At 35.1% G+C, this 72,089-nt stretch overlaps 2 protein-coding genes, 1 long non-coding RNA gene and 1 pseudogene across 5 annotated transcripts; 1 reads left to right on the top strand and 3 right to left on the bottom strand.

Annotated features, from left to right (window-relative positions):
- Positions 1–20,436: 20,436 nt before the first annotated feature.
- On the top strand, positions 20,437–22,892 carry LOC143587987 (probably inactive leucine-rich repeat receptor-like protein kinase At5g48380 pseudogene; annotated as a pseudogene). 2 transcript variants are annotated; one of them, XR_013145007.1, is made up of 2 exons: positions 20,437–20,663; positions 22,169–22,892. The product of XR_013145007.1 is annotated as a probably inactive leucine-rich repeat receptor-like protein kinase At5g48380 pseudogene, transcript variant X2 (transcript). The 2 variants fall into 2 exon arrangements; XR_013145006.1 differs by having other exon boundaries at positions 22,148–22,892.
- A 3,496-nt stretch (positions 22,893–26,388) lies between these two features.
- LOC143587986 (putative ripening-related protein 1) lies at positions 26,389–26,694 on the bottom strand. The gene has a single exon (XM_077069119.1). It carries the CDS (start codon positions 26,692–26,694, stop codon positions 26,389–26,391), a length of 306 nt encoding a protein of 101 aa, XP_076925234.1.
- A 3,421-nt stretch (positions 26,695–30,115) lies between these two features.
- On the bottom strand, positions 30,116–32,160 carry LOC143587984 (G-type lectin S-receptor-like serine/threonine-protein kinase SD1-1). The gene is made up of 3 exons (XM_077069118.1): positions 31,852–32,160; positions 31,628–31,778; positions 30,116–30,649 (listed from the first exon to the last, which is right to left on the bottom strand). Exons 1-3 carry the CDS (start codon positions 31,938–31,940, stop codon positions 30,344–30,346), a joined length of 546 nt encoding a protein of 181 aa, XP_076925233.1. The 5' UTR covers positions 31,941–32,160; the 3' UTR covers positions 30,116–30,343.
- A 4,674-nt stretch (positions 32,161–36,834) lies between these two features.
- LOC143587985 (uncharacterized) lies at positions 36,835–41,091 on the bottom strand. Its single transcript, XR_013145005.1, has 3 exons — positions 40,856–41,091; positions 39,959–40,428; positions 36,835–37,020 (listed from the first exon to the last, which is right to left on the bottom strand). It is a non-coding gene; the product is annotated as an uncharacterized LOC143587985 (long non-coding RNA).
- Positions 41,092–72,089: the final 30,998 nt, after the last annotated feature.

Raw genomic sequence — 72,089 nt, 5'->3', positions numbered from 1 at the left:
TTTCTGCTGAGATTGTTTCATGAAAACTATCTTGTCAGTCAAAGAAAGATTTATAACATGTTTTTAGAGTCAACGATTCACCAGCATATCGTTGACGTATTTTTCCCCAAATATTACAGGAAATAAAGTTAGCACAGGTAGCATGGAATTATAGCCAACTCGTGGAGATAGATGCTCGCAAGGTAGAGATGGCTCAATATTTTAAATTATTAAAATATTGCAAACAATATTCAAACAAGTTTTATAAATAAAACAAAGGTTTAAAAATCAAACTCTCGGATATTTATTATTCGAGAAGCTTTCTATTAAATCAAATATTTTATTATGTTTTACAAATAAACTAATGTTTCAAAACATAAATTAATATTTTATTATAAACTAAAGACTTCCGCTAAAACTCTGATATATTTTCAAAACAGGTACAACTATTGGTCACACGTCTAGGCCCTAAAATAGGGGTGTGACAAAGATGGTTTGGGAGTTCTTTTTAGTTCTAAGGCTGGTGGTTCTTCGAATGATGTTTTTGACTTTTCATTGCATTCAATTATCTCATATAGTACTTCTGATGTTTCTTGATTGTTGTCATTAGTATTGAGATTTTCGTTTTCTTAAATGAGTTTGGTGTCTATGTCAGTTAAGATTTGTTTTTCTAATGGTGTGTTGATGGAAGATTTCCGCACATAGCAACTCACGATAGAGTCGATGATTTCGACACAGTACAATGTGTCATCGTGATGTTGCGGATGTTGCATAGATTTTCCTATGTCAAAAGTGATAGCCTCGTCATTAACCATTAGTGTGAGTTTGCCGGTGCAAACATCAATGATAGTCTTTGCGGTGGCTAAAAAGGGTCTTCCTAAAATCAGAGGTACACTTTTGTCTTCCTCCATATCTAGAATTACAAAATCTACTAGGAAAACAAATTTGCCAATTTTGAAAATCATGTTTTCAAAAACGCCCCGAGAATATTTAACGGATCGGTTGGCTAACTGAATGTTCATGCGGGTGGGTTTTGGTTCTCCTATTCCTAATTTTTCAAAAACCGCATATTGCATTAGGTTGATACTAGCTCCTAGGTTGGTCAGGGCATTGCTAACAGACAAATTCCTATGAGACAAGGGATAGTAAAGCTCCCTGCATCGGTCATTTTTGTTGGCATCTTGTTTTGGATGACTGCTGAGCATTATTCACTTAGGGTGACATGTGACAGTTCCTCCAGTTTCCTCTTGTTTGTCAGCACTCCTTGAAACTTGGCATATTTTGGCATTTGAGCGATGGCTTCGATAAAAGGTATGTTGATGTATAGTTGTTTGAAGAGTTATAAAAGCTTCCCATATTGTGCTTCCAATCTCTCCTGCTTTAGTCTTCCTGGATATGGAATAGATGGAACATAGGATCTAACTGGTTCCTTAGGTTGTACGGTGCCTGTTGGAATCAGTACTTCTTGTGTTTTGCCAGTGGTTTCCTTTTTCATAACTGGTTCTGAAGTTGGTGAGGCAACGGTGGTTGTACCACTTCTGAGTGTAACAGCGTTAGCTGTTGCATTCGGGTTGGTGATTGTGTTGCTTGGGAGAGCGCCAGGTGGTCTTTCGAATAATTGTCGGGCAATTTGTCCGATCTGAGTTTCTAGATTCTGTAGCGATTCTTGTTGATTTTTTAGGTCAGCTTCATGCTTTAACAATACTCCGCTGATATCAACGGCTCTTAAGTCGGCCTTCTTTTCTGCTTCATTTGTCTTGGTCATGATTTAGATTAGCATTTCTTCGATTTTTGAGTATCTTGGATTTTGATGGCTACTGGAACTTTGATCTTGAAATTGTGGTTTAGGCTGGAAGGGTTGATTCATCAGTATTTTTTCGAATCCGGGTAGGGGTTGAATGTTACCTCCGTCCTTCTAACTGAAGTTCGGGTGGTTTCTCCATCCTGGATTGTAGTTTTTTCTGAAAGCGTTGTTCTGAGTGACAATGAAATCGACTTCTTCCATGGCCATAATGACTTGTTTGCAGTCACTTGTCTTGTGAGTTCCTCCACAGGTGTCACAGGTGATCTTGGTTTTTGATAGTTCGGCTTGAAGTTGTTCGAATTTTTTAGAAAGGGCTTTAAGTTGTGCGGTGACAAGAGTGTTGGAATCAACGTGGTGTATTCTTTTAAAGGTTGGAGTAGATCTTGGTAGGTTGTAAGCGAAACTCTTCTTTGCTGCCTTCTCCAGGACTTCAAATGCTTCATTAGGTGATTTGGATCCCAGGTCTCCATCGGAGATTTGGTCAATGGCCTGTTTGTTTTGACTGGATTGTGCATCAAAGAAAGTTTGTACTTGTAACCATACACTCAGTACATGATGTGGGTATCTTCTCAGAAGACTTTTGTATCTCTCCCATGTTGCGTGTAACGACTCATCATCATTGGTCGGAAATCCGGTAATGCTGGCTCGGTATTTGCAGTTATATCAGGTGGAAAATATTTGAGGAGAAATTGTTCAACCATCTGGTCCCATGTGGTGATGGAACCAAAAGAAAGAGATTCTATCCATTCCAGGGCTTGACCCCTTAGAAAGAAAGGAAAGAGTTTGAGTTTGTTTTGATCTTCTGAACAGATTTGAATTTTAAAGGTTCCGCAGATTCAGAAGAATCGAGATATATCAGAAAGAGGGTCTTCGTCGAGGAGACCATGAAACTGAACTGAATTTTCTACCATATGGATGGTGCTTGATTTGATTTCGAAATTTTCGGTGATTTCGGGTGGAGCCACTCCATTGCCGTAGCCTTCGAGAGTTGGCTTGGCATATTGGCTCATGTTCGACTCATTGTTTTGGGCCGCCATCATTTCTTCGGTTTGATTTTCTCATGATGTCGTGGTGTCTACTGACTCATATTTGATTGTTTCGGCGGTTTCTGCAGTTCGTTTACGTGTTCGTTGATGGAAGAGTCATTCCGGTTCAGAAATTGGAGAAACAAGCTCAGGCTCGAATGTAGAGGACATACATGGGGTTAAATCAAATTGAAATGGTTTAAATTAAACAAAAGGTTAGTTGAAGTTAAACTAAAAGTTAGGCTAAGCTATTTAAAACTAAACTAAGGTCTAAGTTAATTAAGCTAAAGTAACGGTTAGGTAAATAAAGGTAAAGGTTAGGCTAGCCTTAAAAATATATAGTTTAATAGTTAGTAAAAAAAATAATTAAAATAAAAGTAAAAAAAATAAAATTTGTACCATTATAAACAATGATTAAATCAAAACATGGATTGTTCTTAGAAACGTACTGTGTCCCCGACAAGGCGCCAAAAACTTGATGTGTTGTGCTATGTTGGCAAAATGATAATGGATTGGATATTTAGATTTTGCATAAGATCGTGTTTTAAATTTATAAAAGTCATTTCTACTAAGACTAAACATACACAAAATAGGCAAGTGTACCTATCGTATATGTAGAATAGTATTGGTAAGAACCAAGTATCGATCCGTGGACACAAATGTTTCTAATAGTGAATCTTTGTCTTAGTTTAATCGGAGAGTTTAATCATTTTGAGGTTAATTTTTAATCTTTTATAAAATAGAAATATATAGTATATAGGTGAAGATTCTAAATGAGTATTTCAATTATATGAAGGTTTATCATCTATTATCAAGAATCCACTCCATTATTCCTTAATGATTAATAGTTAAACATGTGATAAACCTGTCCTAATAATATATTATAGAATAGTCCCCTATTTCTAAGTGAACATATTCTATGACATAAAGAAAGTAACATGCGCATTTTAAAGTCCATCCTTTCCTAATGTCATGTTACCACGAGAATGTCAATTTAAGTAGACAAGCAGTTTGGAATAGTAGAACCATTAGGATTGACTTCGATTTCTCAAATACCAATCCTAACAACTTCGAGTGATTATAGTTAACTCACACAACCTCCCCTTAGTTGATTAGATTAGATTATAATTACACATTCCATTGACATATGATTTCTTTAACTAGCATAATAACCTAAGCCATCGTGTTAACAATGTTATTTTAGAATTATCACAACTAGAGAAATAGATCATAGCTTATATCTCATCATTTATAAGTACAACATAAGGATCCATATTTTATCTTGAATAAAGTATCAAAGTATTATTTATACCATTTCTGGTTTTCAAGAACATGAATTACCATGAATGATATTAAATCATCAACCTTGATGTATTGGATTAAAGAGATAAAACATTTCTTCATCAATGGATAATTGCAAAATAATCATGTACTATACCAAACTAAACCACATGTTTCTTGAATCATCAAGTAAAACAAAGCTTCTTCATAGATTATAGATGGTAATAGAAGTTTAGCTCATAATAAGCATTGTTATGAACATAAGAGAATAATTAAACTTAGAACAATCTAACCAAATGTGGATGAATCTCCTCTCTTAATGATGGATTATGATGGTGTTGATGATGATGGATGATGATTATAACCTCCAAGCCTACAAACTCCTCACAACATCTTCAATATGAGTGTAATGTGGGTGTTTTATAAGTGAAAACCGTTTAAAATTTCTTATTTAAGCACACTTCTCAAATGCCACAAAAGCCTCTATTTATAGGCTGTCTGGAGGTAAAAGCACGGCCTCGTGTCTACGTGTCCCAGTTGCATGAGTCAGATCGTACATGATGACTCACCACGGGGGTGTGCTTTTGGAGGCATGCCCACGTGCTTTTATTGACATGTGCTTCAATTCTTTTTGTCTTTTTCTGAAGGTGACCACGGCCCCGTGATGTAAGGCCCCGTTACCGGTAGCCCTACTTTCGTGTTGGATTTACTCATAAACGTAGTTCTAAATATCAGAGTTAATTAAAACATTCGCGGAACATTAAAAACTTTCATAAAACATTTCATAACAATCCAAAACTTGTCTTAAACAAACAACTTGTCTTTCAAAAAACAAAGTAATTAAAACATATCACGTCTTGAGCCTTCTGATGCCAGCCTCTTACTCAATGCCACGTGTCTCCTCAAGCGAGCTGCCTCATCCTACTCACCTGCGTGCATACTAAAAGTCAGCTATGCTGAGTGAGTTCTAGTTAATCATACATTATACAATACACACAAACTTATATTCTTTCATTCATACTTTCATACTTTCTCTTATACTAACTTTCTTTCATATCTTACGTTATAAAGAGCATTACGCCCTACATTCCTTGAGTATTATTAGGGCTCGGTACCCTCCTTCCTCGAGTATAATTAGGGCTCGGTACCCTCCTTCCTCGAGTATTATTAGGGCTCGGTACCCTCCTTCCTCGAGTATTATTAGGGCTCGGTACCCTCTTTCCTCGAATATTAGTAGGGTTCGGTTCCCTAGTTCTCGAATATTAGTAGGGTTCGATTCCCTCTTCGTTACCATAGAACCATACATCATACCTCGAGTATTATTAGGGCTCGGTACCCTTTTCGTAACCATACAATCATCCTTTCCTTCTTTTATTAACTTTATCACGTTCATACACATAAGCATACATATCACACTTACCTTATACATAGCGTTACAACCTGACAGTACGTGCAATATCCGAAGATCGTTCATGTACCACCAAGCATTCATTCATACATTTCACATTATTCACATAAGGCATACACTTAACTCTTAGGATAAGCGTATTAACAAACATATTGAGTATGCACACAGCCCCGAAAACATAACACATAAATGGGGCTAGAAACTCACCTGAATCCTGTTACGCTCTCCGTTAATCGTTATTCCCTTCTTGAGCTGTGCACGGCTAACTTTATAATATTTACATGTATCAATTAACTACCACTACTCATATCATCTTTCTAGTCTTAGCTACTACCCACAACGAACAGGGGTCCGGGGGCAGCGCCCCTGGCAGCGGGGTCTAGGGGCGGCAGCCCCTAGCAGGGTCCAAGGGGCAGAGCCCCTGGCTGAGGTCGAGCTGTTTAAACGCATTTCCTATTAGCATTTTAAGTTACTATTTTATTCACCTACTCATTCGTTAGCCTGATTCGTTACCTTAAAATGCATGTTAAGCGAACTTAACTTAAGCGAACTTAAGGTTCGGCGAACTTAAGACTCGGCGAACTTAGAGTCCAGCGAACATATGGTTCAGCGAAGTTGATAAGGTAGGCGAACTTGCTTGTAGCGAACTTAACATCAACCGAAGTTAACCTTAAGCGAACATATGCCAGGCGAAGTTGTCAGGGGCGAAAAATGGCTGGCGAACTTGCTTGCAAGCGAACTTGCTTGAAGGCGAAGTTGGCTTGCAGGCGAAGTTATTCAGCATTCGCCTCTGTTCATTCGTAATCACCAGAATCACCCTCGTTTCATCGAGAAATTCTTCGATATGACGTTAACAAGTCCCGCGATCATTCCCATGGCCTTGTTCGGGTAAAACTTAGCCCGGAATGACGTAAAGTTTGGACCTTTATGGTAAAAACGTTCAATACTAGTGTTAAGGGTTCATTAATCGAGCCGTTTCCATTTTCGGGTTCATTACACTCGTATTTATCATCAAGTTTACAACTTTATGTTTCGTTTATACCCGATCTACTCTCGTTCTAAGATTCAATGCTAAACGCTAATAAAACGTAAACTTTAAAGGGTCAAGAACATACCTTTAGTGCTCGTTTGGATCTCGTTTAACTTGTTTATGCACTCTAGATCTCGTGTAATAAAGATCTAATACCAACAAACGTTCGTTTGGCCTCAAGCCCCTCTCGTCTCTCTCGGCCGTGTACATGGTGGTGTGTGGTGTGTGTGTTTTGGAGTGTGTAAAGATTTATGAAAGAAGGAAATGATAGTTAGGATTTTAGGATGGTTTAAGGGGATATTTATACCTCTTGAAGCCCATGGACCTAAAGCCCATTACCACTTAATCCACCTTAATTAATTCAAGTCCATGCTCTTTATTAATACTAATTAATTATTCAGGCCCGATAACTAAACACAACTTTCCTTTATTAAATACGAGAAATTAGGATGTTACACGTGATTTAGGAAGTACGGCCCCCTGCTTTTGTTGACATGTGCTTAAATTCTTGTATAATTTTGTCTTTTCTTGTGTTTAGAAGCATGGGGGCGTGTTTCTTGTTTTTCTCGTGTTTTCTTCCGTTTTTTCTTCGTCTTTTCGCTTGTTTCTTCGTTTGAGGCTTGGGTTTACCTGGAATTACATTTTATTAAGATAAGTAGCCTTTTGTGCTATATTATTTGATAGAAGTTGCAATTTTTAGAGATTATTTAATGCCTAAAAGATGTATAATTTTATATACATCATAAACCAAGATTCTAGAAAGATTTAAAATAATAATAATTTTGTGATCTTTTCAATGATTATAATTAATTGTTAATAAATTTAACCTATGGTGTAGTGCGAGCTTAACTATACTTAAAGTTATGAATTCAAATTTAATATGGTGTTTAAATTTTTAAAATCCATAATACATGAAATGATTATTTTTAACAAAATTTCATTAAAAAAATATTATTCAATTAAAGTGCATATATCGTAATTGCGATATCTAAATATGAGCTACTAAAAAGTAAAAACTCAAAACAGAATAAACTACTAATTTAAAGAAAAACACATTATCAAACCGAGATTTTTGTAATATTTACGAAAAAAAACTTTTGTGATAATTGTTAATTATAATTAGTTGTTACCAAATTTAACGTATGCTTTCTTGTAATAAAATCAAAGTAAATGTTAAGTTATCAATTCAAAACATTAAATGTTAAGTTTGACCGAAATGGTGCTTAAATAAATAATTTAATTATGTAATTACATTTATATATGCTAAGTCAATCAAACACAATTACCACTTTAGCGGAGTAGGTAAGCACATTTGGTTTGAAACCTAAGGTCTTAGGTTCGAAACCCATATCACATAATAATTTATTTTTCAATAATATATAAAGTTTCATAGGTCATGGGTATAATAGGAAAACGGGTAATGGATCATAATAAAATTGGAAACAGTGACATAACATCTACTTTGCATCCTATGTGGAGTGTCTAGCTAAATACATGTGGACAATTTATGTTGCTTTAGTAGACAAGTAAGATCTAACGTATCTTGTTTTAGATCACATCTATGTTAAGACCATCCTCTATGGTGAGGGGCTTCGAAACCCCTCCCCAGCGCCACGTGGGCACTGGGGGGCTTCAAAGCCCCACCCTAAAGATGCCCCTCTGTGGCGAGGGGGCTTCGAAGCCCCTTTAATTTTTTTTAAAAAACCACAAAACCTCATAACATGTTTAAAAAATAATATTACTGGCAACATGAAGATCACCGGAAAAACGGATCTACCAGCCAAGTCGGAGAACCCGGAGCTCCGGCAGCGGAGTACGGATGAAAATGAACGTGATTCCGGCTGCCGGAAAGTGGGGTTCTAGGCCGGTGGAAAAAGGACGTGATTACGGCTGAAAAAACTCCCTCCCTTCGGCTGCCGGAAAAAGGACGTGATTCTGGTTGCCTGAAAAAGAGCTCCGGTGGAAGTTTATTGAGGGTAAAGAGGAAGAGGATGGTGAGGTTGAGGGTGGAGACTGACATTCACCAAGCAATCGCGCTGGCCGCTGTGACGACGGGCAGAACGATGCCCCACCGCCAAGGGCGCCCCTTAGTGGTGTTCCGTGCCCAAGGGCGCCCTCCATCCAACCTAAAACCGCCCCATAGCGACCTGTGACATTCATCAATTTCGGGTCTCGTATTATATTCATTTTGTAATCATTTTGTAACATGTTGATTTTTCGCGTTTTATTTTAAAAGATTATACTTCGTAGTTGTAGTTAAGCGTGTAAACCTGAACCGGCAAATTATCAAATCATTGATAATATAACTCTAACGTGTGCGGGGTTTATCAAAATTCCGTAAGTTTTAGTTTATAAGTTTGGTTAAATAAACTTTAGGGACTAAAGTGGATTTCCTTAAAACTAAACAAGATTTAAATCATTTTTTAACTAAATATAAAACGTGAGGGGCCAAAGTGTAACATTTATAACCCACCTATATAAACAACAAACCCTAACCCTAACACCATTCCATCCAGCCGCCACCCACACTTTAGCCGTTTTCCGGCAACCGAGAAACCGACAGGCGACATATCCGGCACCCTTTCTTTCCCGTTTTCTACATCCGGTCGTCTCTTCCCCTGGTCCGCAAAACCGATGCCGACCACCACTCACTTCCCCCCTCGTTTTCCGGCGACCTCCGTCGTGCCCCAACCTCCCTCTCCGTCTCTCTCACTCTCAGCTCTCTCTATCTCTCTATCTATCTCCACCTCTATCTCTCTATATCTCTATCTCTCTCGGCTCTCTCTATCTCCCTATCTCTCTCCGTCTCTCTCTCTCTCTCTCTCTATCTCTCTCTTCGTCTTTATCTCTCTCTGATGCGTTTTTCCGGCGACCTTTGTTTCTTCGGCAGCCTATATCTCCGACGACCATGCTCGGCTTCTAAAATTGCCCTCGGTCAAAGATCATATGGTAAGGTATTTAGAGTTTTAATCGTCTTTATATCTAACAATTAACCGGTAATCGAGTCACAAGTCTGATTTCCCCTTTAAACCGACTTTGGAGTGTGTTTTTGGTATCATTATTATTAATAACATAAATCAATATAAAACTCATTATTGTTATTATTATTGTTGTTAATGTTATTATTATTATTATTATTATTAAAGTTGTTAACTTATTATTAAGGATCATATTATTATTATTTATTAAAATTATATTTTTTATCATTTATTATTAGCAATATTATTATATTTATTTTGTAAACTCATTTAGAAATCGAACCCACATCGAGTATGATATTATTGTTACTATCAATATAATTTACTATTATTATCATTTTTATTAACACTTTAGTTAATACCAAGATTTTTATTCTATAACTATTAATATTAATATTATTAATAATAATTATTGTTATATTTATTATACTATATTAGTATTATTAAAAATAATTATTGTTATTATTATTATCTTATATATCTATATATATATATATATAACCTATTTTTAAAGTCATTACTATCTTTATCATTAATAACATCATTATAAGCTTTATTATCTATTCATTTTTATAAAACCGAACTCTTGAATTAAACCAGTCTTGTTTCTATTTAATATTGGTTTACTTATTTAAAAGCCCAATAAAATAATATTATTTTATTTTAAATTATCAATTAGGTATGAGTCCCTAATCGTTAACAAATTAACCGGTAATCCGATTAACAACCGAACCTTCTTGTCCAATGTTTCAAATGTAATTTCAACTAAAGTTCATGTTCATTAATATATTTTATTTATTCGTTTTCCATTAGTTTTCAAGTCGGATTCGTTCGTTTCGTTTACAAGCTTTCAATATTTCGATCATTTATTAGTTCTCGATTCGTCAATCGAGGTGAGTACTTTCATACCCCGTTTTCCATCTTTCGTTTTGGGGTGACATTTCATACTTATCAAACTAAATGCTTTATTTACTTGAATCTTAAACCCACAAACGTGATTGTATACTTTACTTAATTAATTGCTCGATTTGTTGTTCTATGCTTACATGCTTATATGCTTATGTGTTTACCGCTTTTGGAAGGTTGATTCATAAATCTGTGAACTATCTGGTATTCTCTTATAGCACGGTGCCGTTAATGTATTCTTATTAACGACCTCATGAAATCCGAATCTATTTATAGACGGTGCCATTAATGTATTCTTATTAACGACCTCGTATAAAAATCCTGAACCATCTGGTATTCTCTTATGGCAGGTGTCGCTGATGTGTTAGCGATCTCATATTATCCATATTGTTGCTTTTATTTATCGTTTCGTATACAAGTTTTGTGGCTTTTCTTACTATATACTATTGTTGCTCAAACTTATGAATTGTTCACCAACCTTTGTGTTGACAAACTTTATTTAGACTCCAACATGGTAGTTTTGTAAAAAGGTTTCAAGTGTCGGAATATCATATCATGGTGGTTTATGCGCGATTTTTCCACCTTTAAATATTAAAACATTATTATTACGTTTCAATAATTTAAACCATTTTTCCTTTATTTTGTTATAAATTCTTATCACAAGTCTTCATTTATAAATGTTATATTTTTCTTATTGTTAATAACGCTTTTATATCTCGATTTTATATGGTAAAGTTATACACCAATTTTCTCCTTTTGATTTCACACGGATTTTTATTGCAAATTTCGTTCATTAAAATCTCTTCGTTATAAAAATAATAATAATAATAAATAAATAAATAAATATATGTATATATAGAGTTTGATCTGTTCATAATGATTTTTAAAATGTCATTTATTTTCATTAAGACGATTTACAAACGAAAATCTTATTATAAATTTTATCATATTAAGAAGGTTTTATGATAAATTTCATCTCAATTTTTCAAGTAAATTTTCTATTGTATAAAGTTCAAATTGTCTTTAAAGTCCTTGTACAAAAATTTTATAAAATTTTATTTTTATAACTATTCTGTTTATTTTGGACGATCAGTTCAAAGTTTTAATTATTTAAACTTGTCACGACAATTTTAATTATACTACATTATATAATACATGTGGTAGAATTTTCATTACCAAAATTTATTTTCATAACAACTTTCATCTGGTTCATTATAAATTTTCGCAAATAAAAATTTACATTATACGATTTTCCGCGTTTTAAAATTCTTATGATAGTTTTGCCATGATTTTTTAAGAAAGTCACAAACTTATAGCTTGTAATCTTCTTGAAATTCTCATGCAAAACTTCATAGAAATTTTACTTTAAAGACAAAAAAATCGTTTACTCGTGATTTCCCGATTTACAATAACGGTCATTCTAACTTACCGTGATATTCTTCATTACACGATATTAAATAACGAACTTGGTAAAAAAATTTTCATTTCGCAACTTTATATTCCCAAAACGACACTCATCATTCAATGTTTGATACATCATAAAAAATTTTGACATTCAACTTACGTATTTTAAATTTCCTCATAAGCAAAAAAAAAATTATTGTAATCTTTATAAAAAAAAATTGTGTGATTCACACGCTTGGATCTCAAAAATTCTATTTATATAATATATATTCATATATAAGTTAACTTGTAATTTTAATTATGATGTTTCAAACATTAATTATAAATTATGATATTTTCAATTTAATACCTATTATTAGTCAAAAAAAAAATCTTCCTGAACACAACCATAAGTTCCCAAACACCCGTTATCCATCTCAAACTATCGCCTTAAATCAAACCACCCTCCCACTTCAAAAGTTTCCCGAGCACTCAAATCTTTCCTCAATATGAATGAAATCTAACACATCAACGTTATATCCTCACCTACCCAAACCCCATGCAAGTCCAAGATATACAAAAATCAACCCAACAAAAGGTCCTAACTACCGACACTCCTACGCCACGAAAACCTATCAAACTCACCATTCTAATACTTCAAAGACACCGACAAACACACCCACAAATGCCTTGAACATATACAAACCAAAGTTTACCCAACTATGACTCAAATTCTTCGACCCATGCTATGTCGAGTCACAAACCATATCGCCACACCGTTCCCATCCAACCATAGAGTTTGATATCAACAGTAAAAACCCCAAACACTCCTTACAAAATACATGAATAAACCGAATCTCAACCCAAGCTAGCCAAGATCAAATTATCCAGCCCATCAACTTAACCCGGGCTCAAATAAGCAAAACCCCACCTATTAGGCCAACCACTACTGACGCAATTCATCTAAAGCCTAACCCACTCAAACGACCTAAACTCAACAAACCTCATCAATCCAACTCAAGAAAACCCAATTATGCAAGCCAACCGAAACACACTCACTCCTCACCAAATTTCCAAATCATTCACTATTCGAAGCCTAAAACTCCCATACACATGCAAGCTTCATTTTTCCCTAAATTTTTTTATGTATATATATATATATATACAACTAGTGTACTTATAACAACCTCATGTGTTCAAATAATCATTTTTAAATATAAACTCTAAATATATATATATATATGTAATTTGTCATGACAAAAAAATTTTATTAGAAGGATTTGCTTTCAAAGGTTATTAAACGATTATATGGGTGATTTCAAGAATCATAGATATTGTCACCTAAGGTGATAAACCTCAAAAAGACTTTATAGATACGAGGATTCATTTTGAATGTTGAATGTGGGATTTATTTAGTAACAAATTTTAACTTTCATCATCTTGCATAAACTCAATGATCATGACTCTACAAATCTTTTGGGACGCGTATATGAATATCTTATATTGTTACAAAAATTTTTGTTCAATAACGATTTACGCGACTATCACCTTTTATTATCGCAAGCATCATCACTTTATATAATTTATTTTCATCGAAATAACTTTATGTATACAAATTCCTTTAACAAATTGGGCTACAGGATTTACACTTGATAATGATCAAAACGTTTCTCTAGCTACGCGTTACCGCGATATATTGATATAATTATATTCATTTTCTTGGAAACGATTGAACGACCTTACTTATGACCTCATTTGCAATTTTAGTCTATTTTACGCTACGCGATTTACATATTTCGACATTAAATTCGAGTCTCACAATTATTGCGATTTTATTTTCATTTGATGAGATGTTTCGATGACAATATTATGCACATGAGATTTCATTTTTTTGTTTTGATTTTCGTGACCGAATGCAAACTATTCAATAACAATTTTTTCAATACTTTCAAAAACCTCAGTTTTCGCTAAAAATCTCGTTTATCTTTTAAACGATATTTTCATGACTATGTTATTTATATTTGAGCATTTATGTAAACGCGATTCTATATATTATTCTATATCATTTCATCTAATCTATTAACGGCATATGTGTGGCTGTCTACAAGTTTTGGCGCTATTAGAAACCGTTATATAATGACGATTATATAAATGGTTTTCACAATAGTGGGCGTATTCATATTTTATCACATTTTATCGATTGTTTTGGTTAATCAAATGCTATTTTATTTATGTTGATACACGTATACGTCGCCCCAAAGAAACTCACCTCATTCTCGCGATTTCACGCAATAGTATTCTAAATTACTTATAACCACAAGTTTGTACACGTATGAAACTCATTGTACGATTATTGATAATTGTAACGTTGTTAACCCCTACCTCATGTACTCACTTATTGGGTTTCTCATTTATACCTATTGTATTTTTCATTTTTCACTCTTTGGATTCTCGTTTCATCTATTTGATTTCTCATTTCCCTCTATCAGCGTCCTCATTATTAAAATTTCACTCATCTGATTTTTTATTATATACTAATTTAGTGACCCGACTTTCAACCATGGATTTTAATGATTTACTTATTCTTGCACACTAAGGACATTTAACTTCAATTCTCGTTCGTAATTGTCTACCCTGGATTTTCATTCGATCGTCTTTACTTATTTAAACCAAAATAGTTATTTTCACCTTGGTTATACTATAAGATTTTTAATTGTTTCAATTATTTATTCCATTATCCTACTTATTTAAAATGTCAACCCCAAAATTTCCAACTGCTAGTATTGTTTTATTAATATGTGTAAAATTCAACAGATTCATGCATGTTCCTAATGTTTAAGCTTTCAAAAATAAATATGTCTTTTTGATGTGCTAAAAGTAGTCTAATATTTATTAAATAAAAATAAGCTAATCTAGACACTAAGTAATAAATCTAGACACTTAACTTAACTAAAACTATTAACCGGCAAGTGAACCGGTCGACTCTAGTACAGCTAAGTAAGTCCGGATATCGAACCTACGAGACTCTTTAAATTACATAAATAGCTAAATTAGACTCTACTAACTGATGCGGCTATTTATTTTATATATTAGTGGGGGTTTTTAAGTAATTAAATATTAAACTAACAAATTAACTAATTAAGAAAAGAGAATTAATAAAGCACAAGAGAATTAAATTTGACTGACTCAAATGATGATGAAAAACCGCCTAGGCTAGAATCCCCAAAGTTTTAGTTATCAATTATTCGGAAAGTGCTTGTTATGGAACCGGGATCATAAAATAGTCACTTAAAAGAAAACCCGAACAGGACCCCTGACCATTCTCAAGAAGACACCTATGGATTTTTATTAAGTTCTTAAAAACACCAGCTTTAATATTAGACTTCCTTACGGTTATCTAATTAATTAATTAATTATGATAAAGTACCTTTATAGTGAAATCCTACCTTACATCGCGGAAATCAAAGATAATTTGACGGACTTAATTGACTCGCTAGACAATATTAATTAATCAAACCTAGACGGACTCCTTATGAAGAACTAAATCTAGCAATCTCAATCAACAAAGATCTAGCAATAACCTATCACCTTACAACTTTTTAGGTTAGCAGCACAATTTTATTCGTTTGACTAATAATATTATTCCTATGATCTTATTCGAATTCAATCATAAACTAGTCAAAAACACACAGTAGATGACCTAACAAAATCCTATCATATGAAACAATCACCAAGGATAATGTGGAATAATAAAACTAGAACAAGCAAAACCAAGTACGCATACACATCAATCAAATAAACCAAATAATTTACTGAATCATAAAACCATAACGAAAAGCAAATTCCAAATAAAATAAAACTTCAAACAATGGTTCATCACAAGTCTAGGCAGTCTAAGGGTTTAGCCAACAACCATATTCATGAACAAAAGAAAATAAATTGGTTCAAATAATGAATTCATAAAGATAATAATAAATTCAAACCAATAATAATGATGTTTGGTTGAGTTAGTGTTGAACCCAAACGCTCTCCGCTCGAACCAAGGTGCTCTCTCCTCTTGCTTTCTTCGTTGCTTGTGGCTGTCTCTTTTTCTCTCTTTCGTTTGTAGGGTTCTGTGCAAAATCAGCCGCCCCCTTTACACAATTCATGGATCCTTATATATTAGATGAGAACACCTTCACCGACTTGATCATTTAATTCGTTTTTTATGTCTTCAGTGGCCTACAAAAGATAAGAGGCCCACATCTCATCTCATCACATTCAAATTAGAAGTCCATACATGCACACAGGTTATTTTAGTTGGATCATGTTCATTCAAATGAAAATAATAAAATATTAACCACATGAAATTTAACAAAACAAACGAATTAAATGCATTCTTATATATTTCATATATAACACCATTAATAAGTTAATAAATATCAAATGTAATATAATAAACTTTCTAATCATAATATTAAATATTACTCATTTTGTTATACGTACTTGTACTTTTGAACGAGCTATCGTTATTATTTTGAGTTATTTTACTAGTTTTAGCTGTTTCGATTCAACCTTTTAAAATCCAAATGCGAACCAATTGAGAATAATATTCAATAAAACTCTGGCTCAAAAGTATTTAAAGTGTAAGAAATATTTATATAATAATATGTATAATTTAGACCACGTCACTTTTAAACCACACAATGGGACGAACCATGTGGACCATACGACGATCTAAATAATTATGGATGCACGCTTAATTATTGAAATCCCCGTATGGAAGCCATGGTAAGTACGGTTGTGTGCGATAACTCAGACCCGAGGATGATGGCAGAAAAACGATAAAAATGCGAATCATGATAAGGGCATGGTGGATACGCCGCTGGTACATCCTATATATAAGTGCCTTTATTTTGTCTCTCGTTTGTAGCGTTTTTTAGGGTCATGCAAAGATTTGACGTTATTCCTTTGCTTAAAATTGTTCATGCAATGATCTTACTAAAGACAATATCCGTTAATAATTACTTTTTCTTTAAGTTTATTTTAATTTCGGGACGAAATTTCCAAAAAGTTAGGGATACTATGACATTCGTCAATTTCGGGTCTCGTTTTATATTCATTTTGTAATCATGTAACATGTCGATTTTTCGCGTTTTATTTTAATAAATTATACTTCGTAGTTATGGTTAAGCGTGTAAACCCGAACCGGCAAATTATCAAATCATTGATAATATAACTCTAGCGTGTGCGGGGTTTGTCAAAATTCCGTTAGTTTTGGTTTATAAGTTTGGTTAAATAACCTTTAAGGATTAAAGTGGATTTCCTTAAAACTAAACAAGATTTAAATCATTTTTTAACTCAATATCAAACATGAGGGGTCAAAGTGTAACATTTATAACCAACCTATATAAACAACAAACCCTAACCCTAACACCAATCCATCTAGCCGCCACCCACTCTTTAGTCGTTTTCCGGCAACCGAAAAACCAACCGGCGACATATCCGGCCACCCTTTCTTTCTCGTTTTCGACATCCGGTCGTCTCTCTCCCTCTTCCCCCTGGTCCGCAAAACCGACGCCGACCACCACTCACTTTCCCCCTCGTTTTATGGCGAGCTCCGCCGTGCCCCAACCTCCTTCTCCGTCTCTCTCACTCTCGGCTCTCTCTATCTCTCTCCACCTCTATCTCTCTATCTCTCTCGGCTCTCTCTATATATCTCTCTCTTCGTGTCTCTCTCTTTGATGCGTTTTTCCAGCGCGCCTCCGACGGCCGGAGTGGGCTTCGGCGAACTTTGTTTCTCCGGCAGCCTATATTTCCGACGACCCTGCTCGTCTTCGAAAATTGCTCTCGGTCTAACATCATCTGGTAAGGGATTTAGAGTTTTAATCATCTTTATATCTAACAATTAACCGGTAATCGAGTCACAAGTCCGATTTCCCACTTAAATCGAATTTGGAGTGTGTTTTTGGTATTATTATTATTAATAACATAAATCATTATAAAACTCATTATTGTTATTGTTATTATTATTATTATTATTATTGTTAATGTTATTGTTATTATCATTATTATTATAAATATTAAAGTTGTTAATATTATTATTAAAGATCATATTATTATTATTTATTAAAATTATATTTTTATCATTTATTATTAGTAATAATATTATTATATTTATTTTGTGAACTTGTTTAGAAATCGAATCCACATCGAGTATGACATCATTATTATTGTCAATATTATTTACTATTATTATCATTTTTATCAACAACACTTTAATTAATACCAAAATTTTTATTCTATAACTATTAATATTAGTATTATTAATAATAAGTATTGTTATTATTATTATCACTATTATCTTATATATATATATAACTTATTTATAAAGTCATTATTATCATTACTATCTTTATTATTTATAACATCATTATAAGCTTTATTATCTATTCATTTTTAAAAAACCGAACTCTTGAATTAAACCCGTCTTGTTTCTATTTAATATTGGTTTACTTATTTAAAAGCCCAATAAAATAATATTATTTTATTTTAAATTATCAATTAGGTATGAGTCCCTAATCGTTAACAAATTAACTTGTAATCTGATTAACAACTGAACCTTCTTGTCCAATGTTTCAAATGTAATTTCAACTAAACTTCGAGTTCATTAATATATTTTATTTATTCGTTTTCCATTAGCTTTGAAGTCGGATTCGTTCGTTTCGTTCACAGACTTTCTATATTTCGATCATTTATTTGTTCTCGATTCGTCAATCGATGTGAGTACTTTTATACCCCGTTTTCCATCTTTCGTTTTGGGTTGATATTTCATACTTATCAAACTAAATGCTTTATTTAATTGAATCTTAAACCCATAAACGCGATTGTATACTTAACTTAAATAATTGCTCGATTTGGTGTTCTATGCTTACATGCTTATATGCTTATGTGTTTACCGCTTTTGGAAGGTTGATTCATAAATCGGTGAACTATCTGGTATTCTCTTATAGCACGGTGCCATTAATGTATTCTTATTAACGACCTCATGAAATCCGAATCTATTTATAGACGGTGCCGTTAATGTATTCTTATTAATGATCTCATATAAAAATCCTGAACCATCTGGTATTCTCTTATGGCAGGTGTCGCTAATGTGTTAGCGATCTCATATTATCCATATTGTTGCTTTTATTTATCGTTTCGTATACAAGTTTTGTGGCTTTTCTTACTATATACTATTGTTGCTCAAACTTATGAATTGCTCACCAACCTTTGTGTTGACAAACTTTATTTTATGAAATGTTACAGGTTTGACTTTTGTTGACTCGAGGACTTGACGAAAAACGTTACCAAGACCATTAGGGTATTAGTAAAACGAACAATGTAAATGTTACTTGTATTCAATTTGTTTGTGTGAACGAGATGTGTTGATTATTGATTTATGAAATGAATGAGCTGATTAAATATTGTCACTTTAAATAGTGTCTTGTGTATTTGTCCAATCACGTTGCACCCCGGCATGTTCCGCCGCCTTTGGTCGGGGGGTGACACGACCCCTCTAAGATACAACAAACATCAATTAAAATGATTTATCTTTTTTGGTTGCTATATATTATATATATATATATATATATATATATATATATATATATATATATATAATATTAAAAACCAAGTAGTAGTTATCTCACAAAAATTATTATTTATGGGATAAATCAATAAGATTTGAACATGTATCCAAGGTAGTTATGTGAGTATTTGCAAGTCAATGAAATAGTCTATGCATTTAGAAGCTTATTTTCTTGACTTCAATATTTTATTATTCTATGTTTATAATTAATTTTTAGTTAGATGTCTCGACATATATTAGATTTATTTTTCAAATTTACTTATGCCTATGTTTCAATGTAAACTTTATTCAAAACCGAGTTGCGGTAACACAGGGACAAACATTATAACATGATGAATTATTAATGTCCTCATCGTGGCGCGCATGTTTACGTATATAAATGCTCGCTCCCGACGTAATGCGCACGGATGTTTACTAGAGCAAACTTTATAAACTTTATATTTTATTAACACCCCAATTGTGACGTACGGGTTTACGTGTATCAACTCCCCCGCCACATCGCTCGAGATCATCTGCTATTCAAATTATAAATAGTAATCATTTGTAGTTTATACATATTGATTTTGTTTTATGCTTTTTATTAATTTGATACAACTTTTGATCGCGTTAATAGTTAAATGTAGGTAAGAAAAACTCCATTAGTCACGTGTAAATACTTTTAATGCTTTAAGGGCATCAAGTTATTTTTGGGTAATGGATTTATCTGGAGACCAAATTAGAAATCATGATAACTCTTGATACAAGTTACATGTATGGAGACATCCCCCTTCAACCTCATACCGAGGTTGATACCAAATAACCTCTAAGGTTGTATAGGGCGAAGCCTCCAGATCATGGGGGTTCAAAGGGGGCACCACCCACTTGCTGTCATCCAAGATGACGCTCGATCAAAGAATGCCCCTGGCTCGACTCTGCCACGTAGCTGTAGCTATTGTTTTTATATGAAATGTTGCTTCGTTTTGAGTCGTTTAAAATGATTTCATCCAAAATCTTAGTAAAGCTAGTTTAGTAAAAGAAATTTAAAAGAAAAAAAAATCTAAAATTCCCCATAAGTCATCCACTTCAAAGTTCAAACAAGTCATGCAACTGCAAGTCAAGTCAAGTCAAAGCGTACCCATTAAATAATAAGTCGTCGGTTGAAACTTGATGGCTTTTGCTTGCGTCTTTGACCCGATTGCAAACAATTTCTTTACTTTTGCACCCATTTAACCCAACTCCTCTGTTCTCATCCATTCCAAACATCTCCAATCTCACACTGTAAGTGTAAGACCTTCATTTTTCTCAACCTTTGATCTGGGTTTTCTATTATTTCACTTCTTGATCATGTTTTGGCTTCTGGGTATGTGCTAATTTTGCAGGAAATTTGGGTTTTGGTTAAAAATTAGGCTTCTGATTTTTGGGATTTTATTTTGATAATGAGTTATTGGCCTTTTTGTTCTGAAATAATCCACCTTTTAAGCCACTCTCACGGGAATAATAATATGGTTAAAACAGAAGCAAGCGCATACATAGTTGTCACTTGTCAATAGTGACCGCTATAGCAAATAGCGTAGCGGCAGTTAGCGCCAAGTGGTTTCTAGCGACCAAATAGCATGAAACAGCGACAATCCGCTTTTTTATTATTATACGAGCAGAGCCCAACCGAGCAAATGCTTGCTCGTTTACAACCAAACCGAACGACTGAAATTCGAATCGAGCCAAAATTGAATCAAGCCTTTTTTTTATCAAACGTCGACCGATTTTCGAGCATTATTTATCTCTTTTTCACTTTAAAATTTTAAATAAGAAATAAGTCTGAAGGCGGTAAATAATATATTTTGTAAATAAATTAGTACTGTACTTTTTAGAAAAAAAAAGATTATAGTTTGTAAATTTTTAGGAGAAAGAAGTTTGCATTGAGATATAATGAATATGTAAACAAACTTTTAGTATTCTGAAAACTTGAATCGAACTAATGAAACTATAAAATTGACGGGATAGAAAAAATTTAAAAGCGTTTAGAAAATTGTATACTTATATTTTATGTGTGTTGTCTATATATTTATATATTTGTTCTTATATAATTATACATGAATTAAATTAAAAATATTCGAGCCGAACCAAACCGAACCGAGCATACCTTTGCTCGGCGCTTGGCTCGTTTACAAACCGAACCGAGCAGAGCGGTTCATTTACAAACCGAACCGAGCATACCTTTGCTCGTTGCTAAGCTATTTTGTTGGAATTTATTGATTATAATCGCTATTTTGGTGGAGAACTTCAATGTAAAACATTTAAAAATATTTCTAATAATAATATCATATCGCTAAACATCAAATAGCGCTCACTATTTCATTGCCATCACTACGTAGCGTATAGGTAGGTTGTCGCTATTGACCGCTATTAGCTATTGACAACTATGAGTTTTCTCCTATGATGGATTCTTGAAAGTTTCATGCAGTTTTGGTTCTTAATCAGGTCTTTAACACCATTAAAAGTCATATTACAACTTCAAACTTGTGTGCATATCGCACACGCCTTTGTTATTGCAGATAACTTGATTTTGATTCTCTAAGCCATACTTAATAATTTCTGTTATCTGATTTATTTGGTTTACGACACTTAGTATGGCAAAAGAAGGAATTAAAAAAAAAAAATTGGAGCTGGGGATGTCAGTGGGAGCATATGAGTGAGATTTTACTTGACACGTTTGTTTATTAGTTAGTATGCTACTTGATTTTGATTATTTGCTATCTTTTCAGGTTTCTTTCTTGAAACTGAAGGTTTCTTGTACCTAAAGCTTAAATCCTTACGCACAATGGCTCGCGTACAAACGATGACAATGCTCAATACGCGAACGTTAATGTTTGTATGTGTTTGGATACTAATATCCACTACTTACAGTAACGCGGTCCAAAGTGACATTGACTGCTTAAGATCCATTAAATATTCATTTCAAGATCCCGAAAATCTGCTTTCTTCATGGGATTTCAGTAACAACACGGAAGGCTTCATATGCCGGTTCGTGGGCATCGAATGCTGGCATCCGGACGAATCTAGAGTTCTAAATATTCTTCTTTCCGACATGGGTTTAAAGGGTCGGTTTCCACTCGGGCTCAAAGACTGCACCTCGTTAACGGGCCTGGACCTTTCAAGCAACAAACTTGACGGGCCTTTACCGAAAAACATCTCGGATTATATTCCGTTTGCAACGACTCTTGATCTTTCGTCAAACAACTTATCGGGCAAGATCCCAGTGAGCATTTCAAAGTGCGTGTTTCTTAATGTGATTAGGCTCGATAACAACCAGTTTACGGGCCAGATTCCGTTAGAATTAGGCCAGCTTCGTCGGATTAAGGAGTTTAGTGTTGCTAATAACCGTTTGACCGGTCAAGTTCCGAGTTTTAGAAATGCTTCGGATACCAAAGTTAACTATGCTGGGAATCCTGGATTATGTGGTGGAGACAAATTGCCCAAGTGTGCTTAGATTTTTTATATATATATATATATATATATATATATATATATATATATATATAAAAGGGGTTGCCTTTTGATGTTTCCTCTCATTTTCTTGTTTTAAATCAATAAAAAGTTTGCATTTAAATTGAAGCTTATGTTTTAAGGTTTGTAACTTGAATCTTGATTGCCTGGAAAAGGGCAAAATGAAGACTGAGAGAAATAATTAAGGTGAAGATGGTAATGATATGGTTGTAGATAATTAGATATAATGAAATTGATTGAAATAGACTCATATTAATAAACCTACACAAATTTACAATTATATCCAAATTCATCAAATTGCAAGCAATAACTACATGGTTTTGTCAGAAATAAGCAAAATTCAGACTAATTTGTATCACCTAAATTCAAAACTTTCAGCATCACTATGTCAAGTGCAATATATATTCCCCTTTCAAAGTCTTCTTAGGAGGTGGAGATGAAAACTAGTGTTTCATCGATGGTGGCTTCAATCGGGAGTAGCTGTCGCTAAGGCGTATGGATGGGTGATTCGTGTTGGAAATCAGGCCCAAAAACACAATACTTAGATCTCAACCAAGATCGACTCTTTCTGTTTTATTATAATTATTGACTCTTACAAATTACATAAACTTAACCATCTATTTATACTAAACTAACAACTTGCAAAACAAGACAACTCATTCTAGGAAACTAAATAACTAGTTTATTCTTATCATACTAAATAAACGTGCCAAAATAAAGTTACTTAAATTCTTTCACTTAGCCCCTTCAACTTTCTTGATTAACCGTTTCAAGATTAACTTTCAATATTCCCCCTTAATCTTGAAACCGATACGTTCTCTTCCCTTCTTGCTCATTCTTATCATTCTTTCTTCCTTGTTTCTTTTGATGAATTCTTGCTAAACTTTCTTGCTTTGAGGTTTCTTATTTTGTTCTTTCTTTCTTGCTAACGATCTTGCTTTAACTCGAAAAACAAGTTTCTTTCTCTTGATTAAATTCTTGCGAATTTAATTTTGTTCTTGCTAACACCCGAACTGGGTTTCTTGCCCTTGCTTCTGATTATAGAATCAGATTACTTATTCCGAACTTGCTCTTGCCAACTTGCTAACCAGTTTTCTTGCTGAACATTATACTGACCAACTTGCTAATCAGTTTCCGGCCTTCTTGCTAACCGGTTTTTCTTGAACCTGGCCCACTTGCTAATCAGGTTTTCTTGCTACAGACCTACTTGCTGATCTGACTGACCTACTTGCTGATCAGATTTTTCTTTCTTCAAGATTTGACACTTGACTGCTACCTTCTTTCAATAATCGAGTTCTTGATTACCTTCTACTTTCTATCTCCTTTTAATTTCATCAAGAAAAGCATTCTTGATTACCTACTCGACCTTCTTTATGTGTATACTCGTCGGGAAAACCCTGCTACATGGCTTCTTTTTTTTCTCTTTCGTGATCACAAACTAAGATCACCTTCTTGACGCTCCTTTCTCAATAATCACAAAAATCGTGACCAACCTTACTTTCTTCTTGCTTTATTAATTCAAATCCAAGTGGGGACTTTATCTCCACAAAACAACCCGCTTCCTTCTTTGATATACCCTTCGCTATCTCTCTTCTCACCCCGCACCGCAGCTAACGGGTCCGCACCCCTATATTCCGTCTTTTCGGTCATCAAACGAATTCCTTAGCTCCCCACTCTTTCATTTCTTCCGCGACACGTCCGTTGGTTTTTCCGCCATAAAAACGAACTCCTCGCTACGATTTTCCTTCTTGGCTAGAAAGAGTGTCCGACACATTAAAACACGATAAAAAAAACCAGGTTGAACCCAACAAATAAACCTCCTCTTATCGATCTGCACCTATTGCTATCGATCGCCAACATGACAAGCCACCGCTATATGTCTTCTTGGTTGCTAAACAAAACCCCTTTAGCCCCTGCTGATCATGTCTCTACCGCAACCAAGCACGTTGGTCTGTTACCTGCCAGAATAAGTGACACCCGCCGTTTTTTATTCACGACTAAGAAGTTTTTCAAACACTGAACATGATTAATCATCTTTGTTGCCTATACCATCAAGTCTTCAACACCTCGCCAACACAACTGTTGTACCCTATCCAAAAGTATTAAAAACCTCCTGTGGACTTTTTCCACAAACTTTGGACCTCCACGAAAATTAATTCCTATTGACTTTGCCGATTAACATTACAAATTAATCATTCACCAAACATGAACACCACTTGATATATTCGACCACAAATTCATCCCAAATACCTTCTTTACAGCCGGTAATCACTACTGCCGGTTTCACACCATTGCAACCCCGCGAGGGGCTGCTCCCATTTTCGAAAAACTACTCTCAAAACCGCCAACGCTAAGCTTTGATACCAATTGTTGGAAATCAGGCCCAAGAACACAATACTTTGATCTCAACCAAGATCGACTCTTTCTGTTTTATTATAATTATTGACTCTTACAAATTACATAAACTTAACCATCTATTTATACTAAACTAACAACTTGCAAAACTAGACAACTCATTCTATGAAACTAAATAACTAGTTTATTCTTATCATACTAAATAAATATACCAAAATAAAGTTACTTAAATTCTTTCACTTAGCCCCTTCAACTTTCTTGATTAACCGTTTCAAGATTAACTTTCAATAATTCGTATGCGTCCTCTTTCTGAAGCCCAAATATGTGACTAGGAGAAGACGGAGCGATGAAAGATGAACCCCGAAGTTAGCGGTGAGAGCATCTCCAATGATGCCAACATGACAACTTTGGATTTAAAAACATAAGTTACAAACCACTTCCCTATTGGAGTGGTATCATCTTAACACCATTAGTTTGTGAGCAAAAGAGATACACACAGTTAAAAGTAGGCCCTACTCACATCGATACAGATTAAATAAAGAGAAAAATATGTAATGATTGGTGGTTTGAAACAAGGACATGTAATAACCACCGGAGGAGAAAATAGGTGTTTATATGTTGGTTTAAAATCTAATGTGACATGCTGAATTAGCAGTATGAAACTAGAACGGGTGTGTTGCATACACCCATCAAGAATTTTGAAGAGCACATGCAAAAGTCGTAACAACTAATGATAAAGGATCTCATTCTCCACATGATTTAGCTTCGTATTGATCACTATTGGTCATATTTTGTAATATGAAAGTTGAAAATCATAGAGGAATGTCTTTAAAAACAAGATTCATCTTCAGAATTCGTGATAGATATAGAGATATTGTATCAAAGCAAAGTTATTGTTCTATTTTAAGTGAGATTAAAAGTTATAATATATATTATACATCATCATCACACATACAACTTTCAAGAAATTGAAATACTAATAGCAGGATTAGGCGCAATCGAGCAAAAAGCTACGACTATCTAGCCGGAAACTTTAGCAAGACTAGGCCGCTTATTGAGTCTTTTTTATTAATGTCGGTCACTTTATTCGGTAGGATTTCATAATTATGCTCGTGACACTTTAATCATATGAATTAAAGTATGATCATGCATCCGACCAAGTAACCTTGGTTTCACCCCATTCACTTTTAGGAACATGAAGGGCCTTCCAAACGGCTTTGGATGCATCCACAATATTATTTTTGCATCCTCTATTCGAGTCACACTCGTCAACCACCTTAGCTTTTACATGTCTGTCTTTGTAATGTATATTGATGAACTTATGACATCTTCCGTGATTGTACCAACGGGTGGACAATGCCACAATGAGTGTGTTGTCTGAATGATACTTCTCATCACACTCAGATGGTCCCCTGCCATCCCCGCCCTTCTCGAAGCTGTTGATGGTCATAGTTGCCTTCCTATTACTTAAAGCATGGATGTATGATATAAATAAGCTAGAAAATAGAACGGCGAAGATAATCCTAGATCGCCTCATGCTAGTTTTTTTATGTTTTGATATGCCAGGATAGTTTAGGTTAGAAGAAATTAAGATGAAGGGTGTTGAATTTATAGCAATTTGGTTGTCTTGTGCTGTGTGGTTAAAAGGTTAAAATTACAATGTCAATGCAACAATGCAATTTTGGTAAATATATTTGTTTGTATCAATAGAAAAAGAATCTCAATTTGAAAACCAAAAGTTAAAATCAAGAATCTGTTTATTACGAAGAATATTTATTCAATGTAAAAGACGTAAACAAGGTAATAAACTTTATTATTTTTTACATAGAGGATAATTAATTTGCTAGCAATAATTAAATATCATGACAATGTGCTAATACCTGGTTGAATGGATTTACAACGAATTGTCGACGCTTGTTCAAGCTTATTTATGCATCTAATGTTGAAGTTAAACAGAAGTACTTTAAGAAGAAGCAAGGATTGACACGTAAAGATATTGAAAGAGCTTTTAGAGTTATAAAGAAAAAAATTCATTTGATTTTCAAGGCCACTACGGTTTTGGTCAAGGGAGAAAATAATTGATGTCGTTTACACTTGTATAATTCTACATAACATGGTTCTTGAGGACCAAGGTATGGCTATTTGTCAAAACTACCAAGGTGAGGTCTCACGACCCGAATCGACAATCACCGATGATGAAAAACTCCAAAACGTCTTATATCTCAAGAACCGTGAGGTCCACAGAAACCTTCATCATGATTTGGTCTAGCATTTGTGAGCTAGACGTCCCGATGATATTGTACTAGACTAGTATTATTTGTAAATATTTTTATTTTAATGTAATTTTAGTTAGTAGTTTCCAAATTTAGAAGAAAAATAAATAAATAAATCAGATAAATTGTTGAAGCCACCGTTCGCCTGGACCGCAACAGGCTCAGGTGGCATCAACACTTCAGCGAGTGTCCAATTAGCATCTAGTTAGCACTACATGACCCAATATTATTGGATGAATTCGGAGCCTAGCTTCAGCAACAACCCACGGTCTTACATACAAGAAACATCTTTTAAAATGATTTGTCCTTTTTTGGTTGCTATGTTATCATAAATAGTAATCATTTTTAAGGTCTCAAATCCGGACACCCTACTTTAATATTGAATTTACTCATAAATACAACTTAAAATTCAGAGTTTATTAAAAATTTTACGGGATATTCTTACAAACAACATCTCAAACATTTTCTACATTTTATAACAACACTCTAACTTAATACTTCATAACTTCTATTTTTCGTGCCAACCATTCTTCTAATGACCTCGTGTATCTCAAGCTTGCCAGCTACTATTAACACATGCATGCATATTAAAAGTCCACTACGCTGAGTGACTTTTTCTTCTAACATGAAACATGTCATACTTATACGTTCATACATATTTGTATATGAAGATACACATACCATTGGTCACATGTTCTAAATTTATATATTTATACAAATTTTATTAACATTCAAACAATACATACTTAGCAACTTCACGTTCAACACTTACCTTAACCAACAAAGAGTATGTTCATAGTCCGTCGTCTATACCTATAATCAAGTTCGTGAAGACGCATAAAATACAAAGTCCCTACCTGTGTTCACCATTCATGGTACGTACAAGGTCCATGACCCTTCCCTATACCAACATACATTAACAGCAAGTACAAGATCCACCGTCCTTACCTATGCTGACACATACAACTAAAGTGCGTACAAGGTCCGTTGTCCTTACCTATGCTGATGCATACACCATTGCATGTACGATATTGGCAGTCCTCCCCTATGCTTCCACATTACATTTACAGCATGTATAAGGTCCACATTCCTTTCCTATGTTGGCACAAATACCGTAGCACGTACAAGGTTCACAGTCCTCTCATATGCTACTACACTACATTCACATCATGTACAAAGTCCACAGTCCTTATCTACGCCGATGTCTATAATCTATAACACGTGTAAGGTCCATGGTCCTTATATACGCTAACATATTACATCCTTAGCATGTATAAGGTACACAGTTCTTACCTACGCTAACTCATTCCAACTACGACGCATATAATGTCCAAAGTCCTTACTACGCTAATATCATACCATGTCCACGTCCAATGAAAGTTAGAGGGGTTTGCCATCCTAACTTAAGTGTGAAGATCACTTAAGGAATAAAGTTAGAGAAATTTAACGAGATTTATGTTTTTATTATTTATGGTTGTTTGATGCACCATTTGTTTTTGTTGGGATATTGTATTGAATTTATTAAATAGATATTGAAATTTCAAATATTGCATGATAGTACCTCGAGAGCTGTGGACAATCAGTTCACGCCCCGACATTTTTGCTGTAGGTTAGGGTGTGACAGATTGGTATCAAAGCCAGGTTTAAAATAGGTCGTTAGTGGTGCCTTGGTAACATGCTTAGGAGCCCCACACGTGCTTATCTGTCTGCTTTATGTGTTCAAGTAAATTGTTTACAGCTTACTTAGATAATTATTTAATGATTATTTGTTATTATATTGTTGTGCACACACTCACACAACTCCGAGGCTATGCCTCAACATTCAAAGAAAACTTTTCGTAAATTAGATTGACTTTTATTTTTGGGAAATTCTTTAAGAATTCCTTACTTTTGTTTTTACTCTACACCTTAAGGCTAAGTAGTGTGACAAGTTCCCGTAGTAACTGGAAGGGGGAGAGTACTGTGAGTTGGGCCTTGGAAAACCGATTCTGAGAACCCAAGGTAAGACGCTATTTCTTACCTAGAGGATAACCTGGCCACAGTACTCAAGCTTATAGGCCAAAGAGGGAACACAACTGTCATACGATCGACACCTTAGGTTGTCTTTTTAAACCGAATTCACGGTGGTTTGTGGCTAAATTTGGTTTTCCCGACTGTTGTGTTTCGTTATTTAAATGGTTAGTTGGGTGAAAAATCCTTGGAACCCATAGGCACTCCTATTATCCATTTCTCACTTTGTTTTACGTTTTTGTTGGAGTTCATCATACGTGGTGGTTCACGGGATGCTTCAACTACTCATATTTCTCTCGTTTGTTCGTTATTTAGTTTGGTTGGTTAAAACGCCATGTAACGCTCATCGGGCCGACAAACTTCATTTCATTGTTAATTCATTAATTAGTTGGGACAGTTAAAATGTCATGTAACGCTCATGGACTGTCAAACTCAGTTGTTTTATTCATTAGTTTTGTTAGGCCATTCAAACTGCCATGAAAAGCTCATGGGACGTCAACGCACAATTTATGTTTTATTTAGGGATTAGGGTTTTATGCATAATGAATGAGAACAAATAATAGATAAATGAAATAGCAAGATAGGGAATTAAAAGCTGATGATTTATTTGATAAACATCTATGGCTTATGCAGCCTCAATTACAACGTTAAAATAATGAAAAAAACTCAACTGTAACAAACTAGAAATACAATAAAATCAAATTACAACTACAGACTTGGTCTTATTAATGACTGATATCTTATTTATTCTTAATATGATAAAAAGGAAACCAATAACAATAGATTTGAATTACTCCTGCTAACAAAACTTTCACTTTATCTACCACTCAATGTTGTAATGCTTAGTACATTGCTGGAACTTGTTCCATACGAGCTTGAGGATTGAGTATTATCTTGCTTTGTGTGTCCAACGTAGAATCCTGGTTCACTGGGTGAAGGCAACGGACCTTCACTTTCCAACATCATGATCACATTACTCATGGTTGGTCTATCTTCAGGGTGGCGCTGAACACACAACAAGCCAACATGGATTGACCGTAGAACCTGAGATGCATTGATTGATTCTCCTAGACACTTAGCGACTAACTGTAAAGATCTACCTTCACTATGGAGTTCCCATGCCTGTCAAGGACAATGAACATTAGCTGTATGTTTTGTTATGTCAATGGACAAATTGCATTAAAAGAGTAAGCAACTATAATCTCATATCTATTTAGGTAACTAAATCTAATTAGGCACAATATATCAAAAAATTTTCACTTTTAGGTAATGTTCGAAAGGTTCTTGGTAAAACTTTTCTAATTCCAATACAAGAAATCAAGGTATTAATGGCTAGTGCTCCTTATCGCCGCTATTGACGTCGCTAGTAAAACCTGATTCGTGTGCCGCTACAAGGTGAGGGTTGTTCCTTACCTTTGATAAAAATATGATCCATGGGCTGCTATTGCTAACTGCTCTTCTTCATCCTCAACAAATTAATCCTCACCATGTATTATCCTCTTCTTCACCTTGATGAAAAATGATTCAATGGTTTCAACATTATTGGTTGTTTTCATCACCTCTTTGATTAACCAACACACAGCCTGTTGTTTAGTCATCCCATAACATCAAACACTATCGTAGCTCCAACTAGTGTTCCACCACGACACCACCTTAGCGTGAACTACCACCTTACTCGAGCCAGTGAACCACCACCGTAGGGACTATCGTTCGCCTCCATCAAGCTCAGGCCGCTCATTTCTATCTCGTTTAATTTTACGTAGCAATTATGTAGTGTTTATTTAAAGCTTTGGCCATTTGTTTCTATCTCGTGTTTGTAGAATTTATGTAATGTAATACCAATTTTAATGAGAACATGATTGTTTTTTAATGCACTTTCGAGTTCAATTTGATTAATAACAAACTCTCATGCAAATTAATCATTAACTACATTACACGTCAACGGCAACTAGGTGGCAGTAGCAATGAGACAATAGCTGCAACATATTAGTGGTGATTTGTTGCCACTAGGTGAAAACAAATATACTTATTTAAACGAACAAAGCTTTTAGGTTTTACCATATTATACATTTTCCATAAAATAATAAGGCTAAAACTTACATGTCCAACAAGGTTGTTCCATTGTTCTTTGTGAGCTGACGTTCTGTTTTTCTCCCCACACACGATTTCCAACAATAATACGCCAAAGCTATATACGTCTGATTTTATTGAGAAGATACCACCTCCTGCATATTCCGGCGCCATGTAGCCGCTATACAGAATCAAGTTAATTTAAGACATTAAACAAAAGAATTTGGAATTAGGTTACGGTAAATAAATCTCACTATGTGCCAACCACTTTCTTTGTGTTTGCCTCAATCTGATTTCCTCCAAAAGTTCTAGCCAAGCCAAAATCTGAGATCTTCGGGTTCATATTTGCATCAAGCAAAATATTGCTGACTTTGAGATCTCTATGTATAATTCTGAGCCGAGAATCCTGGTGAAGATATAGAAGTCCACGAGCAATTCCTATGATTATGTGGTGACGTGTAGGCCAATAAAGAAGTTCACTTTGAGATTTATCTGTGAATAGTTTGAATTTAATTTACTTTGTTTATTTGATAATTTTCTATGTTAATTTGATCCTTCTATTTACCAAACTAGTTTTTAGCCCGCGTGTTACGCGGGTTACTTTTAGATTTATTTTAGTTATTTTGGATATATATTTTTCATGTATGACGCGTTTAAGTATTAAAATTAAATGCTACATAAACATATAAAATATGTTATATTTATTAGTTGTAGTTAAACTATAGTTTGTTTTATATCTAAAATGGAATCTCGTGGGTCTAGAGGCTAATGTGGCCCAACATTTTATTGTTTAACATATAAATTTTCAGCTTCGTTTACATAAAAGTATAAAGTATGTTATATGGGTTGTGTTAGTTACGTTTGTATTAAGTTGTTTGTTGATACGGAACCTATATGATTTTTAATGAATCACCTCAAATGGCTATAATGTGTTTATCAATTAATGTAACCTAACATTTTGTTATTTGAGCGTACGCGTGGTTTGTTTACATGTGTCTTTTCCATTACTGTGAATACATTATTTTTTAATTTTAATTTATTGTAAAGAATTTGCTATATTTATTCAAAATATATATAATTGCATGGTTCTAATGTTTTGGGCCGACATGGGCTAGGATTAGAGTTGAGCTGAAGTTATGCGTTGAATCGAGATAGGCTACATTTAGACTTTAGAGTTGGGCTAGAGTTTTAATATATACGGTGTGGCTTGTAGCAGGTTCAGGTGGGCTTGTAGTTGCGATTGAAAGCTGCTGGAGAGCTATCATGTACAAATTACCGAGTACCTAATATTCTTAACGGGCCTAATGTTTGTTGTTTTTGCCGGTCGAATGCTAAGTCGGTGCATCAATTAATTATAGAGTGGCTACGTGGCGTTGTTAGTTTGACAAGATTTGAGTAAGTGGTGTAATATTCCTCCCATTACACAGGTACTTGAAAATAATATTTTAATAATTTAACAAAATTTAATAAATAATAAACTTATCATACTCATTCAAAGAATCAGATTCTTGTTCACCATAACATTAAGATTAGGTATAATTCCCTCAAGTTGATATGGTCGATCTAATCTGTTTCAGCTTGAAATCCCCACATCACCGGTCTCTTTTTAACTACGTCATTGATCAACATCCCACTTTTGACCTCATCTTTTATTGTTCCCGTTCGCATTTTTGAGTTCATTCAAGAATAATATGTATGAAGATTGAAAAAAACTACGAGCAGCTTTTATATAAAAACAAATCTCATTTGGATAAACACCATATTTTTATTTTTTTTGACTCTACCTCTACAAAACCCATTTTCCCAAATCAACATCCTGCAACTTATACTTATATAATTATGTTTTTTCATATGTTTTTTTGTAAATACTATTTGTAGGTTGAGATTGTGATGGGGCTACAGGAAGAGAGTGGCCAAAAGCATGGCAACTACTCAATAGATTAATATTTTAATAAAAATTTCATAATTTTACAATAGTTTTGACATACCTTCATTCAGGTTAAACAAATTCCTTTGTGGATAAGGCATGCGAGAGTTTTCTAGTAAGCTAATGCACAAGTAATATGAATCCTGTTGGGTGACATCCTGTAAATCCTGTAATTATAATTCATTAACCACATGAAATTATTGTGTAATCTTTTTACCATATAGATTGAAAATTTATTAATTTACTTACTTTGGAGAACATGAATATGAAAGAGATTAGTATCGAGGCTGCAAAGGTGGAGTAATAGTAGCATAAAAAACCCCGAGTGGAAATCGGGCTGACGGGAAAGCTTCCATAGTTCCATGACTTCAAGAAGACTTATTTGGTTTGCAACAATCCAGTCAACATATTCATCATAAACAAAAATTATTAATATATAAATAAATAAGTAATAAAGAAAATCAAGTTAACGAAAGATAATGAAATAATCATATGAACGAAAGACCTTGCCCTCCCGAGATGCAAGGAATCTAAGTCGACCAGTTTCAGTGGAATCAGAAGCACGACACAGGGGTAGCAAAGTAAATTCTTATAGTGAACATAAAAAAGAAGCTACATACGTCATCTATGCACTCTCATTGGGTAAAACATATAGTTAACCAGTGCTTTCTTACTAAAGACCTCTTATGCCAGATTAGGAGCGCTCGTGCATTGCGGTGGGACACGTTAATTGCATTAAATGTATTATCAACAAAAGCCAAGTTGTAATTTGACATGTTACCGGTAAAAGACAGACAAATCCAGATTCTTTACATCGTTAACAAAATGAATAAAAATAACTAAACTCGAAATAAAATGTGATCCCTTCTAATTCTCACTAAACCTGCAACCAAAATTTGGTACACCCATATCAGCAAATCAAACCTAAACTGCAGTTTGACTAAGTGTAAGTCAAACTGTGAATGTGCACTTTAAAATCAAACCAAGCAGTCAAAATTTTCAAACTACCCCTAGTTGTAAAGCTCCAAAAACTCAAAACTCTAACCTATAAAAAGATTACATAAATTCCCTAGCTGCCCCTCATCAAACAACAAATAATATATATCACACTCATTGTTGCAAGTTTTAGGGGCGTTGATATATATCACATTCAATTTCTCTGGCATGTTTCAAGTTTTAGGGGCGTTGATATATATCACATTCAATTTCTCTAGCACATTGGTAACTCATATACATAGGTTTACACACTCTTCTGTCATGGCCCAATAAAGTGGTCTCCTTTGGCTACCATTGGGACATCTAAAAAGATCGATTGTACCATCTAAACAACCATAAAACATAAGTAATCCACAGATTGGAAACAAATCATGGAATCATATACTAAACCACCATTATTAAGAAATACAAAAAAAAAAAAAAAAAGATGAAACCTAAGAGTAAAATATGAAACAATGAGAAGTACCAATCTCAATCTTCTTTCTTCACTCCTTATGACATCATTAATGAAATATGTGCTTATTGTATATCATTGTAATACACATCTTAACTAATGAAATCTCTCTCTTTCTCCCTACATCTTTTTCTCATATTGCTTTTCGTCATCACATTTGACATGATACTTATTTATGCTAAAAATGTTCCAAGTCATAACAACCGGACCCGTACCAAAGTAATTTGTTTCAATACGGAAAATACCACCTGTTCGTATATAAATAACCTACCAGTTTTAGTGGTGATCCTTTTGACATACTTGATTATATAAAAAAATGTGTTCCATGTGACAACGACCTGACCCGTACCAAACTAACCCCTTTAAACTTGTGAAATGCTACCTGTTTGTACATTTATATGAGAAAAGCATTCCAAGAAATTTGATTATTCTACTTCACTAAGAAATACCTGGCTGTTATGACATGTACTCAAGTTACTAAAAAGTTTATGTAGTGAATATTTCCACCATCATGGTCCTTGATACCTTGAATCGTTCTCACCGCTAACCAATGAAAAAAAAAATAGAGAAAGATAATTTAGAATTATTAGCCTTAATAAATAATAAATGAAAAGCTTAAAAGATCATAAGGCACACAATTTTACTTACCAAATTTATGTGTTCACGGGATTCATGTGCAAGGTTATTATCTAGAACTATTTCTTCTGGTTTACTGAGATTCATGGCTGCATCATGAATGAAGTGTGCTATAGCTAGAATGATCATAAAAGGTTTAATTGTGAGTAGCTTTAATTCTTTTATAACTACCTTTTGGAATATCCTCACTAAGCTCGCTCTTCAGGCTTATGAGATCGAACCTGCAAAAAATAAAATATCAAATGTCAAGTTAAAATGTTAAATACATAAAAAAACAAAACTCAAAAGAGTAAAAACCACTGATATACCAAGTATATGGAGAAACCTTATTGCCATAACTAATCAAATGATTACAACACATATAATTTATAGATGTATTAACGAAATTTATGAAGAAAAGTATATTATATTAAATTTGAATGAAACTTACACAGCTGAAGGCGCAGGTACTGCCGGAATCCTCACCGGTAGGTAGGGTACACCGCCGTTGATTTCGATTAATGTTGGAATCCTTGTTCGGCTTGGAATATGGTTACAAAGAATTATTCCACCATTTTGAAAAAATCATACCAACCTCTAATCAAATTATTAAATCGAAAACTATTTGAAACAATGGATTGTTGTAGAAAGATTCACACCTTGGGTAATTTAAACCAAATCACACATTATACACAATCCATAAAATAATTAATAATAGCAGGCTTACAAAACGAAAAAATAAATAAATAAAATATGGATCTAAAATAAGCACATAACATTTATCGCTTAGCCAAATCGTGACTGATTTGTAATCGTGAATCGCACAGAAGACTTACTATTGATTTAACTATTATTACCTGAAATATGTTCTTCAAAGCGAACCTCAGAGGATGGAAGAGGAATCAGTCAAAAATTAGTTTAGGGTTTGCGATGGTAGTAGAATATATCGTCTGGGTCAAAGGGGGTGGGATGATGAAGGTTGCTTAAAGATTTATGGTGACAGGAGATGACGATGGCTATTAATTAAGGTTTTATGAGGATGGAATGTGTAAAGACGATCTGAAGGTGATATAACCCGTGAGGGTTAAACGGGTCACACCCGGGCTAAATCAATGAGAGACCTCTATACAGAAATCAAGCAATTTGGTGGCTTTAGAGATGGTGGGAAGCGATGTGAGAGCGACACTTTCAATTTTATGGTAGACAACTATATAGATAGTTAGATACGAAGAAATCAAGGCTTTTGTTTGGCATGTATTCATAAATCAACATCTTTTCAGCTCTATCTATGCAACAACCCAAGAGCTTAATCAAATTCCGATGTTGTAGTTTAGATATCGAGATGACCTCATTCTTGAACTCCTAAAGTCCTTGAGTGGATGTCCTTGCTAGCCGTTTCACTGCTATTTCTTGTCTGTCTTCGAGTACACCCTGAGACGTAACTTTTAAATATAACTATATGGTAGCAAAAGCCTTCTATATATTTTTAAACAATAATTTTCAAGCTTTGAAAAAAAAATCTATTCTTAATATTTACACTCAATTATCCAATTCATTTAAGTCAATTCTTATAAAAGAATTTGCACAATCCAAACCATAACCCAATAAACTTATTTAAAAATTTAATTGCTTAAAGAAAATAAAAAAAATCCATACTTAAAATCCAACTATTTTCTTGCATGCAGCCACTGCCGGCTCTACCATATAATTAGGGATGGCAACGGGGCGGTTTCGGGGCGGGGAATGCCAATCCGATACCCGCCCCGGTTTATAAAACCCATTACCAAAACCGTCTAAAAACCCGCGGGGACTAAACGGGGAATCCCCATCGGGGATTCGGGGAAAACCGCGGGTATTCGGGGAACCCGTCTAGCATAAATGGATTTTAAACGGGCTAAATTCCCCGTGGGGATCCCCATTTAACCGTCGGGTTCACCGTTTAAAACCCGATTGTAAGAAAATGATACAAAATTACAATACAATATTAATACACAAAAAGTTCAATATCCAAACACATTACACATACAAAAGACATTATTAATACATAAAAATGTTTATTTCTCCCATCACAACGGAAATTAACTTCATGATTGATCCTTCTTACACGTCCATACCGCACCCATTCAACCATTCAAACACTTGTCACGCCGGATTGCTATGATAATCAAACATTAACATATTAATTGGAAACTATATAAGAATCAATGTTAAACCATATTAAAATGTAAACGATAAACCATATATATATGTATTACCTCAATACCATCGTCACAATCATATTCAATAGTTTGGCAATATGCCTCGGATTCTTCTGAACAAGTTGCTATATTCATATCACAAAAGTCAAAAGTTTATATAGTAGCTAAGTTAAAAATAAAAAATAAAATGTTTGTTTACCTTTGATTTCATTCAACAACCAACTTTGGGCGCACATTAACGCTTCCAATGTTTTTGGATGAAGACGGCTACGATGTGGACTTACCAATCTACCACTTGTACTAAAAGCGGACTCGGAAGCAACGGTAGATATTGGAATCGCCAATATATCTCGAGCAATCTTTTGCAACCTTGGGTACTTGACACCATTTGTTTTCCACCAAGCTAAAAGGTCAATCTCAGTTTCTTTTATCCAAACTTTCTCTTGTAGATACAAATCAAGCTCCGTTGTGACACCTAATATATAAATAAAGTTAATACAATTAATGAATAAAGTTAAATTAATGTAAATAATAAGTCATACCCGAATGATTATCCTCTTCAACGAATGTGAAGTATTCGTTGAAAAATCTTCCACCCCCCGCATTGTTTTGACTTGATCTCACACCATCATCCCGTGAAGTTCCTTGACTGTAACTTTCATAATCTTGAAACAACCTATATACAAGCTCCTATAAACAACGGGTATACGGGAAAATGGGTTAGGCAGCCTTATTGGGAAAATAAATAATAAATAATATATTATATATAAATATAAAAATTATATTTAATTAAACGGGTTTTAAACGGGTATACGGGGCGGGTATACGGGGCGGGTACAGGCTATACCATACCCGCCCGAACCCGATTAACTTAAACGGGGAAACCCCGAACCCGGACCCGTCCCCGATTAAGTGTCCCCGAACCCGCCCCGTTCGGGGCGGGTTTCGGTTTTCCCCATCGGGTTTGGTTTTTTTTTGCCATCCCTACATATAATTAAATGAAGTTAGGGTTTAAGGTCTCTAATTTAAGAAGGCCTCCATATTTTGAAAGCTTGTATAACCTGGGTTTGTTGTTGAGAGGTTGAGAGACTGATCAGAGCAGAAGAAGAAAAGTTGGAGAGCTGGTTAACAAGTATTTTCAAGGTTTACAATTAGTTTGTAAAGTTATAGTGAAACTATATAAGAACATATGGTGAAATGGGAAAGATAATTATTAGCCACTAATTTTCTTTCTTTTTTTTTTCTTTTTCTTTTTCCTTTTATACTATTTGTCTGTGGTAAACCTTTTTTTTTTTCTATTAAAATGTTTTCAGTCTTTTTTTATTAATCTATTTGTTTGATATACATATCCATTAAAATGTTCTTTTTAGTTATATATGAATTTATTTGTGTTTGATATCCACTAATTATATTATAAATTTATATATGTATATCTTAACCTTTTTATTATTATGAATATTTACTTCAGACTTGTATACTAGGCGTGCAATAATCAAAGGTTGAATATTATTACTTTTACACTTGCATTACACATAAATTATGCTATTAAAGTTTATTTTTATCTATTATTTAACGGAATAAAAAGCTTGTTGATAACAATAATACTCGAAAAAAGTCCCCAGTTTTTCAAGTTGCTTTAGACCTCTAAAATGGTTTGGCCAGCCCTGCCCCAAAATTTGTAACGTTTTTCGGGGACGGCACTCATTGGCCCATAAACAGACTACATGGCCTCTGGCCCATAATAATTTGAGTATGAAGTTATTAAGGAATGAACATAAATCAAGAAATAATATTTCAAACTAATTTGAATTAGTCTTCTTCACAACTATGGAATCTATTATTTTGTATTTCACATTTATTGTGATTGTATTATGTATCCCGTAGATTAAGCCATTCACTTTGTTATTATATGCCAATGGTCAATAGATCAGAATGTCTTTTACCAAAGTATAATATTGTTCATAGTTATAATGTTTAATTTGACCAAATAACAAAAACAAATAAATAATTAATGTGCAACTTGTTCTCACAGTAACACAGATCTGTGTTACAGAATCATGTTGCAACAATATTTGACTGCATATATTCTTCACTTAAGGTACAAATCATCTTATAGTAACACATGCATACCGCATTCACTACAAAGAATTGGCAATGGAATAATATAGTACCTTGTAAACAGGTCCAAAACCGCCCTCTCCAAGCTTGTTGTTCATTGAAAAGTTGTTGGTAGCTCTATGTATTGTAGATAAGCCAAATATTGGTAGCTCTAATTTATCATCACTTCTATTTTCCATATCATGTTGCGTTTCATTTCCGCCTGTCCCCGTGAAAGAGATAGCTTCTAAACATCATCCAATTAGTTGTAAATAGGAACATGTGGTGACTATGAAGTAGGAATCCAAGTTGGTTGATTGATTAGAAACACTTTCTTCGAAACATCAATACATATATATTAGAGTGAACTCCTGTATAGTAGAGAAATACATACCTTGATGTTGTTGCTTCTTCATATACAAGCGATAAAATAAGCACATTGAAACTAGTATGACAAAAACCACAATTGCGATGGGGACAATAACTGTTACTCTTCTCCGTGCACTTATCATTGCATTTGACCTTCTACTGTAATCTGTCGAGTCTGTGCCAAAACGTAATGTCTTAATTATATTAACATTTAGGGGCTGTTTGTTTACATCTGAATGGAACCATTCAGATGTAAACATCTGATTCATTCAGACTTCAGACTGTTTGGTTCCAAACAGAAAAACATCTGAATGGTTAAAAATATGTCTAAATCATTCAGACTTGTTGTTGTTGCTGAATGGGACAGAGGCTCATTCAGATCTGAATGAACCAAACAGCCCCTTAGACCATTAATTATGAATATTGCAAACAAACAAATTTACTCAGTAATCGAGAGGCTACTCGATCCTTTTGAGACCCTTGGCTCTAAAAAAACATTTTCATGATATGCAAACTAGAGTGTCCCTATAATTAACTTGGTAACATCAACCAAATATGTACTAAAAATAGCAAAGGAAATAAAGCCATTGTTTTCGAAATACCTAACTGAGAAGCTGACAATCGTATATAAATAGTGTCCCCGCCTTCCGCGAATGTTCTGATATCAATTAGGCCACCAAACCATAGTATGCAACCACTCCCATATATATTCGAATTTGCGTAAGCAGTACATGAACAATTTCTTTTACACATACTCTCACACTCTACAAGGGTCATGGTCAGGTTATACCATGACTCCCGAGTGTCGGGTAACTTCAAATTTGAAAACTTGTTGAAGCCTTCCTGTCATACCCCGACCAAAGGTGGCGGAACATGCCGGGGTGCAACGTGATTGGACAAATACACAAGACACTATTTAAAGTGACAATATTTAATCAACTCATTTATTTCATAAACCAATAATCAACACATCTCGTTCACACAAACAATTTGAATACAAGTAACAATCATATTATTCGTTTTACTAATACCCTAATGGTCTTAGTAACGTTTTCATCAAGTCCTCGAGTCAACAAAAGTCAAACTTGTAACATTTCATAAAATAAAGTTTGTCAACACAAAGGTTGGTGAGCAATTTATAAGTTTGAGCATATGAATATACAGTAGTAAAAAGCCACAAAACTTGTATACAAAACAATAAATAAAAGCAACAACTTGGATAAATTGGCAATCGCTAATAGAATTACGTTAGCGCCACCTAGCTACAAGGGGTTGCCAAGTAGTCTAGGATTTAATAGAATATCGTTAATTGCATTACGTTGGAGAACTTGATTCTTCCGAAGAACCGGAAGCGAAGCGCTATGCCGCATCCATCCTTACCGTGGCATCATAACACTAAAAGATTGACACTAGTCCGCTTTTGAGTGTGCGTACGTATGAATCGTACATCACGCAGATTAGAGAGATGGGAACACGCGTTTTTTTATTCATTATTCGGGGGTTGATGAAGGAAACCAGATAGTTATATGAGTGATTAACGACACCGTGCTATAAGAGAATACCAGATAGATCACGGATTTATAGACTTCCCCCATGACTGAAAGCGATAAACACATAGGCACATAGCATAGAACACCAAATCAAGCAAGTATTTAAGTAATGTATACAATCACGTTTGTGGGTTTAAAATTCAAGTAAATAAAGAATTTAGTTTGATAAGTATGAAATGTCACCCCAAAACGAAAGATGGAATCGATTGATGAACCGAGAAATAAATAGATAAATAAATGAAGCTCGAACGGTAAACGAACAGATCCGACTTGAAATGATAAACACCTTAGCTAAAATAAATAATGTAATATATATTAATGAACTTGAAACCATAATGAAACTATATTGGAAACATTGAACGAGGAGGTTCGGTTGTAAATCAGATTACCAGTTAGTTTGTTAACGATTAGGGACTCGTACTTAATTGATAATTTAAATTAAAATAATATTAATTTAGTGGGCTTTTAATTAACTAACCAAATATTAAAAAGAAACAAGACGGGTTTAAATCAAGAGTTTGGTTTTTATAAACATGAATAGATAATAAAGTTTATAATAACGTTATGAATGATAATGATAGTAATGATAATAATATTTCTAAAAAAGATTTGTTAGATACATATATATATATAGATGTATAAGATAACGATGATAATAATAATAACAATAATTATTATTAATAATACTAATATTGTATGATACTAATAATAATAGTTAAAGAATAAAAATCCAAGTACTAAATTAAGCGTTGTTGATAAAAATGATAATAATAATAATAAATAATATTGATAGTAAATAATAATACCACACTTGATGTTCGTTCGATTTCTAAACAAATTCACAAAATAAGTATAATAATATTATTGTTAATAAATAATGATAGAAATATGATTTTTAATAAATAATAATAATATGGTCTTTATTAATAATAATAACTTAAATATTTATAAGAATAATGATAATAATAATAATAATGATATTAATGATAAATAAATATAATAGTAAGTTATATGTAATATTACTAATAATAATATTTACGTAGCGATATTAGTATTAATAGTAACAATAAATTTTTATAGTATGAAAAGATACTACCAAAACCGGCTAGGAAGAGACCCGAACCCGAGACCTCTAGTTTAAATCACTAACGTACAACTCAACCGAAACCAAGGTAAACAATTGTTAATTTAAACCCATAAAAATAACATAACCATTTCCCGGGTGTTCGTCTTTTACCCAAATCAAACCAACTCGTTTCAAAGATCATAACCGATAAATAAAACCGATTACGAACAATTTAAATCTAAACTTCGATATATGAAATTTAATAATACCAACACCCAAATTATATACCTTTTTCGTGTTCACGAGTCGTGGCTCGATACCGGGAATGAACCAAAGCTAAACCCGCCGGAGACGGGGGCAACGGCAAGGGAGAGAGAGAAACGGATTGAGAGAAACAGAGAGAGAGAGAGAGAGAGAAACGATGCGCGCGAGAGAGAGAGAGAGAGACGACGCGAGATAGAGAGAGTGTGAGAGAGAGAGACACGGCGGGCCGAAGGTCGCCGGAAAAACGGGAAAAAAAGGAAAGTGGCGGTGTCGGGTTGAAGGTGCGAGAAGGGAGGAGGGTGGTGCTGCGTCAGAGATGGTGGCCGGAGGCGGCTCCTCGCCGGAAACCCGAGCTCGCCGGAGCAGGAGAAAGAGAGGGAATGTGGCTGAGGTTGATGGTGTTACGGACCAGAGGGAGAGGTGAGGAGTGGTGGTGGTGCGGTTGGAGGTGGTGGCCGGAAAATCGGGCTCGCCGGATCCGATTCCGGTCGCCGGAAAATAGGGAGAAAAAGATGGCGGCTGTAGTTGTTGGTTTAGGTTTGGGGTTAGTTTATTTTTTTAGATATATATATATATATAGTTGCATATTTACACAAACGACCCCTTAAGTTTTAATCCAAGTTAATACGAGATTTAAAGGTTTTCAAAGCTTATAACGACTTTGCGAAAATTAGTTTGAACCACTTATGTTTTTCTTGACGACTCTATAATATGACAAACATCGATTTATTGGTGATCGAGATATATAATAATATTATATGATAAATAAATAAAGAAACAAAAAGATGTTGAGTCGGGTTTGTTTAATAAGGTTTACAACACGAATACAAATCGAGATCCGAATTTTGACGAATGTCACAGTATCCCCAACTTTTTAGAAATTTCGTCCCGAAATTAAAATAAACTTAAAGAAAAGTAATTATTAACTAATATTGTCTTTAGTAAGATAATTGCATGAACAAATTTTTAAGCAAATGAATAACGTCAAATCTTAGCATGACTTGAAAAACGCTACAAATGAGAAACATGATAAAGGCACTTATATATATGAAGTACCAGCGGCGTATCCATCATGCCCTTATCATGATTTCGCATTTTTTTATCGTTTTTCTGCCATCATCTTCGGGTCTGAGTTATCGCACACAAGTGTACTTACTATGGCTTCCATACGGGGATTTCGATGATTAAGTGTGCACCATAATTATTTAGATCATCGTATGGTCCACATGGTTCGTCCCATTGTGTGGTTTATAAAGACATTTATATATTATTATTTTTTTGAAAATCTTAAACATTTGAAACGTGCATAAAATTGTTGAATTTTAATAATGAGAACTCTGATAGAAGAAAATGAGAAATCCGATAAAGGAAACGAGAATCCAAAGAGTGAAAATGAAAAATCCGATAGGTGTAAATGAGGAACCCAAAAAGTGAGTACATAAGGTCAGGGTAAACAACGTTACAATTAATAATAGCGTACGATGAGTTTCATACGTGAACAAAACTTGAGGTTATAAGTAATTAGGATATGTTTACATGAAATGTAACAACATGAGAAATGAGGTGAGTTTCTTTGGGGTGACGCATACGTGCATCAATATAAATAAAATAGTATTTAGTTAACAACCAAAACAATCGTTAAAATGTGATAAAACGTGATTACGGCCACTAGTGTGAAACCATTTATATAATCGTCATTATAATAACTATTTCTAATAGCGCCAAAACTTGTAGACAGCCACACATGTAAGGCCCCGCTACCGGTAGCCCTACTTTCGTGTTGGATTTACTCATAAACACAGTTCTAAATATCAGAGTTAATTAAAACATTTACGCGGAATATAAAACTTTCATAAAACATTACATAATTCATAACTTGTCTCAAAACATCCTATGTCTTTCAACATTAAAGCATTAAAATTAAAACATCATAAGTCTTCAGATGCCAGGCTCTTGTTCAATACCACGTGTCTCCTCAAGCGAGCTTCCTCATCCTACTCACCTGCGTGCATACTAAAAGTCAGCTACGCTGAGTGAGTTCTAGTTAATCATACACTATACAATACACATAAACTTATATTCTTTCATTCATACTTTCATACTTTCATACTTTCATTCTTTCATTCTTTCTTTTGTATTAACTTACCTTCATATCTTACGTTATAAAGAGCATTACGCCCTACATTCCTCGAGTATTATTAGGGCTCGGTACCCTCCTTCCTCGAGTATTATTAGGGCTTGGTACCCTCCTTCCTCGAGTATTATTAGGGCTCGGTACCCTCTTTCCTCGAGTATTATTAGGGCTCGGTACCCTCTTTCCACGAGTATTATTAGGGCTCGGTTTCCCTCTTTCCACGAGTATTATTAGGGCTCGGTTTCCCTCTTTCCTCGAATATTAGTAGGGTTCGGTTCCCTAGTTCTCGAATATTAGTAGGGTTCGATTCCCTCTTCGTTACCATACAACCATACATCATACCTCGAGTATTATTAGGGTTCGGTACCCTTTTCGTAACCATACAACCATGCAACCGTCATTTCCTTCTTTTATTAACTTTATCACGTTCATACACATAAGCATACATATCATACTTACCTTACACATAGCGTTACAACCTGACAGTACGTGCAATATCCGAAGATCGTTCACGTACCATCAAACAATCATTCATACATATCATATCATTCACATAAGGCATACACGTACCTCTTAGGATAAGCGTATAAACAAACATATCAAGTATGCACACAGCCCCGAAAACATAACACATAAATGGGGCTAGAAACTCACCTGAACATGGTTACGTTCACCGTTAATCGTAATCCCTTTCTTCAGTTGTGCACGGCTGACTGTATAACAAGTATACGTATCAATTAACTATCACTTCTCATAATGTATTTCTATCTTTATATGACCCACAACGAACGGGGGTCCGGGGGCAGCGCCCCTGGCAGCGGGGTCTAGGGGCGGCAGCCCCTAGCAGGGTCCAAGGGGCAGAGCCCCTGGCTGGGGTCGAGCTGCCAGGTCAGCTTGGAAAAATTTTATTTCCATTAACTGTCTTAACACATTTTTCATTAGATTTTTAATTCATTTTCTAAACGAACTTGACTTTAAGCGAAGTTAAACCTTAGGCGAACTTAGCTTTAGGCGAAGTTATCAGGCGAACTTGGCTTTAGGCGAAGTTAAACCTCAGGCGAACTTAGCTCTAGGCGAAGTTATCAGGCGAACTTGGCTTTAGGCGAAGTTACCAGTTAGGCGAACTTGGCCTCAGGCGAAGTTACTAGTTAGGCGAACTTGGCCGTAAGCGAAGTTATCAATTAGGCGAACTTGGCCTCAGGCGAAGTTATCACTTTGAAGGCGAAGTTATCGCTTTGAAGGCGAAGTTGCCCAGTTGCAGGCGAAGTTGCCCAGATCAGCCACGGCTTTGATTTCTGTCCAGCATTTTGGGCGATTTTAACACCCTTGTTATGGTTCGACATCACCCACTACGTTTCCCAACCATTTTCGGTCGTATATACGCTATAAAGTTCGGATCTTTAAACTTCAAAGATCAAGAATCATACCTTTTTGAGCTTGTTTGGATCTCGTTTACTTGTTATCACAACTAATCGCTCTCTCTCTTTCTCGGATCTGCCCGGTTCTTCCCTCGGCCGGCGGCGAAGTTGTGTGGTGTGTGTGTGTTTTGGAGTGTGTTAGAAAAGTGATAGAGTGAAAGATATTTTTGGGTTTAGGGGGTATTTATATCCCTTAAATCCCATGGACCTAAGGCCCATTCTCATTTAACCCATCTCAATTAATCCAAGTCCATGATCCGCTCCTTACCCGATATTAATTAATTACGCGAAATCACTAAACATAACTTCCTTTATTCAACATTATAAATTTTAGGATGTTACAACACATAGGCCGTTAATAGATTAGATAAAATGATATAGAATAATGTATAGAATAATGTATAGAACCGCGTTTACATAAATGCTCAAATATAAATAACATAGTTATAAAAATATCGTTTAAAAGATAAACGAGATTATTATTGAATAGTTTGCATTTGGTCACGAAAATCAAAACACAAAAGCGAAATCTCAGGTGCATAATATTGTCATCGAAACATCTCATCAAATGAAAATAAAATCGCAATAATTGTGAGACTCGAATTTAAATGATGAAATATGTAAAATCGCGTAGCGTATAATAGACTAAAACTGAAAATGAGGTCTTAAGTAAAGTCGTTCAATCGTTTCCAAGAAAATGAATATAATTATATCAATATATCGCGGTAACGCGTAGCTAGAGAAACGTTTTGATCATAGTCAAGTGTAAATCTTGTAAGCCCAATTAAGGAATTTGTATACATAAGCGGTTGTGATAAAAAAATATTTATACAATTATGCTTGCGATAATAAGAAGTAATAGTTTGCGTAAATCTTTATTGAGCAAAAAGTTAGTGTAACCATATAAAATATTTATAAATGCATCCCAAAAGATTTGCAAAGCCATGGTCATTGAGTTTATGCAATATGGTGAAAGTGGTAATTTATTACTGAATAAATCCCGCATTCAACATTCAAAATGAATCCTCGAATTTATAAAGTCTTTAAGAGATTTATCACCTTAGGTGACAAAATTTAAAATCTTGAAATCATACATATAATCGTTTAATAACCCTTAAATACAATTCCTCATAATAAAATTTTGTTGTCATGACAATACCATATATATATTTAGAGTTTATTGAGTTTAGGTCTTTTGAGTGGGTTAAGCTTGGATGATTTGTGTGAGTAGCGGTTGGACTATTAGGATGATGCTTGCTTATTTGAGTTCAGGTAAGTTGATGGTTGGGTAAGTCGACCTTGACTAGTTTGGGTTTGGATTCAGTTTATACATGTATTTAGTAAGCAATGTTTGAGGTTGTTACTTTTGATATTAAACTCTATGGTTGGATGAGAACGATGTGGCGATATGGTTTGCGACTCGACATAGTATGGGTCGAAGGGTTTTGAGTCTTAGTTGAGTAAACTTTGGTTTGTATATGTTCAAAGCATTCGTGAGTGTGTTTGTCGGTGTTTTTGAAGTTTTAGGGTAGTGAGTTTGATAGGTTTTCGTGGCGTGGGAGTGTCGGTATTTAAGGCTTTTTGTTGGGTTAATGTTGTACATCTTGGATTTTGCATGGGGTTTGAGTTGGTGAGGGTATACTTTTGGATGTTTAGGATTTCGTTCATATTGAGGAAATACTTGAGTGCGCTGGAAAACTTTTGAAGTGTAAGGATGGTTTGATTTAAGGCGGTAGTTTGAGATGGGATACGGGTGTTTGGGAACTTGTGGTTGCGTTTAGGGAGATTTTGGCTAATAATAGGCATTAAATTGAAGATATCATCATTTATAAATAATGTTTGAAACATCCCTGATTTTTTTTTTGATAATTAAAATTACAAGTTAATATATATATAACTACATATTATAAAATTAGAATTTTTTTTGAGGTCCAAGCGCGCGAATCACACACTTTTTTTTATAAATATTAAAATAAATTTATTTATTTATTGCTTATGAGGAAATTTAAAATACGTAAATTGAATGTTAAAATTTGTTATGATGTTTCAATATTAAATGATGAATGTCGTCTTTGGAAACAAAGTTGCGAAATGAATATTTTTTTTACCAAGTTCGTTATTTAATATCGTGTAACAAAAATATCATGGTAAGTTAAATTACCGGCATTGTAAATCGAGAAATCATAAGTAAACGATTTTGATCTTTAAAGTAAAATTTCTATGAATTTTTGCATGAGAGTTTCAAGAAGATTATAAACTATAAGTTTGTGACTTTCTTGAAAGATCATGGCAAAACTATCGTAAGAATTTTAAACGCGTAAAATCGTATGATGATTTTTTTTTTGCGAAAATTTATAACGAACCAAATATTGCATGATGAAAGTTGTTATGAAAATAAATTTTGGTAGTGAAGATTTTACCACGTGTATTATATAATATAGTATGATTAAAAATGTCGTGAGAAGTTTAAATAATTACAATTTTGAAGTGATCGTCCAAAATAAACGGAATAGTTATAAAGAATGAAATTTTATACTAATTTTGAACAAGGACTTTAAAGAAAATTTAAAGTTTATATAATAGAAGATTTACTTGAAAATTCAAGGTAACGTTTAACATGAAATCTTTTTTTTTATATGATGAAATTTATATAATGAGAATTTTGTTTAGAAATAGTCTTGATGAAAATAGATGGCATATTAATAATCATAGTGAATGGATCGAAATCTATATATACATATATTTATTTATTTATTTCCTTTTTTATAACGAAAAGATTTTAATGAACGAAATTGCAATAAAAATCCTTGTGAAATCAAAATGAGAAATTTGGTGTAAAATTTTACCATATAAAATTTAAAAGATATAAAAGAATTAATAACAATAAGAAAAATATAACATTCATAAATAAAGGCTTGTGAAAAGGATTTATAATAAAATAAAAGGAAAAATGGTTTAAATTTTGAAACATAGTAATAATGTTTTAAGACTTAAAGGTGGGAAAAGTCGCGCATGAACCACTATGACTTGATATTTCGACACTGAAAACCTTTTTTACAAAACTACTATGTTGGAGTCTAAATATGTGCACGTACCACCGCGTCTTCTTCATGTTTTCGACTCAAATAACGATCGTAACAAATATAATAAATCAGAATACAACGTCATGTCGAAACACTAGTCCACGTACCACCGTGGATCTATCGTTTCAACACCGAAAGTTAAGATGGCGAACGGAACGCTCGCATTCGACTACTTAAAGTGGTCATCTCATATGAGACAATCTTTAAAGAGATTTGAAACAACGGGATCCAAGTTAAGCTCGTGATCCATAAAACACAATAATAACTAATGTTTTTGCGTTTTAAGGTAAGGATACCTTGGAATAATATGAAAGTGTGTGTATGTGTATATTTATGATCTGACAAAATAAATAAGTATATAAATAAATAAGTGTATTGAACAATCAAGTAGGGTAATCACGTATAGGCAACACGTATAAGGACCCTAAAGTAAAGACTATACTAGGTCGTTACGTTTAACCACCTATCCTATAGTCTTGTGGATCTGATACCAATCTGTCACACCCCGACCAAAGGCGGCGGAACATACCGGGGTGCAACGTGATTGGACAAATACACAAGACACTATTTAAAGTGACAATATTTAATCAACTCATTTATTTTATAAACCAATAATCAACACATCTCGTTCACACAAACAATTTGAATACAAGTAACAATCATATTATTCGTTTTACTAATACCCTAATGGTCTTGGTAACGTTTTCATCAAGTCCTCGAGTCAACAAAAGTCAAACCTGTAACATTTCATAAAATAAAGTTTGTCAGCACAAAGGTTGGTGAGCAATTCATAAGCTTGAGCATATGAATATATAGTAGTAAAAAGCCACAAAACTTGTATACAAAACAATAAATAAAAGCAACAACTTGGAAAAATTGACAATCGCTATAGAATTACGTTAGCGCCACCTAGCTACAAGGGGTTGCCAAGTAGTCTAGGATTTAATAGAATATCGTTAATTGCATTACGTTAACGACACCGTGCTATAAGAGAATACCAGATAGATTACTGATTTATAGACTTCCCGTATGACTGAAAGCGATAAACACATAGGCACATAGCATAGAACACCAAATCAAGCAAGTATTTAAGTAATTTATACAATCACGTTTGTGGGTTTAAGATTCAAGTAAATAAAGCATTTAGTTTGATAAGTATGAAATGTCACCCCAAAACGAAAGATGGAAAAAGGGGTATGAAAGTACTCACCTCGATTGATGAACCGAGAAAGAAATAGATAAATAAATGAAGCTCGAACGGTAAACGAACAGATCCGACTTGAAATGATAAACACCTTAGCTAAAATAAATAATGTAATATATATTAATGAACTTGAAACCATAATGAAACTATATTGGAAACATTGAACGATGAGGTTCGGTTGTAAATCGGATTACCGGTTAGTTTGTTAACGATTAGGGACTCGTACTTAATTGATAATTTAAATTAAAATAATATTAATTTAGTGGGCTTTTAATTAACTAACCAAATATTAAAAAGAAACAAGACGGGTTTAAATCAAGAGTTTGGTTGTTATAAACATGGATAGATAATAAAGTTTATAATAATGTTATGAATGATAATGATAGTAATGATAATAATATTTCTAAAAAAGATTTGTTAGATACATATATATATATAGATGTATATGATAACGATGATAATAATAATAACAATAATTATTATTAATAATACTAATATTGTATGATACTAATAATAATAGTTAAAGAATAAAAATCCAAGTACTAAATTAAGCGTTGTTGATAAAAATGATAATAATAATAATAAATAATATTGATAGTAAATAATAATACCAGACTTGATGTTCATTCGATTTCTAAACAAATTCACAAAATAAGTATAATAATATTATTCTTAATAAATAATGATAGAAATATGATTTTTAATAAATAATAATAATATGGTCTTTATTAATAATAATAACTTAAATATTTATAAGAATAATGATAATAATAATAATAATAATGATATTAATGATAAATAAATATAATAGTAAGTTATATGTAATATTACTAATAATAATCTTTACGTAGCGATATTAGTATTAATAGTAACAATAAATTTTTATAGTATGAAAAGATACTACCAAAACCGGCTAGGACGAGACCCGAACCCGAGACCTCTAGTTTAAATCACTAACGTACAACTCAACCGAAACCAAGGTAAACAATTGTTAATTTAAACCCATAAAAATAACATAACCATTTCCCGGGTGTTCGTCTTTTACCCAAATCAAACCAACTCGTTTCAAAGATCATAACCGATAAAAAAAACCGATTACGAACAATTTAAATCTAAACTTCGATATATGAAATTTAATAATTCCAACACCCAAATTATATACCTTTTTCGTGTTCACGAGTCGTGGCTCGATACCGGGAATGAACCCGAGCTAAACCCGCCGGAGACGGGGGCAACGGCAAGGGAGAGAGTGAAACGGATTGAGAGAAACAGAGAGAGAGAGAGAGAGAAACGACGCGCGCGAGAGAGAGAGAGACGACGCGAGATAGAGAGAGAGTGAGAGAGAGAGACACGGCGGGCCGAAGGTCGCCGGAAAAAACGGGAAAAAAAGGAAAGTGGCGCTGTCGGGTTGAAGGTGCGAGAAGGGAGGAGGGTGGTGTTGCGTCAGAGATGGTGGCCGGAGGCGGCTCCTCGCCGGAAACCCGAGCTCGCCGGAGCAGGAGAAAGAGAGGGAAAGTGGCTGAGGTTGATGGTGTTACGGACCAGAGGGAGAGGTGGGGAGTGGTGGTGGTGCGGTGGGAGGTGGTGGCCGGAAAATCGGGCTCGCCGGAGCCGATTCCGGTCGCCGGAAAATAGGGAGAAAGAGATGGCGGCTGTAGTTGTTGGTTTAGGTTTAGGGTTAGTTTATTTTTTTTAGATATATATATATATATATATATATATATATATATATATATATATGGTTGCATATTTACACAAAACGACCCCTTAAGTTTTAATCCAAGTTAATACGAGATTTAAAGGTTTTCAAAGCTTTTAACGACTTTGCGAAAATTAGTTTGAACCACTTATGTTTTTCTTGACGACTCTATAATATGACAAACATCGATTTATTGGTGATCGAGATATATAATAATATTATATGATAAATAAATAAAGAAACAAAAAGATGTTGTGTCGGGTTTGTATAATAAGGTTTACAACACGAATACAAATCGAGATCCGAATTTTGACGAATGTCACACTTCCCCAGGGTCACAATCCAAAGGGATAGTATGTCGACACCCTTGTGACCAACCTGTAATCTTCCACTGTTGAGGATATGCGGGTTCAAACCCCTTCAAACATTCACATGCTGGGGACTTGCCAATGCTGCAGCTCCCGAATGGCCCACATACTGCGAATTGATCGCATAGTTCATTTTCTCGGGCTAAATAAACATTCCATTGTTGTTTGCTCTCAATCCAAAATTGGCGCTCTGCACCACCGTTTGGTTGTAACACCAGCCTCGTAATAACTGAAGTATCTATCAGATTATACTGATAGTAAATTTTTATCGGGTTAATAACAAAGGTGTAGTTGTAAAACTGGTTGGGTTTCAAATTAGAAATTCCTGAGAACTTGAGTCCGGTCCATGGACCTGCCCGGAAAATTATTGTCTGGCCTTTCCTTGGGATCAGCTGAGGGTAACCTCTTGTATCAATCCTAGAAGTAAACTCACCGAAAGCAGGATCATCGGGGGACTTCCATGACGTGAGGTGCCTCTCAATCCCCGTAACCAAATTTCTGCCCAGCTTCATTCCAGGAAGTATTGTGTTGGTCATAAAGTCGAAACTCTACCATATGGGGCTTTCTTGATTCATGCCCTGATCACCTTCCTCGTGAATTATAAAGTTGCCAGAATCTAGAAGCTGGCCAGTCGGATTTTTAACTGAGGACGCCGAGTTTCCTGATGACCATATGACATTGCCCATGGTGGCGTCTCGAATAATTAATACTCCCTGAAGGGTGAGAGTTAGCTCGCACGAGGTATTTGTTAGTGGTGTGTTCCTGTTGGCTACCCATACAACGGTTCGGTTTTGTATTTTCTTGTACCAAATTCCTACATAAATATTCAGCGACTTACCCGGGTGAAAGAAACCAAGTACGAAGGTTTCTTGCGCCGAAACAATGGTTTCATTGTATCTAACGGTTTGGTTTGCAGACACGGTGTCCCCAGCAATGGTAGAACTTACTGATGCATATAGCATAACAAGGAAGCTAAGGATAAGCTTGGTAATGATCACTCTTATTCCTTTTTTTGTAATACTAAAATAAAAACAACTTGATACATTTTTTGAAGATTTAAATCGAAAGTCCAAAGATTCCTTAAGAAATTAAATGTCTATTTTTGTGGTGTTTGATTTTGGAAGTTGGTTGTATACCTGTATACATGTATTGCCAACCACCCAAACGACCCTACGTGTACGGTTTTGATATTATCTTATTTTATATCAATATCATATACGAGCGGAAGCATGTACATGAACTCGAGTCACATTCGAATAAATAAGTATAACCTTAGGGTTACCCTGCTTGCGGTGCGCACATATGATGTATATATGTGTGAATCCTCGGGTGGGCAAAAGTGAAATTGCACTAATTTTGACGTTATTTTACTAATCTCGTGAAAATAACGTTAAAAGTGACGGACGGTTAATCAGGCATCATGTAGTGGCGTTGATAGCTGAAAGATAAGGGTACATGCACCGATCAGCCGGTATCCCGATGATTGAGTGCTATGTGCCTTATGTCCAAGGCTTGATGCAAAACTACTATCGAGCCGGGGGTCTCACCGGAAGCAGCCTCTCTATCCCTATGGGGTAGAGGTAAGGCTGCCTACATCTTACCCTCCTCAGACCCTACCATAGCTTTGCTATTGGTGGGATATACTGAGTACGATGATGATGATGATGATGATGATGATGATGATGAACCTTAGGGTGTTCAGATTTAATACCTTGTCACGAAAACCAAAAACCCGTAGTAAGGATCAATGAAAGTCACGCTAGAAAACCCGTTTACAAATCTGAACATAGACGTGAACCAAAACTGAACCGGTAATTTTTGTTGGGGATTTACGGTCTTTATTTGGTGAAAAATATTTGTTTATTTATGTGCAAGAACTTAATGTTTTTAACTGCCATAATTTAAAATTTTAAGCTCCGCCACTTTTAACGTGAATACCTCCACTAATCTTCTTCAAGCACTAATTCAACAAAAGAATTTACTACATGGGCGACGTTAAGGGTTACATGGAAATGGACACACACACAACGTTGCTTGACTGGTTTAAATGGCCTGTCATGGTCACAACAACGTTGGTCATAAGGCATGCCACGATGGGTTCGTTTTAGAATTGACATCCTGTCAACAAAACATAATTTACACCTCACCAAGCGTAAAAAGGCAATTATCTTTAAAATAAGGAAAATTGGATTTTAATAATCCCAACTTAATACAGTTGGCCGATAATAATCCCAACTTTGAAAATAGCTGTCACTGGTCCCAACTTTCACACTATTTATTTTCATTGAACCTCCGTTAAAAATAACTTAACGACGTTAAGTTTTTTCCAAATTTCAAATTGATTTTTTAGGGCTATTGATCGGAATGAGAAGGTGAATCGATTGATGTAAAACTTAACTTGAAATGGCACTTCAAACAGCTTGATTTTTGTTCATTAAAAGTTTAAACACCGGAATTGAAGCATCATTTAGTCGTTTGGACCATCGTTTGGAGGTAAGTTTTACATTAATCGACTCGTATCCTCATTCCGATCTAAAGCCCTAAAATATCAATTTGAAATTTCGAAAAAACTTAACGCCGTTAAGTTTTTTTTAACGGTGGTCCAATGAAAACAAATAGGGTGAAAGTTGGGACCAGTGACAGCTATTTTCAAAGTTGGGATTATTATCGGTCAAATGCATTAAGTAGGATTATTAAAATCTAATTTTCCTTAAAATAAATCTAACAGTATCCTAGATTCCATTAATAGTAGTATTATCATAGTTATACCTAAGCATTATTATATCCAAAGTTGTGTTATTAAGTAGGTAAAAGTGAGTTATTTGACTGCCTATCTAAGAGATGCATATGATGTAGGACCCTTTATGAGAATTTAAATATTTGGATTGAGTTAAAATAAAAAGACCTATGAGTTTTTACAGTCATGAAATATATCAGCAAGTTTCTTTAAACAATGTTATTGTTATAATAATAAATATAACAAAAATATATTTATGTCTGAATCATTCAGACATGTTGTCTGAATCATTCAGATGTAAACATTTGATTCATTCAGACTTAGACTGCTTGGTTTCAAACAGAAAAACATCCGAATGGTTAAAATTATGTCTGAATCATTCAGACTTGTTGTTGCTGCTGAATGAGACAGAGGCTCATTTAGATATGACTCATTTAGGTCTGAATGAACCAAACAGCCTTCCACATGCTCTTGTTCATTAGTGTGTTCTTGCTCTTTAACATGTTTTTCCATAGGTGTTTTTCTGCATAGCATCAGCTTAAAACTTTATCATTGCATCATCTTGTTTTATTATTTTGTGTTTTTAGGAGCGGAAGGTTATGAATTGATTGATTACTAAAAAAACAAATCTATAATCTATATAAACGAAACCTTTAAAAGCTCCCTAGTTGCTCCCTACATTCTCTCAAGCCACCAGATTGCATCATTTGTAAATTGAGGTTTCTCATGCATTTGATCCGAATTCACGGGCATGAGTCTCACCAAACCCGGATAGTCCTTAAACGGGTTATAACATCTCTTTAAATTAAAAATTAATCTCACCAAATATTTGATATGAAAATATTATAAAATAGGGATATACTATAAATTACTATATGATTTATTTAAAAAAAGATATATATTAAACAATTTTATAGTAAAAAAATAAGCGGATCATGTGCCTCACCAAACCCAAATAGCTTTTCAACCGGGTTTTAACATCTCCTTTATATATGAAACTTTTTCATCAAATACTAAGTATATAATTAACTTTTATACAATAAATAAAATTAAAATCTAAAAAATATATAAATAGTATAAATGAATAATGTAAAACAACACATGTAATATGGATGATAAAAACTAGTACAATATAAATATAACCGGGTCCGTGAAAGATGGTTGCGCCAATAACAAGTTTATCAGTTTTTCGATCAATAAGTTATACAATAATACCTTATCATACAACACGTAGGGGATAATATAGACCGTCGATTTCAATTTTACATTCAGTTGATCAGATTCAGTTTATTTTAAGCGAGAATGGTACGATGTTTTTTTGATACGTAATCTAAATTACGTAATTTGCGTATAAACGGTTACACGTATCCTGATTTATATCTTAATCAAAGCAATTTATTTTTTACGAACCATTTTTGAAAGTCCGGGTCAAAGGTACTGTCTTCCATGTCTTTCCGCTTTACTAACAACTTGTTAACTGGTGTTTCAAAGTCTGAATCAGAGTTTGCTTCAACCACATGTTTTAGTTTAATTTTTTTCATTGTGGCAACAAGTTATTTAGTTTTATTATCAATAGTATTTCTTTTAACATCATTCTTTTTCTCACCTGGCTTGTTACCTTTAACTTGATTTCTCTTCTTATTTGGATTCTTATCTTTATCAGGCTTGTTTTTTTCAACAACTGAATCACATACATACAACAACAAAATAGGGTGTGGGGAATAACAACAGGAATTATAAAAGGCTTAACATCACATCTAGTTTACTATAAGAGAAACATATCATAAAAGAATTATAAAACGCTTATCAAACGCTTAACACCACAGCTAGATTCATATAACACTTATAATACGCTTAAAACCACATCTAAATTAATAAAATAGAAAAATATCATACAAGAACCATAAAACGCTTAACACCACAGTTAGATTAATCAAATGGATAAATATTATACAAGAACCTTAAAACGCTTATAATACGCTTAACACCACATCTAGATTAATAAAATACAAAAATAGCATACAAGAACCATAAACGCTTATCAAACGCTTAACACCACATCTAGATTAATAAAATAGAAAAATATAATACAAGAACCATAAAATGCTTATCAAACACTTAAATATACAACGGTTACATTTTATAGTAATTAAACCTAAAACACTTACAGGAATTATAAAAAAACACATGTTCTCACTGTACTCTGAGATCTATCATGATTTTCTTTCAATATTCGTTCCGTTCCCAAAGTAGATGATATAGTGTTCTTCAACTTCTCCATCTTCTCTGTGCCTAGTACTTTCTGAGTACGCTTAAATGCAGAACTGAATCGTCGCCGTGTTATAAGATATTTGATTTGTAGAGAGATTCAGTTGATTTTGGGAGTGATTTTCGAGATGGTTTATGGGAGATTATTTGACGATGTTACTTTCACACCCCCATCTTAGGCCTAGGCGTGCGACCAACAGTTGGTACCATGTTTGTAAATAAATCAGAGTTAGCGGATTAAAGCGGAAAATACATTTGCATGGATTAAAATACTATATTTACAAATCAAAACACGGGACGTATAGTGTTTACAAAAGATTACCTGTTTATACAAAAACCACCATTCATATTTTTCATATTAACAAAATGATCTGAGCCCTCAGATCGCATAAATATCACTTCGTCCTTTCCAAGCGGTTAATCTTCTTTACTTGTAAAATATTTAGAAAATACGTCAGAAACACATGCTGGTGAATAAGCTGACATAAAATATTTTTCTTTTACTTGATTACCCCTCGAGACATAACTTAGGTCCGCCCCATCGTGGTTTAGGAATAATCAAGTTTTAAAACAATACGCAATTATAAACTTAAGTTCTACACAAACCACTCAGCAAACACCGCAACGTTCGACATTACTTAGGTACCATAAGTATACACATGATCACCCTCACTCGGATGTAACTTAGGTCCGGCCCATCGTGGCGGAGGCTCATGACCAGGTGTGGTGCAGTGTGCCCACCGACTTTTTACCACATATGTAAGGATCAAAACAAACGTACACGACAGCCTGAGGGCCAGCGATTCCTTTAGTTTATAATGTGTTAGAGATACGTAATCTCATGTAATTCATTTCTTTTATTTGAGTCGATTAAACAAGTTTATAAAGTTGGGCGTATTCACCTTTCTTTGAAAAGATCAGCTTCAATACACCGATCCGTTCTTCTTGCTATCTCGCACCTATAGTACGATGAACCTTTTGTTAATACCAGATCTTTAATCTAGCTTAAAACCTTTAGTCACTTTTTGTATAATCTTTACATCTATTTTATTTTCTTTATGAACCTTTAGTTCAAAATACTTTTGTTTATTTTACAAGTTTAAAACCTTTAGTTTAACTTGTTTTACGTTATTAACATTATGTTTCTTCTTATTGAAGAAACGTATACATTACTTTCTTTTATATTATTCAAATAACAATTTAAATAATAATTACTTTATAAATAAAAAATTATTAATATTCCTATTCTTTATTTATTCTTTTCTTTATTCCTTTCTTTTATTTATTTATTTCTCGAGGTATCGAGTATATCTTTGACTTAGGGTTTTAAGCCTTTTAATATTTTATTATTATTTTATTCGGGCATTATGCCAACCTTGTGTTTGCTTATAAACCCTATAAACTTGGGCATCACTTCGACGCCTCTTGTTCTTGAGCTTCTTGATCAACACACCTTCGTTACGCAAATCGAGGCACACCAATCTTTGTGACTCGTTGGCACGTACTTTGAGGTGGTCATCGGCTCGTCTCCTTGGTGACACGTTCTTTCGCGATATCGTCTTCGGTACTTTGGGGTATCATCGGTTTAAGGCACGAATTACGAGGACCGTCATGGCACGTTTTACGAGGTGATTTCTAGTGAGAGAGAGTGTGTTTTAGAGAGAGAAAGATGTGTGAGATTTGGTGTGTTGAATGGGAGGGCCGATGGCCTCCTTTTATAGGCAAATTTGCCAGACCATCATGATAGTCGATAGTCAAAGGATTCCCTCGTCGCGTATCGCGACGTAGGGTTGCTGAATCACCATTAGTATTGCCACGTGGCAGACGCAGTGCCACGTGGGGAGACGTGCCCCATATTAGACCACATCATCGCGATACGCGATGACGTTGGGCCTAAGGCCGTCGCGCATCGCGATCGGCCCAGATGACAGATTTTCTTTTTGAAACTTGGCAATTTTGGTCCGAAATTTTCATGATGTTACATCCTCCCCACCTTGAAATGAATCCTGTCCGCGAGATTCGCTTCTTAAAAACAAGTGGGGGTACTTTATCTTCATTTCGGATTCAAGTTCCCAAGTGTATTCAGGGCCTCTTCTTGAGTCCCACTTTACTTTGACTATTTTCAAGGCTCGTCTCTTTAGTTTCTTTGTTTTTGAATCTTCGATTTGTATTGGTCGTTCTAGGAATTTTAGATTCTCGTTTATTTCTACATTTTTTATGGGCATTGACAAAGATTCATCGGTTATACATTACGCAGATTAGAGGCGTGGAATACATCGTGTATCCCTTTCATTTCCTCGGGTAGTCGCAGACGATAGGCGACAGTACCGATTCGCTGGAATATTTCAAATGGTCCTACGAATCGAGGACTAAGTTTTCCTTTCTTGCCGAAGCAAACAACACCTTTTCATGGCGTAACTTTTTATAGAGCCCTATCGCCTACATTGAATTCTAATGGCTTACGACGGACGTCAGCGTAACTCTTTTGTCGATCACGCGCCGTCTTAAGTCGTTCACGGATTTGTAACACCTTGTAAGTAGTTTCTTGGACTATCTCGGGTCCAGATAATTGATTATCTCCGGTTTCAGACCAACATACCCGTGTTCTACATTTTTGGCCATATAACGTTTCGAATGGTGCGGCTTGAATACTTGTGTGATAGCTATTATTATACGTGAATTCCATTAGGGGAGGATGGTCATCCCAACTTCCGCCTAAGTCAGTCACACAAGCGCGGAGCATATATTCAAGCGTTTGAATTGTCCTTTTGCTTTGCCCAATGGTTTGAGGATGATAGGCGCTGCTAAGGTTTATCTTTGTGCCTAACTCTTGTTAGAAGCTTTTCCAAAAGTGAGACGTAAAACGAATGTCTCGATCAGAGATGATAGACATAGGTACTCCATGTAAAGCAGCGATGTTGTTCTCATAGATTCGTGCTAACCTATCCATTGAGTATGATTGTTGATGGGTATGAAATGAGCAGATTCGGTTAACCTATCGACGATAACCCAAATTGCATTATGCTGACAAGTTGTTTTTGGGAGTTTTGTGATGAAGTCCATTGTTATCATCTCCCACATCCAGACGGGGAGTTCGGCTTGCTGAAGCTATCTCGAGGGCTTTTGATGTTCAGCCTTGACTTTTAAACATGTTAGACATTTTGCAACATGCAAAGCAATATCTTTCTTCATTCCGTTCCACCAGTAGTTCGGTTTAAGATTTTGATTCATTTTATCACTACTGGGGTGCATCATGTATTTTGACTTATGAGCTTCGCTTAAAATCTTTTAACGCAAGTCTCCAACGATTGGCACCCAGATTTTGTTTCCGAGTCTAGGTATGACATCATCACCTTTGATTAGGGAGTCAATAGTGCCGTTACGTTTTTTGTCGGAGATCTTGTTTTCATTAATCGCTTGGAGTTGGGCGGATTTTATTTGCTCGATCAGATCTACTTGGAGTTCTAATCGTAGAGCTCCAACTCTTTTTGGCTTCTCATGTTCCTCATGACTCAAGGCATCAACCACAACGTTGGCTTTACCTTCGTGATAGACGACTTCACAGTCGTAGTCGTTCAATGTTTCCATCCAGCGTCGTTGACGCATATTGAGTTCTTTTTGCTCAAAGATGTGTTTCAAACTCTTGTGATCGGTATAAACGACAAATTTTACTCCATAGAGATAATGCCTCCATATCTTTAAAGAAAAGATTTTGGCGCATAACTCTAGATCGTGAGTTGTGTACTTCTTTTCGTGTACCTTGAGTTGACGAGAGGCGTAAGCGATCACTTTCTTTCATTGCATCAGTAGGCATCCCAAAACCGAATGAGATGCGTCACTAAAGACAACAAAATCCTCGGTACCTTCTGGCAAGGCCAATATAGGTCCTTGGGTGAGTTTTTGTTTAAGTACATCGAACGCCTCTTGTTGTTTAGTTCCCGATTCATACTTGATGTTTTTACGGGTTAAAGAAGTTAAAAGAACAACAATTCGAGAGAAATTTTCTATGAACCTACGATAGTAGCTGGCCAAACCTAAGAAACTACGGATCTCGGTAGACAACTTTGGAATTTTCCACTTAGAGATAGCTTCAATCTTTGTGGGGTCCACTTGAATTCCATTCATGTTTATGATGTGTCCAAGAAATTGTACTTCGTGTAGCCAAAATTTTCATTTTGAGAACTTGACATACAAATTCTCATTTCTAAGTAATTCAAGTAAGATTCAGAGATGAATTTCATGATCTACCTTAGACTTAGTTTAAATAAGTATGTCGTCGATGAATACGATATCAAATTTATCAAATTAAGGCTTACAGATTCGATTCATCATGCCCATGAACGTGGCTGGGGCATTAGTGAGACCAAACGTCATTAAGGTGAACTCATAATGTCCATACCTTGTTCGGAACGCAGTTTTCGGGATATATTCGGATTGAACTTTGAGTTGGTGATAGCCAGAACGAAGATCGATTTTTGAGATATAACTTGCACCTTGAAGTTGGACGAAAAGATCGTCGATTCGAGGTAATGGGTATCGGTTCTTGATAGTTACTTTGTTTAGGACTCGGTAATCGATACACATACGAATGGATCCATCCTTCTTCTTAACTAACAGAATCGGCGCTCCTCACGGTGATGAACTTGGATGAATGAATCCCCTCTCTAGTAGCTCATCATGTTGTTTCTTTAACTTCTTCATTTCGGTTGGTGCTAGTCGGTACGGAGCCTTGCCGATTGGTGTGGTTCCTGGCATGAGATAAATCCTAAATTCGATTTCTCTATCGGGAGGAATACCAGGAATTTCATCGGGAAATACATCAAAGAAATTAGAAACGATGGGTACGTCTTTTAATTCTTTTTGTTTGGATTCTTCGGTGACGTAGGCCATGAATGTTAGGCATCCTTGATTTAAATATTTGTTAGCCATAATCATGTAGATTATGCTAACTTGGCCATTGTCTTTGTCCCCTTTAATTCGAATGGTTCGTTTATCAGGGGCTCGAAGTTCAATAGTTTTGGTATTGCAAATAATACGCGCATGATTGTTGGATAACCAGTTCATACCAAGTACAATATCAAAACCAGCAAGAGTCATGGGCAACAATTGAATAAGCAAAATGTAACCAGCTAATAAGATTTTTCCGTTTTCTAAAGCTTTGGAGATTTTAACGATTTCACCACTAGCGGTCTCGACGCTTAGAGTTTTATTTAGTTTTGTTATAGGTTCGTTTAATAGACTACAAAATCTATAATCTATAAAACTTAAGTTGGCACCTGAATCAAACAAAACTCTAGTATACATGTCGTTTATTAAGAACATACCGATGATGGTTTCCGGCATGTCGACCGCTTTCTTCGTGTCGAGAATGAATACTCTTGTGTTACCTTTCTTTGCATCATTCTTTTGGCCACTTCCACCCGCACCACCAGCAGCGGGTTTGTTTTTGGGGCACTCAAAGCTTAAATGTCCCATCTCCTTGCAATTGAAGCAAATCATTGTCTTCTTCCAACAATCGGCCGTTGCATGGCCGACATTGTGATAGGAGTCGCAAACAATTATGGTTGAAGATGGAGCAAAGTGGCATTTCCCTTTATGGTATTTCTTGCATATCTTACATTGAGTGTAGTTAGAATTTGTAAGGCCCTGAACCCGGTGACCCTACTTTAGCGTCGGATTTACTCATAAACACAGTTCTTCAAATCAGAGTTTATTAAAACTTTTCGCGGAATATAAAACATCAATCATTTGTTACAAAAAATTAAATCCTTTCTTTGATACCATAACACAAAACTTTATATTTAAAACATCTTTACTTCTTTCTTCAGATGCCAGCCGTTCAATCCATGCCGTGTGTCATCCTCATGCTAACTCTATAATCAGCTCACCTGCGTGCATACTAAAAGTCAGCTATGCTGAGTGAGTTCTAGTTAATCGAACGCCATACAATACATACACATACATACATATCGGTAGATACATATCCATACTTCACTAGTTATCCTTCTGTTCTACATACATACTTGCTACCATACATACATACATATCTACAATCACTAACCTCAGTCTACTGAGAGTACGTTCGTAGCTCACCGTCTATACCTGTACTCAAGGTTGTGAACACGTACAAGGTTCGCAGTCCTTACCTATGTTCACCATTTATGGTACGTACAAGGATCGCGGTCCTTCCTTATACCATAGTACATCCACAACACGTATAAGGTTCACAGTCCTTCCCTATGTTGCAACCTAATTCATAGCACGTACGAGGTTCGCAGTCCTCCCCTATGCTACAAAATCAGCACGTATAAGGTTCACAGTCCTTTCCTATGCTGAAATACATTCACAACACGTACAAGGTTCGCAGTCCTTCCCTATGTTGCAACCTAATTCATAGCACGTACGAGGTTCGTAGTCCTCCCCTATGCTACAAAATCAGCACGTATAAGGTTCACAGTCCTTTCCTATGCTGAAATACATTCACAACACGTACAAGGTTCGCAGTCCTTCCCTATGTTGCAACCTAATTCATAGCACGTACGAGGTTCGCAGTCCTCCCCTATGCTACAAAATCAGCACGTATAAGGTTCACAGTCCTTTCCTATGCTGAAATACATTCACAACACGTACAAGGTTCGCAGTCCTTTCCTATGTTGCAACCTAACTCATAGCACGTACGAGGTTCGCAGTCCTCCCCTATGCTACAAAATCAGCACGTATAAGGTTCACAGTCCTTTCCTATGCTGAAATACATTCACAACACGTACAAGGTTCGCAGTCCTTCCCTATGTTGCAACCTAATTCATAGCACGTACGAGGTTCGCAGTCCTCCCCTATGCTACAAAATCAGCACGTATAAGGTTCACAGTCCTTTCCTATGCTGACGCCTATTTACATTACGTATAAGGTTCGCAGTCCTTATCTACGTTTACATATATCATCTACTTCACGTATAAGGCTCGCAGTCCTTAACTACGCCATTACCAGCCGAGTCTATGTCCGACAGAAGCTAGAGGGATTTGCCATCCTAACTTACTATGTCGAACGTAGAACTCACATGCCATTCGTGTACCTATATACACATACTTACATTATAACATAAGAACACTCTAGGCATTCTTTACCTCATTCATTTAACAACCATACCCCTTGTCGTTACGTGCAATATCCGAAGATCGTTCACGCCCCGACAAGTATTCATTTGAAATATTCACACATCTTCGATATATAATATTCGTACCTTTATTTTTAACCTGACAGTACGCGCAATATCCGAAGATCGTTCGCGTACCGACAAACAATCATTCATATCTATCACACATATCACATATGACATACACTTATCACTTAGGATAAATGTATTAATAACACATCGAGTATGCACACAGCCCCGAAAAACATAACAAGGAATGGGGCTAGAAACTCACCTGAACACGGTTACGTTCACCGTTAATCGTAATCCCTTTCTTCAGCTGTGCACGGCTGACTGTATAACAAGTACACGTATCAAACAACTATCACTACTCATATCATCTTTCCAGTCTTAACTACTACCCACAACGAACGGGGGTCCGGGGGTAGCGCCCCTGGCAGCGGGGTCTAGGGGCGGCAGCCCCTAGCAGGGTCCAAGGGGCAGAGCCCCTGGCTGGGGTCGAGCTGTCAGGTCAGCTTGGAAAAATTTTATTTACATTAACTGTCTTAACACATTTTTCATTAGGTTTTTAATTTATTTTCTAATCGAACTTGACTTTAGGCGAAGTTAACCTTAGGCGAACTTAGCTTTAGGCGAAGTTACCAGCTAGGCGAACTTAGCTTTACAGCGAAGTTGCCATCAGGCGAACTTGGCTTCAGGCGAAGTTGTCATCAGGTGAACTTGGCCTCAGGCGAAGTTACCAGTTAGGCGAACTTAACTTTACAGCGAAGTTGCCATCAGGCGAACTTAGCTTGCAGGCGACGTTCATCAGGCGAACTTAGCTTGCAGGCGAAGTTCGTCACTTTGAAGGCGAAGTTGCCCAGATGAAGGCGAAGTTGCCCAGGCAGCCGCTGTTTTAGTTTCTGATCGGCATTTCGAGCGATTTTAACACCCTTGCTATGGTTCAATATCACCCACTACGCTACCCGACCATTTTTTTGGTCGTTTATACACTAAAAAGCTTGGATCTTTAAACTTCAAAGATCAAGAATCATACCTTTTTGGGCTTGTTTGGATCTCCTTTAACTTGTTAACGCAACTAGTCGCCCTCTCTCACTCTCGGATCAGTCCGATTCTTCCCTTGGCTCGGCCCGGTTCCGGCGAAGTTAGTGTATGTGTGTGTGGAGTGTGCTTGGATAAAGATAGAATGAAGATATTTTGGGGTGTTAGGGTATTTATATCCATGAGATCCCATGGACCTAAGGCCCATTCTCATTTAACCCATCCTAATCAATCCAAGTCCACAACCCACATCCATTACCCAATACTAGCCCGACCCATACCAACTCCTATTCTATTATTTATTTCCTGATAACCCGGGTAAACTTTCTCTCTATTATTAAGTAACATAATTAATATTACTTGGAAATTTCGGGATGTTACAGAATTGAATCCGATTTTGCGTTGACATATACTCTTGCCCTTGAAGCGGGTGTTTCCTCTTCTTGTGGTCACTCGACGGCACCACCTTCTTATCTTCCTCCTTGTTGCGAATCATATGATTCATCAAATAACCAGATAACTCCATGGCAGAGTCAGCGGTTTATGGAAGGTGAGACCTTACCATGTCGCGGATTTCCCACGGGAGTCCCCAAATGTAACGTGTTACTTTGCTGGACTTAGGGATTACCAGCTGGGGCACGAGTCGGCAGTACCCATGGAATTCTTTATTGTATTCACGGAGATTGGTTCCTATGACCATATGATTGAGAAATTTAGTTTGAATTTGGTCGGTTTCGTGCATTGGGCAGAACTTTGTCAGCACCATCTCCTTGAACTCCTCCCACATTAGGTTGTACAACACTTGTCTTCGTTGCTCATAACTAATGTGTTCCACCATTCCAAAGCTTCGCCTTTGAACATTTGGGCAGTGTATTGTATCGTTTCTTGCTCGGAGCATTTGCTGATGATCACGATCGACTCCATCTCTTCAAGCCATCTTAATGTCGCAATGGCGCCTTTGTCGCAATAGAATTCTTTGGGACCAAAGTTTTTAAAGCCTTTAAAAGAACAACTTTCTATTTTCATTTTCTTTATTTGTTGTCTAACTCCGCCATCAAGATTAGACTCATGAACACTCTCCTCGATGTGACATGGTTTAGGATGGGATTTGACGGACTTTCGAGAGGGTTCGACAGAATGAGTTTGTCTAGTTTGGGTCCTAATGTTAGATTCGCCTCTTACAGCTTCTTTTTTCATCTTTTGTATTTGATTCATATATTTTTCAGGAATTTGCTCTTGTTCTTGTTCTTTTTCTTTATCTTTACGGTTTTTAGCTTCTTTTCGAGAAGCTTCAGCATTACTTTGATTCGATATTCTGAAATTTAAATTACATTCTTTTCTTAATAACACACTTTTTTATTCATTTACTTTATATATATATAATAAAGATATATATATATATATATATATATATATATATTATTACATTATTTCACACAACATATATATATCATTACTTGATATTTATATTTTCCCTATCCTTATTTCAACACACATTACAACATTAACAACAAACATCTCATCATTCTTTCTAGTCCTTCATGAACTTTTTCACCATCTTGGTCATCTTGTTGCATTTGTGAAGAAGCTTGTCTCCTATCTTCATCTTCTTAATTCCTTCTTGGGCCACCTTCTTCCTTAACTCATCGGTTTCATGTAATGTTCGATCGAGATGTACTTCTTGGGACTGCGGGATCACATTCGGATAACCGTATTGTGGCGGTGGATCACGGTATCCCATCATCATGATGTCGTTGTGAGTCTTTGGATATGGTGATGAGGTAACATCAGACGGATAGTTGAAAAATGCTTCAGCTATTGTCTCTTGTTCACGGATCTCGTCTGCTTGTTCTTGAATTAAAGGAATTTGACCTTGGTATAGTGGAGAGGTTGGTGGATACTTGTTCTTGATTTCTTGAAGGTATTGCTTGTAAGGATCTGCAGACCTGTAACTTAGACTATTATGGAAGAACGGTTGCACACATCCTTGTTCGGGTCGGCAGTCACAATCTGACGGTTCCTTCATTGGAGTTGTTTCTTCTTCAGGGTCTTCTTCTTCTTCTTCTTCTTCTTCTTCTTCTTCTTCAGGGTCTTCCTCTTCTTCTGGGTCTTCATCTTCCTCCACAGCTTTTACAATATCGGCCACCAAAGGGTGCTAGCGATAACTCTCGTTAGGTTGAATGAATCTCATCTTCGGATTTCGAGAAGGTCCATCGTAGGTGTTGGGATGAGAATTGACAACATTGTAGCCCGAGGTTCCAATGTGCCATTGCCTTTGGTCGAAGAGACATTGCATCCATTCGGAAGAGTCAAACTTGGGTTCCTCCTTGATTTGTCTATTCTCTAAGAATGTATAAGACGGTTGAGGATTGGACGGGTGATACGTCGAGATGTCAGACGGGTAATACTCCAGGATGCTTTACGGATGGTACGTCGGAATGTCGGACGGATGATACTCTTGAATGTTTGATGGATGGTAACTTGAGGTTCTTGGGGGATCAAACCTTTGCATCGGTGGATCATCGGGTATGTTGATTGGTAGTTGCTCAGTTCCGGGAAAATACACCGGTGTGGGTCGTTCGATTGGGTGATCTTGATTGAAGAAGTCTTCGTAATAATCTTCACTCATATTATCCTTTGGCATTGAATCAGGACACCCAGCTCTCCTTCCGTCGCTCATAAATCCGTTGATTATTTTCTTAAAAGACATATAAGGGTGGTTTAGATTGAGGAGGGATAGAAAAGGTTTACCAGCCAATCTTATCCCTATATAAATTTAACAAGTAATAAAAATTTCTTATTCACTTGGATCGAAGCTTAGGTATTTTCAATTAATACCTAATTCGCTAAGATTGATGGCTCCGATACCAACTTGTCACACCCCCATCTTAGGCCTAGGCGTGCGACCAACAGTTGGTACCATATTTGTCAATAAATCAGAGTTAGCGGATTAAAGCGGAAAATAAATTTGCGTGGATTAAAACATTATATTTAATATATTTACAAATCAAAACACAGGATTATAAAATACCCGTTTAGTGTTTACAAAATATTACTTGTTTATACAAAAACCACCATTCATATTTTTAATATTAACAAAATTATGTGAGCCATCAGATCGCCTAGATGTCACTTTGTCCTTTCCAAGCGGCTAATCTTCTTTACCTGTAAAATGTTTTGAAAATAAGTCAGCAACACATGCTAGTGAATAAGCTGATGCATAAAATATTTTTCTTTTACTTGATTACCCCTCGAGACATAACTTAGGTCCGGCCCATTGTGACTTAGGAATAATCAAGTTTTAAAACAATACACAATTATAAAATTAAGTTCTACACAAACCACTTAGCAAACACCGCATCGTTCGACATTACTTAGGTACCATCAGGATACACATGATCACCCTCACTCAGACGTAACTTAGGTCCGACCCATCGTGGTGGAGGCTCATGACCAGGTGTGGCACGGTGTGCCCACCGACTTTTTACCACATATGTAAGGATCCAAAAAAACGTACACGATAGCCTGAGGGCCAGCGATTACTTTAGTTTATAATGTTTTAGAGATACGTAATCTCATATAATTCATTTATTTTATTTGACTCGATTAAACAAGTTTATAATGTTGCGCGTATTCACCTTTTTTTAGAAAAGATCAGCTTCAATACACTGATCCGTTCTTCCTTGCTATCTTGCACCTATAGTACGAGTATAACCTTTTGTTAATACCAGATCTTCAATCTGGCTTAAGACCTTTAGGGGCTGTTTGGCAAGTGCAGAACCATTAAGTGTTGAATCATTAAGACGTCTGAACGGTTAAGAGGCTCTGAACCAATAAGTGCTGAACCAGTTAAGTCTGTTTGGTTGGACTTCTGAATAACTATGGAACATGACTATTTTACCCCTCTGAGCTATTTCATACTAAATGAAAGGTATCTGTTTGGTTAGAAATCTAAATGGTGAATAGTTATAAAAGGCAAATACAAAACATATTACACATAAATCCTTCAATATACCCTTACAAAAGGCAAACATTTTAGACCTGTTACACGACCAACCTGCTAATCTTTTGTCGTCTGCTATGCTAAAACAAACATATGATCATCATCTGATGTAAAGACACCTACGAAGTATCAAATATGAAGCAAAAAAATCACCATAGTATTAATTCTGAAATAATTTATTATAAACATCATAAATGAAACATTTTTCTGTACAAATGTTATATATAAAAAGCCAAATTATATAGATACATCACAACTATAATAGCCGGTTATTTAACTATCAACTTTAGAATACAATCTACCAAACATTTTCATATACAAAATCAAAGGTTGGATCCGATGCCAAAGTCTGCAACGCTTAGCTCCATTTAAACATGCATCATCGACATCTAAGACGAACAATACAAAAAGATCAAAAAATGATTTGCCTCCAACAGTATTATTGGGCGGATATTACTGGTGGGATGTGCATGTTTTCAATATCAACATGTTAGTAACGCTTCAAAAAGATCAAAAAAGTAAAAAATAAAAAATAAAAAAATGCAGGAGGCCCGTTTAAATATAAAAAACAGTAGCAAAAAACATGTTCATTAATATATGCCTACAACAGGTTTCTAACTAGAACTGGGTTTGACCAAAACTGTGTTGACTAATCGTTTAAGATTCGTTAAGATATGTCTACAATTCAACTGTTGTTGAAAATGAGGCACTGCACGCAATTCTAACAAACAAAATACTTCATACATATAAAAACCAACACTTCTGCCACCCATACACAATACTAAACATTAAGACTGCCAAGTTTAATACATTGCGCTTACCTTTAATAACAGTTAACAAAAGTGCTGGCAAAGAAGGTTTGAAAGTAACGCCTGCAGAAAATTATAACTAACATCAAACAACAAAACCAATAAAGATAACTATGTAATGCACATGTGTGTCTCCGTGGTGTACAGTTGTGATTTGAAAATGGCTCACTTCTAAAGTTATAATTATTGCAGAGTGTTATGTGCAGCAAATGTTGTACTAAGTTACACTTAACCATTTCCACACCACCACTGTATGATCCACGTGATAGAATGAAACCTTTAACCAAAATAACTATGAAGAACATAAAGACAACACAATAAACTAATAAAAGTATATGCAATTATATATTTATATAAATTTAAAACTTACAGTAAGTAAGTCCAAACCAATTCCTAACTATTCCAAAATTCTTATCTAATGAAGAAAACATATAACTCATATTCAATATTACAAAAAACAGCTTGAATATAACCACACAAAAATAAGGAATCGATGGAATCGAAAAATCTGTATGGATCACATTGAATTGGAATCAGAAATCGATTAAACTGAATCGACTGAATCAAACAATGGGAAAAAAATTGATTAAATAGAAATCAGAACTCGATTAAATATGAACCGATTGAGGATGAAATCGAAATCGATTAAATCAGACATATAAATTGTACCTGGTTAACGACGAGGATGGAATCGATGGCGCATAAATAAACGTGGCGTTCAGGTCCGGTGGTGATAGGCGGCTCCGGCACGGTGTTGGTCGATGGTGGCTCCCACAGCAGTGATGAATATCAGTGGTCAAGAAGGGGAGGGGAGATGGTGAAAAGGGTATAAGATGAATGGTTCAGAGGTCACTGAGCGATTAAGAGTTTATATTGTAACAAACCAAACACATCAATATCTAACCGATTCAGATGTACCCATCTGACTGAGTTCATTCAGAGTTAAACAAACAGACCCTTAGTCTCTTTTTGTATAATTTTTCTCTCGATTATATTTTCTTTATGAACCTTTAGTTCAAAATACTTTTCTTTATTTTAC

The sequence above is a fragment of the Bidens hawaiensis genome, unplaced genomic scaffold (assembly GCF_021521415.1).
Source record: "Bidens hawaiensis isolate Kalapana, Puna unplaced genomic scaffold, B.hawaiensis_p1.1 tig00035942_1, whole genome shotgun sequence".
NCBI lineage: Eukaryota > Viridiplantae > Streptophyta > Magnoliopsida > Asterales > Asteraceae > Bidens > Bidens hawaiensis.
The sequence above is the reverse complement of the archived record's forward strand: the minus strand, read 5'-3'. Positions and strand labels throughout refer to the sequence as shown.

Excerpts from the sequence above, each read along its gene's own strand:
- LOC143587986 (XM_077069119.1), bottom strand. The coding sequence starts at position 26,694 with ATGACCATCAACAGCTTCGAGAAGGGCGGGGATGGCAGGGGACCATCT.
- LOC143587984 (XM_077069118.1), bottom strand. The coding sequence starts at position 31,940 with ATGAACCCGAAGATCTCAGATTTTGGCTTGGCTAGAACTTTTGGAGGA. Across the intron at positions 31,779-31,851 it reads AAGAAAGTGGTTGGCACATA|CGGCTACATGGCGCCGGAAT; the intron begins GTGAGATTTATT and ends GATTCTGTATAG. Across the intron at positions 30,650-31,627 it reads GGAACAACCTTGTTGGACAT|GCATGGGAACTCCATAGTGA; the intron begins GTAAGTTTTAGC and ends TGTCCTTGACAG.